Source organism: Nicotiana sylvestris, chromosome 1 (genome assembly GCF_000393655.2).
Source record: "Nicotiana sylvestris chromosome 1, ASM39365v2, whole genome shotgun sequence".
NCBI classification, from domain to species: Eukaryota; Viridiplantae; Streptophyta; class Magnoliopsida; order Solanales; family Solanaceae; genus Nicotiana; species Nicotiana sylvestris.
The window spans coordinates 95,110,124-95,181,276 of record NC_091057.1 but is presented as its reverse complement, the minus strand read 5'-3'; the positions used below and the strand labels follow the sequence as shown (position 1 = coordinate 95,181,276).

The 71,153-nt window shown below is 36.3% G+C and overlaps 7 protein-coding genes across 12 annotated transcripts; 3 read left to right on the top strand and 4 right to left on the bottom strand.

The window, feature by feature from the left end:
- The first annotated feature begins 10,674 nt into the window (after nt 1–10,674).
- LOC104231405 (probable protein phosphatase 2C 55) lies at nt 10,675–11,691 on the top strand. The gene has a single exon (XM_009784397.2). It carries the CDS (start codon nt 10,675–10,677, stop codon nt 11,689–11,691), a length of 1,017 nt encoding a protein of 338 aa, XP_009782699.2.
- Nucleotides 11,692–12,920: 1,229 nt separating this feature from the next.
- Nucleotides 12,921–16,660, bottom strand: LOC104231402 (nucleolar GTP-binding protein 1-like). 4 transcript variants are annotated; one of them, XM_009784395.2, is made up of 3 exons: nt 16,533–16,660; nt 13,431–15,492; nt 12,921–13,223 (listed from the first exon to the last, which is right to left on the bottom strand). In XM_009784395.2, the coding sequence occupies exon 2, from the start codon at nt 15,480–15,482 to the stop codon at nt 13,440–13,442; it is 2,043 nt and encodes a 680-aa protein (XP_009782697.1). In that variant the 5' UTR covers nt 15,483–15,492; nt 16,533–16,660; the 3' UTR covers nt 12,921–13,223; nt 13,431–13,439. The 4 variants fall into 4 exon arrangements, with proteins under 4 accessions (XP_009782697.1, XP_070021894.1, XP_070021896.1 ...); XM_070165793.1 differs by having other exon boundaries at nt 16,461–16,659; XM_070165795.1 differs by having other exon boundaries at nt 16,467–16,659.
- Nucleotides 16,661–22,104: 5,444 nt separating this feature from the next.
- Nucleotides 22,105–25,239, bottom strand: LOC104231401 (pentatricopeptide repeat-containing protein ELI1, chloroplastic). 2 transcript variants are annotated; one of them, XM_070159717.1, is made up of 3 exons: nt 25,011–25,239; nt 23,186–24,348; nt 22,105–23,104 (listed from the first exon to the last, which is right to left on the bottom strand). In XM_070159717.1, the coding sequence occupies exons 2-3, from the start codon at nt 24,228–24,230 to the stop codon at nt 22,347–22,349; spliced, it is 1,803 nt and encodes a 600-aa protein (XP_070015818.1). In that variant the 5' UTR covers nt 24,231–24,348; nt 25,011–25,239; the 3' UTR covers nt 22,105–22,346. The 2 variants fall into 2 exon arrangements, with proteins under 2 accessions (XP_070015818.1, XP_009782695.1); XM_009784393.2 differs by having other exon boundaries at nt 22,105–24,348.
- A 2,541-nt stretch (nt 25,240–27,780) lies between these two features.
- Nucleotides 27,781–38,575, bottom strand: LOC104231400 (uncharacterized). 2 transcript variants are annotated; one of them, XM_009784390.2, is made up of 10 exons: nt 38,284–38,575; nt 37,158–37,545; nt 35,918–36,118; nt 35,521–35,763; nt 34,916–34,982; nt 34,618–34,812; nt 33,313–33,404; nt 29,400–29,582; nt 29,183–29,319; nt 27,781–28,291 (listed from the first exon to the last, which is right to left on the bottom strand). In XM_009784390.2, the coding sequence occupies exons 1-10, from the start codon at nt 38,418–38,420 to the stop codon at nt 28,072–28,074; spliced, it is 1,863 nt and encodes a 620-aa protein (XP_009782692.1). In that variant the 5' UTR covers nt 38,421–38,575; the 3' UTR covers nt 27,781–28,071. The 2 variants fall into 2 exon arrangements, with proteins under 2 accessions (XP_009782692.1, XP_009782693.1); XM_009784391.2 differs by having other exon boundaries at nt 34,618–34,770; nt 38,284–38,528.
- A 3,729-nt stretch (nt 38,576–42,304) lies between these two features.
- LOC104231403 (uncharacterized) lies at nt 42,305–43,098 on the top strand. The gene is made up of 2 exons (XM_009784396.1): nt 42,305–42,616; nt 42,700–43,098. The coding sequence occupies exons 1-2, from the start codon at nt 42,305–42,307 to the stop codon at nt 43,096–43,098; spliced, it is 711 nt and encodes a 236-aa protein (XP_009782698.1).
- A 1,051-nt stretch (nt 43,099–44,149) lies between these two features.
- LOC138872481 (uncharacterized) lies at nt 44,150–49,451 on the bottom strand. Its single transcript, XM_070150557.1, has 13 exons — nt 49,322–49,451; nt 48,724–49,247; nt 48,350–48,496; nt 48,163–48,261; nt 47,449–47,486; nt 47,210–47,355; nt 46,883–47,119; nt 46,615–46,803; nt 46,345–46,494; nt 45,797–46,211; nt 44,979–45,108; nt 44,491–44,876; nt 44,150–44,285 (listed from the first exon to the last, which is right to left on the bottom strand). Exons 1-13 carry the CDS (start codon nt 49,449–49,451, stop codon nt 44,150–44,152), a joined length of 2,727 nt encoding a protein of 908 aa, XP_070006658.1.
- Nucleotides 49,452–67,235: 17,784 nt separating this feature from the next.
- LOC104231399 (RING-H2 finger protein ATL51-like) lies at nt 67,236–68,616 on the top strand. The gene has a single exon (XM_009784389.2). It carries the CDS (start codon nt 67,551–67,553, stop codon nt 68,457–68,459), a length of 909 nt encoding a protein of 302 aa, XP_009782691.1. The 5' UTR covers nt 67,236–67,550; the 3' UTR covers nt 68,460–68,616.
- The last annotated feature ends 2,537 nt before the right edge of the window (nt 68,617–71,153 follow it).

Below are 71,153 nucleotides of genomic sequence, written 5' to 3'. Positions count from 1 at the left end.
ACATACGATGTCCGCACCATGGCCTTTTGTTGCATGGGGCATGGATGTTATTGGGCCAATTGATCCAGCAGCGTCAAATGGGCACAGGTTTATTCTAGTAGCTATAGACTATTTTACCAAATGGGTGGAAGCTAAGACGTTCAAGTCTGTGACTAAGAAAGCTGTGGTCGACTTTGTGCACTCAAATATCATCTATCGGTTTGGGATTCCGAAGGTAATCATCACAGATAATGGGGCTAATCTTAATAGTCATTTGATGAAGGAGACATGTGAGCAGTTTAAGATTACCCATAGGCATTCTACTCCATACCGTCCCAAGGCAAATGGTGCGGTTGAAGCAGCCAATAAGAATATAAAGAAAATACTCCGGAAGATGGTTGAAAGGTCTAGACAGTGGCATGAGAAGTTACCTTTCGCATTGTTAGGGTACCGCACCACCGTTCGTACCTCGGTAGGGGCGACTCCTTATTTATTGGTGTATGGCATCAAGGTATTAATACCTGCAGAGGTGGAAATCCCATCTCTGCGAATTATCACGAAGGCTGAGATCGATAATGATGAATGGGTGAAAAGCCGCCTCGAGCAGTTGAGTTTGATTGACGAGTAGAGATTGGCATCAGTGTGTCATGGTCAACTATACCAGCAAAGAATGGCAAGAGCGTACAACAAGAAAGTGCGTCCGAGGAAGTTTGAAGTCGGACAGTTAGTGCTGAGACGTATTCTGCCTCATTGGGCTGAAGCAAAAGGAAAATTCGCCCCAAACTGGCAGGGGCCATTTGTTGTAACCAGAGTGTTGTCTAATGGTGCACTATATCTGACAGACATAGAAGAAAAATGTGTAGAAATGGCCATCAATTCCGATGCGGTCAAGAGATACTATGTATGATTCTTTATTCTGAATATACTTGTTTGTATTTGGCACCTTTTAAAGATTGAATGATGAAGGCGTTTTGTTCTACTATCCAAACACTTTATCCATTGTTATCCCCTTTGAGCCTTAATTGTTTTCGTTCATACCCCTCTTTCGGAATCAACGACATAATCAGGAAACGCGGGTGCCGGATATCAAAAAAAAGGAAAAAAGAAAAAGAAAAAAAAAGAAAGAAAAAGAAAGAAATGAAGGGAAAAGAAATAAATGAAAGGAAAAATGAAAAAAAAGAAGAGAAACATAACAACGTAGTCTCTGTGGAGTGAACTACGTTCGACTTGATCCCGAAAGGGTACGTAGGCAGCCTCTCTGAGGTTCAGTCATACCAAATAAAACCCAAAAATCCCCAAGCAAGAAACTGGGGCAAACGTTGTGATTGTTGCGAAAAATTGGATTCCGAAAGTTGTAATTATTAACCCATGTTGAATTATTTTTGAGCTTTTTATACCCTTTCTTTCTAACCTAATCCAAAAGCCTACATTACGGTCCAAAGAAAGACCTTCTGATCAGTTTTTGAGAAATGCCAAGTTGAGCAGGTAGAAGTAACTCATGATAGGGGAAACACTTTGGTTCAAGCAAGAAAAACAAAGTAAAAAATGAGAGAGTCTTATTGGTGAAAACCTTCACAGGCACCATAAGGCAACGGGAGCTGAGAGAAAAAATAAATGAGAGAGTCTTATTGGTGAAAACCCTCGCGGGCACCTTGAGGCAAAAGTGAGTTGAAAACTGGTTAATTGGCAAAAGGTCTGTGGGTGGAAAACTGTTTCGAGGCACCGCAGGATGAACAAAGTTAAGGTTTGGGTAAAGTAATCAAGTGATGGAAATTCTGGGGCAACAAAGTATGGCAATTGAAAGCTGGTTAATTGGAAAGATTGGGCCGATCAATCCAAAATGCATGTCATGACCATTGGTACCAGCTGTTCCGCTTAGATAAGTTTCTTTTCCTTCTCTTTTTAAACAGTCATCTGGTTTTGGATTCTTCTTATCCTTAACTCAAAAAAATCATTGCATTTCATTTCTTTTGAGGGTTTTATCTAGCTAAGATGTTTCAGTGCCAGTTTTGTTCAATGCAAGCAAAAAGGACTTCAAAGCTCACTACCATCTTCCGAAAATGGTAAGGCATAATGTTGTTAGAGCATGTCAACAGCAACATGATGTAAAATGGAATATGGGAAGTCGCAGGAAGTTTCATCGGTGGAATAATTGGGAAACATTGTGGGAAATGTAAAGGTGCAGACAAAGGGGGTCGGAGGTATGAAACAACAGCACAGGTACGAAATACTCGGGTTGTCAGAGGTTGGCGAATTCGAAAGTCAGTCAGAAAGTCAAGCGATTCAGGGTCAGTTCAAGGAAGTCAGTCAACACAAAGCAAGGCAGTGGAAGGATTTTTCAGCAAGAATGTCATCAACTAACCACTGTTTTAAACTAATGAAATTTTCTTTGATTAAAACAGGGGCAGAAAAGTTAGTTGTTGAGGAGGAATTCTCCAGGAGGAAAAAACAAGCAGTAATCAGTCAGGAGTCCGCTTGGAGAATAGAGACATACTTTTCAAGTTTGATATCAGGAGTTCGCCTGGAGAACAGAGACATGCATTTCGAATTTCAGTAGTCAGGAGTCCGCCTGGAGAATAGAGACATACAATTTAAGTTTCAGCAATCAGGAGCCCGCCTGAAGAACAGAGGTATACAATACATGTTTCGGAAATCAGGAGCCCGCCTGAAGAACAGAGGTATACAATTCATGTTTCGGAAATCAGGAGCCCGCCTGTATAACAGAGGTATTTCAAGTCAAGTTTTAGTCAAATTCTTATTAATATCCGGTAACATGTACCTAGTTTCCAAACTGGGGCAGAAAGTTCTCTTTTTTTTGCATATTTTTGTGAAGTCAGGAGGCCGCCTGGATAATAGAGGAACACATTCAAGTTCAAGTTCAGCAATCAGGAGTCCGCCTGGATAACAGGGGAGTACATTCAAGTTCAAGTTCAACAGTCAGAAGCCCGCCTGGATAACAGAGGAATACATTCAAGTCCAAGATTATTCAAGTTTAGAAATTTGGAAGGGAAGGAACAACATCTCAGTTAGCAATTTGAAATGACAACAAGGGATTTCACCAAGAGAACACAAGACAACAAAGCAACAAGAAATACAAAAGTAAGTTTGAAGAATTAGATAGGATTTTGTAATTCGTAGCTTAGGCTAGCTTCTTTTTATTTTGACATGGTGTAATAAGGGAGGTCAGCAAGCAGCAACAACAGCAATCGCAGTGAAATCACAGCTCCTGGTAGTCCCAGCTACCAGACACTCCCGAACTACACTGACCTGATTCCTGTTTAGCCCAGGATATGTAGGCAACCTCTGAAGCAGAGTGCGGTCAAAACTTTTCAAAACGCTTCACAATGGAATATTTGAACGGGCAAAAATCGCTCGTATTTGCTCACTTATCTTTGTCCGAAAACTTTTCATGTTTCCGAGCAAAGAGGGGCAGCTGTGAGCTCGTGATTTTTGCCCTATATATGAATTATTCCCAAAAACTCAAACAAAATAATTTCTTTCATTATTTGGCAATTTTGCGAATTTTGGGGCATTTTCGGGTAATTGTTGCATTTTATTTGTGCATGATCAATTCATATAAAATAAAAAAATATGCATTTTTCATTTAGGATCTAATTTCATATGTTAGTATTAATCAGGGATTAATTTGTTTTATAATAGAATATATGGAAAATAACAAAAATAGTCTACTTTTGCATTTTAATTGTTTAATTGTGAATTCGTCCCGGAATAGTTTTTAAAATAATTTTAGGAATTAATTAGTTTAATTTTGAAATATATTAGGACTTTATTTTAATTTTTACAATTTTATAAAATTAAAAAAATATATATACAAATTGAAATACAAAAATTAATTACAAGAAACAAGGGAAAAGAAAGGAAAGCATTAAAGAGAAGGGCTGCCCATGATTTGGGCCAATTAATATCCCAGCCCAATCATAAAATAATCCACCCAGGCCCAGCTATGCCCAACCCGGTCCGGTCCCAAGAGGAGCCAAACGACGTCGTCTCTTAGTGCACCAGATCTCAGCCGTCGAGGTTGTTAGATCGAACGGTCCAAAAGCCCCCACTCTTTAATACATATATGTCCGAATACTACCCCCACCCCCTCGATCGCCTCTCACCCCACGTCTTTGAGAGACGAACAATGAGCCCTAAGCCTCGCCGTAATCCTCGCTGGTGGCAAACGCAACCAACGCCAAAAGCCACCAAAAATACACCCCAGCTTCCCCCGCTCATCCTCTTTCCAACCCTACCTCTGGTTTCTTTTGAATCACGGCTGAATCCCTCGAATGTCCGTTTGAAGTTTTCTGGCCAGTTCGTCACCTATGCCAAATAATCCCAAATTTACACCCTGTGACCGCCTGGACCTCCTCTACCCAACCCCCATGGCCTTGTCTCTCGAATCTGCCTGGAGCAGCTCGAATATTAAATCGAAGGTTTCCGACCAAGGCCCTAAGGCAAAATCTCCATGATTTCGGACCCTAACAACGCTAACTAGGTGTTTTCTTATGAAAACACATGGTTAGGGATGTTACGGGTCAGAAATTTCGGGGGATTTGGAAAAGCAACCACCGGCCGGAGCTCTTTGTAGTCGGTGAATTCTTAGCGGTATTTCCTTTTATTTTCAATTTCTTTTTCCTTTCTGACCTTGCTGCATGCGTGAATTTCATGGTCAATGTCTAGTTTAATTTGTGTTTTAAATTTTTGTCAATATTGTCCCAATCTTGTGTCCTGATTTCTGTGATTAAGTTTAGTTGTTTGTTTGATTTTAATACGTTCCAATTCTCGATCTTAGTTTGCTGATTGATAGTTTAGTTTTCTGATTTTTGGTTTAGTTCAGGGTTAACCTTGTTTCATTGATCTTGATTAGCTAATTCAAGTGTTAGTGCTTGTTTTGCGATAATTCATGTTTACTGATTAGTGTAATTAGCCTATTGTTAGTGTGATTTAGGGTTAATTATAAGTCTCAATTAGCATTAATTGGATTCAATCTTAGAATTTTTGGAATCATTTTGGATATAGTTGAATAGTTTAGTTCATGTTAGTTAGCCATGGTTGATTTTTAACTAAGGTAAAAGGGGTCTGATTGGTCAGTAATTTCAGGGGGTTTCAAGGGCAGTTTAGGCATGGAAAATGGCAGTTTTGTCAAGAATAGTAATTCCAAAACCAAAGCAAGGGTAGTATAGGTATTGCATGGTTAGAAGAGCACCTTAGAGCTTTCTAAAATAGGACTTTAGTATAGATTTCAGCTAACTTAGGACGCTAGCTTGGGTAACAAATCAAGAAATGGGGGTTTAAATGAAAATAAGAAGAGAGACTGTTTTGCAAAACTGAAAATCTGAGGGTTGCCCTCATTTGTGCCTATAAAAGGGCATGCCCTTTACTTCATTCGAAAAGTTTTGGGGGGGAGCTCAGAAAATTCTCCCAAAGTATGCTCTCTAATTTTCAGATCTAAGATCTGAAATTCAAACTCCAAAACCCCACAAACAATAGAAAAATCCAAAAACCAAAAAAAAACAGAAAATCAAAGAAAAACTGTTACATGGCTCTTCCCTAGTTCATTTTCGAAAGTTCAATTTTAAATCAACATTTTAGCTTAGTTAAGATTAGGAACTGCTTGAATTCCTCATTTTTGTTCGAACATTTGAAGTGTGAAGACAAGTTGAATCAGTCATGGGTTAAATGATTAGATGCACTAATTTCTGGGCTTAGTTTTGAGTATTTGGTACTGTTTGGCTGTTATATTGACATTGTTGAATTTTCAAAACAATTCTGAGCTCGAGCCTGGTTTGAATTGCTGTTGCAACTCGTTGAATACTGCTGTTTGCAATCTGATCTCCTCATTTCCTTACTTGTGTTCCAATTTTCAGGTATGTTCCCAGAGTCCAGGTGTTGGAACTAAATTGATATGTAAAAACTCATTTGAAATCGATTAATGAAGAATTGAAGCTTGGACTGTTTGATTCGCTGTGACTGCATCTCTGCCGATTTGCTTACACTATTGTTTAGTTTGTTTTAATTCTCGTGTAGTTGATTAATTAGGATTGGAAGTTCAGTAGTGTATAACTGGACAGTTGCTTATTGTTTTCATTCGTGGCTTTTGAATTGATGCTATGTTTCCCTTAGATCATGAGAACTCTCTGTAGATAGTAGTATTGGTTAGTGAATGATTTCAGTAGTAAGTTCCTGTTTTCAGTAGTTGGCAATCAAATTGGGAACTCATTAGTGTAAACTAGCTACAGTGGCAGGCAGTAATTCGTTCAGCAAATCTCAAGTTGTTTAAAGTTAGCTTTGTTAAATTGGTAATATTGAATGAGTAGCATTTTTATTCACTTAATCTAAAATTGAGAACTGGGCCAGTGTTGGCATTTAGGCCCAAGGCCTTCGATTTGAGTAAGACAAAATTTATAGGGTGTGAGTTGTTTTAGGACCGGGAGGTCATGCTACTGGTTGGAATGGGGGTTGTAATTGGACTTGTGGGGACTCGATCCCGGGCTGGGCGTCAGAGCCGCCTGGACCTTTCACTAACGTTGGGCCTGAGCAATTGGGTTGTATCACAGCCTACCGTGCAGACCAGGTTGGGCTAAAAAACGTGATTCTTAGTTTACCTTGATGTAATGCAATTCATAATTAATTAGGTTTTTATTCCTTTTCTAGAGAAAAAAAATAGAAAATCGTAGTCACTTTTAGGTCGCCCTTTTAATAAAATGACGAGACGAGCCTCGCCAAACGAAATACAAAAGGCGGGGCCCTCAATAATGGTTACATAAAATAATTAGAATTTGGGAGAGCCATTTAGTGAATTTCACGGCCCTCCCCAAAATAATAATACGTTAGAATCTTTAGGCACGTTTTTAATAAAATTACTTCCTTAACAGGTGCGTATTGATGCGACCCAAATCTAAATCTCGACGAAGTCGAAATGGGTTGACAACCACGGGTGCATTGATTGCGACGTGATTCGAAACGCGTTTTCACGACGTCGCAATTCTTTTAAAATAAACAATGATAAAAAGCGGTTTACGAATAAAAGGCACATAAGCTAGCATGTATTGAAATCAGATAAAATCAAATACAACAGTTAAGCGACCGTGCTAGAACCACGGAGTTTGGGAATGCCTAACACCTTCTCCCGGGTTAACAGAATTCCTTATCCGGATTTCTTATTCGCGGACTGTTAACAGAGTCATATTTTTCCTCGGTTCGGGATCAAAACCGGTGACTTGGGACACCATTAATATCCCAAGTGGCGACTCTGAAATTTTAATAACCAAATCCCGTTTCGATTGTCCTTTAATTGGAAAAACTCTTTTACGCCCTTGCGGGTATAGTGAAAAAGGAGGTGTGACAATCAATTTCAACTTTTATTGCCTCTTTCCAATATTAGCATCTGAAGATGATATAGCTTCAAAATAATTTGATGGTTCATTATCGACAAGAAAAGTTTGAAAATCATTTCCATAAGAAAAATAATCTTTCCTAGGCCTTTTGCTCCTTCTCAATTCATCATTATAGGTAATTTCATTATTTGTTTCAACAGGTTTATGAGAAATTTTATCAGATAATGGATAAATATATTCAAAGAACTCAGCATTCTTTGTCTTAACTATAGTATTGCAATCAAGCACATCACTTTTTAATACAAGAAATCTATATGCAGCACTATGTTCTACATATCCAATTAACATGTAATCAGCAGTTTTAGAACCTATTTTTCTCTTTTTAGGTTCAAGCAAAAGAACTTTAGCAAGGCACCCCCCACACTTTTAAATATTTTAAATTAGGTTTATAACCCTTCCACAATTCATACGGAGTTTTGCCAGTTCTTCTATGTGGTATTCTATTTTGTAAGTGACATGTAGATAAAATAGCTTCACCCCACAAGTTATCAGGGGCATTAGAACTAACTAACATAGAGTTCATCATCTCTTTCAATGTTCTATTTTTCCTTTCAGCTACTCCATTTGACTCGGGTGAATAAGGCGGAGTTATTTCATGAATTATTCCATTTTTTTCACAAAAATTATTTAAAGATAAATATTCTCCACCTCTATCTGATTTAATTCTCTTGATTTTTCTATTAAGTTGATTTTCAACCTCAATTTTATAAGAAATAAAAGCATTAAATGCATCATCTTTATTTCTAAGCAAATACAACTTAGTATATCTAGAAAAATCACCAATAAAAGTTACATAATATCTTTTATCACCTCTAGTCATAGTTTGCTTCAAGTCGCCTAAATCAGTGAGAATTAAAGATAACAATTCAGTTTCTCTATTTACAAAAAAATAAGTCTTTCTTGTACTTTTAGCTTCACACATATTTCACACTTATTAATATTACTTGAGTCTAAACCAGATATTAATCCTAGCGAGTGCATTTTCTTTATATACGCGACATTAACATGTCCTAGTCTAGCATGCCACAAAGAAATTGACTCAACCATATAAGCAGAAGAAGATGCATTTTCATTGCTAGTATCAGAAATATTAAGCACAAATAAACCATAATTATAATATCCATTGCCCACAAAAATATCATTTTTGGTCAATACGACCTCATTATTTTCAAATGAAACCTTCACTCCAACTTTCCTAATAACCCCACAGAAAATAAATTGGTTTAGATATTAGGAACATGCAATACATCACTCAGTGCTAGAGTTTTACCATATGTGAGTTTGAGAAGAATTTTTCCTTTCCCAAGAACACGAGCTGTTCTTGAGTCACCAAGATAAATAAATTCTTCTCCTTCCTCAATTTGGGTGTAAGACAAAAATTTATTTTTGTCTCCACAAATGTGCCTAGTAGCACCAGAGTCTATCACTCAATTTCTCACATTGGCCATATTATTTTTTTGGGAAATGACTGCAACAATTATATTATTCGCTTTAGTCAAATTTAATTTTGACTTAGCGAGATTGTCATTTATCCCAACTCTACTATTGCATTGAGGTGCATTTTTATTGAAGATTTTAGTATTAGCATTGGATATGTAACCATGTCTATTTACATACCTGTGTTTTGACATGAGTGTCTGCCAAGGTTGTGGATGCTATAACGTATTTGCAACACCATGGATATCTGGCAGGATAGTTGGAACAGTAGCAGCAGAGACATTACCAGAATTGGTAGCACCATAAAAAAACTCCGTAGTAGTATTACTTGCCATAGTTTCTTAGATTGTAGGGAAATGACACCGAAAAGTAACGATAATAATAATAATACTGCAATAATATTATTTGTGAGAGGAAATAAACTAATTGGCTTGAGTCGTGCTGGGCACTGTCCTAAGAAACTATTTCAGCAGTGTGAAATGTCTCTCCAAGATTAAACAAGCATACCTCTATTAGGGAGGATATAGGAATCAGCAAAATAGTAGCTTACAAACCCAGCTATTTTAAAAGAGGGAACAAACAAAGTAGACTATAAATGTTTTAAGGAGGAAGAAAAGGAAGTTGAGAGGAACGAAAGAGGCAAAGTAAAAATATGCTGATGCATGATGGCTATTTTGAAGGCCAATTTATAGGTTAATTGAGAGGCTTAGGGCATGCCAAGTGTATGACACTTGTTTTGAACTTCCCGTGCAAATTGCCACATGGATGGACATTTGTCCATTTTTTGGGAAATATCACAACAAAAAATATAGTTAAAATCGAAGGTTCATTTGATCTTGATGTCCTAAATTATTTCCGTGTGAACTGGGACGAGATGGATAACGACGACGACATTTATGTTTGTTATAGCACTACTGGTAAACATGTAACAAAAATTATGGGAGCTGTTGTAGGACAAATGCTATTTATTTATTTTTTTATTTTTATTTTTGGTTGCTAATTCAGTTATCTAGTTAATCAACTAACGAATACGACTAAATGATAAATATTTATTGAGACTTTTTAACATATATAGTAAGTAGTTTTCTAGTGGTTAAAAATGTATATGTCGGATAACTAAAATTTTGCTGTAACTTTAAAAAATATGAAGATGAAAAAGTAGATATAATGCATTCCTATGTCACTATACAATAACGATAATGATGATAATGATAATAATAATAATAATAATAAGTCAAAATGGTATTTGCAACTTTCTTAATGTGACTATAAAATTAATATAATGAATCACTTATTGATTGAAAAGTTACAGCTTTTTCGAATGTGTTAAAAACTTGAAAAATGGAAGTAAGAACTAGAACTAGAAGACTTGGAAAGGAGATTTACTGTGCCCCTAATGTCACCATAAAAAAATTATTAATTAAAAAGGCCAAATAATAAGCATAAGGAAATAGTAAAGTTTTAATTGACTTAAGAAATATCAAGAAATAAGTTAAACATTAAGAAAAAAGTTACCAACGGTCTAAAAAAAATGAGCGCAACCAAATATCAAATTGGATCTTATATTTCTAATCTTCTTTTTCCCGTCAGAGATATAAATAACAAAACAATCAGCGATTTTAAGAAATTAAATTGCTTTCCTCTTTCTTTTTTTTGGTCGAATTAAATGAAATAAGTTTCCGAATTTCGATACAAATAGGAAACAAAGGAGGGGGGGGGGAAAGAAAGAAAGAATGAAACATGAAGGCTACATAAATTGAAGTGAAAGCAACGCACTCCGATCCGTTTCCTACATAAATTGGGATTAAAGGCTTATATATACCTTATTAACCAACCCTTCGACTTGTTATTTTCAATGGCTACAGAAATAGTACATAACAAGAAGCGACTCATTACTGAATCTGAGTCTGATGATACAGAAATCCTTACTAAGAAGCAGCGACTCATGGAAAAATCAGAGCTTGACTTCATCCAATTCTTGCTTTGCCCTGAGGATTTGACAACATCCTTCGACATTACTACAGATGATCCTGTTCCCAACATTATTCCGATATTCAACTTTTGTTCCCAAGAAGAAAACAAAGACACGTCCAACGCCGGTGGAACTACGAGGATGGTTGCTGGGTCGTTTTACATACCAAAGACTAACGAACAAAAGCCACTAGGAGAAGACGCACACTTTATATGTGCAGAGGAGCAGACTATAGGCGTTGCTGATGGAGTTGGTGGTTGGGCTAAAAAGGGTATCGATTCAGGAAAATACTCAAAGGAATTAATGGAAAACGCGGAATTATCCATTCACAAACAGAAACAACAAGATAAAAGTAGTACTGCTAATATTGATTTAATCAAAGTACTTAATGAAGCTTTCTTGAATACAAAGGCTATGGGTTCTTCTACTGCTTGTATGTTGACACTCGCTGATGACACTCTGCATGCTGTTAACGTTGGAGATAGCGGGTTCGTGGTGATCAGAGACGGGGTAATAGTTTATAAATCGGAAATCCAGCAGTCGAGGTTTAACTGTCCTTTTCAGTTGGGGAATAGCAAACATTCTAATGATCCAAGTGTCGCAGAGAAGATTAGTTTTCCGGTGAAAGCAGGAGATATAATCGTGATGGGAACAGATGGATTGTTCGATAATGTTCATGATTTTCAGTTAGAAGTTGTTGTTAACAATGGAGTGGACTTGTGGGAATCGGATGCGCCTGATACATTGGCGTGGAGGATAGCGCAATATGCACTGGAGAATTCTAAGAGCACAGAGCTTTATACTCCTTTTGCTGGGGAATGTTTCAAAGCTGGACTTGAGCACAGTGGTGGAAAGTATGATGATATAACAGTCATAGTAGCCCATATTTGGCCTTTGTAGTGCTCTGCTTTATGATGCCTAATCTAACTTTTTTCTTTTCTGTTTTGGCGAAATTAGAGTTAACAATTCTTGGTAGTTGTAAAAATTGATTCGAGATACAAGCAAGAAACCTGTATGTAATTTGATTCTTTATATATGTTTGGTCCCCATATAATCATTGATTAACTGTAATATACGTTTCTTATGTCATATGGTGCAGTTTTTGGCATAAACTAGGAGCGCTGAAAGTCACCAACATAAATTGCAGAAAGATAAAAAATTGTATAACCAGTTGCTGAGTTAAATACGTTATGCTCGAACTCTGACAAACCTAATCGAGTTTAAAAGGAGTTCTGGAATCATGCCAAGGCAAAATTATGCCAATATCAAGACGGAATGTATTATGATTAATTGTGAAAACATAGAGAAGTTGTATTAGAGAGAACCTGGAATCAGATGTGACTATCAGGATTCAGCCACTGTCCAATTTGTCTCAACTCTTATAAATTTTACCACTTTAAGTGGTGTCCAATTTGCCTCTGTTTTGAATAAACGCACTACATATTAGCTACGGAGACGAGGGATTGCTCCGATTGTCAGCACCCCCACCTAAACGGAGACAAGGGAAAGGAATTGCTCCGATTGTCAGCACTCCCACCTACAATCTCAGGGTTGTGGGTTCTAGTCACCAAAGGAGCAATAGCTCCAAAACAGGGGAGGGGAATAAGTTTTAAAAAAAATATTAGCTACGGGATTTTCAACCATTAAAAAACATATGAATAAAAGCACCCAATTGTTTACATATCACATAAAGTCCCAGCGGAAAAGTGATCTCACATCTTTACCATAAAAAATATGGGGTCGACTTCATCAGTGCTTTTTTATTCCTTCAGTCTGCACTCAAGCAATACTAAACCAGTAAGGTAGTCATGGCCTAATATACAGTGCATTTCCCAAAAAAACCATCCAGCAATACTAAACCAGTAAGGTAGTCATGGCCTAATATACAGTGCATTTCCCAAAAAAACCATCCTAAGGAGAGAGGCAGATGAATTCATTTTCTGCATATGCTATTTAGGGCATGTAAACAGAAAGTTCATGCAAAAAGAGAGAGGAAAGTCTGTACTAAAGAAAATAAAAAAATCCCAGACAAAATTTAACATCGGGGAAAACACAATCTTATAACAGGTATCTAAGTTCCAAAAAAGGCATATAGAGGCAGCAAGCTCAGCTGCATCTTAAGCACAAACTTAAATACTTAATCTGTAGTCTTGGTCTTGCCATTTCAATAGATTGAATTCCTGACATCTTCGTCATATCTTTGTTTTACAAAAACACTTGCATTCTTCCACAATTTAAAGTTAAAAAACAGTATGAAAAATAGCCTAAATAAACAGCAAGGAAAGCTCAAAATAACAGATGACGGAAAATTCAACTGCCAAAGTGTCCTAAATAAGCTGAGTTTTCTTTCAGCCTCTCTGTCCGCCACCCAAGATATTGCAACACAAGCATCTTGACAGGTACCATCAGCAAATTCCAAGATAAAATGCCATCTGGAAAACAAAAGGTAATAATTGAAATCTTGCACGCATCAATTACCGATTTTCCAAGAATTAAAAAGGAACCAAGTAACACATCATCGTTCTGAAAACTCAAAAGTACGCAAGTAGCTATGAAGACAAAAAAATAACTATTGAGAAAGCAAGAGCAGATGGAGAAAACATATTCTGGAGCCTGTAAAATGTCGTAGCAAGATATACCTTGGTTTACTAGCGCCGGTCAGTTTTCCCAGTTGATCGCTTTCCTGAGAAGAGATGTTTTGGTTTCAGAGTAGGAATAACTCTATCAGCCTCTCCCCGCCGAGCATCCTTGTTCCTCTTCTTAGAAGAACCCTTAGCCATCTTTATAGCCATCTTCTTCTGGGCTTTGTCCTTTAAGCCCTCCCCTGGAACAAATTCATCTGGAGGTCGTGACCTTGACCTTGATCTTGCCGTAATGGAAAGTGACCTCAATCTTTGCTTCTTGTTGGGAGTAATCTCGTCGACATCCATTGCATCCTTACCAATGTCATCTCCACGTTCAACTGATCTCTCTCGCTTACGACCCCTTGATTTACTACGGGCTCGATTGATTGCTAGAGTTGGATCCAGCCCCAAAGCAGATAACTGCCTTCCCATTCTTTTTGAAGTGAACTCCTTGTCTTTGTCAAACTTTCTTGGTACAGTTGGTCGGCTCTCTGCAGTGCTTTTCTTAATTCTATGCTGTTGAATGAGCAAACTCTTCTGTTTCCGGATTTCAGCTAATGCTGCTTGTTCTTCAGGGGTCAGCTCAATGCCGTCCATCTCAAAATCATCATCTCCTTCTTCATCCTGACGAAGACCTTCTTCTCTCTCCAATTCTTCAAGCCTTTGTAAGATATCAGGGTCAATAAAGTCATAGACATTGTGCCCATCTAAAATTTCTGGCATTACATCTTCCTTCCACTCCTCGTTTGCTAATAGATAGTGCTTCCTCAAGCTGGCAGAGTAAACACCTGCACCTCCGTTCTCATTCTCCAGATCTCTCTCAAGTTTCCTTTTCTGTTTCTCAGCATCTGCCTCAGCTTCCTTAGCTCTGGCTTCCAACGCTGCCTGAGGTATGCATACTGGCCTCTCTTTCTGGTCACGTGGTTTTGGCATAGCAACATGGAAGCGGTTCAAGCAGTCATTCAACTTTTTCGACTTCATTTTCAATTCCACCCTCTGATTCAGTAACCTCTCACAAGCTGCATTCTTCACTGAAATCACGCCATCTTCGGTCAATGTGCTCATAGTTAACAACACACCTGCTTCATCAGTTGCCTCGCCACCTTGACCCATCACTGTCTTCATGGCTTCATCTTTCATCTCTGCGACTAACTTCTTGTCTTCCTCAGAAATCCCTTCTAATGGCTGCAAGTCTGTTTTGTTGCACACGATCATCAAGGGTTTGTTCATAAAGAGTGATTTGATGCTGTGGAAAAGAGCAGCCTGCTGCGCAATGCTATAGCCACAAGACCCAGAAATATCAAGGAAAAACAACACAGCAGCCCTCAGATGTGCTAGAGCTGTAATACTGCACATCTCAATGATATTACGATCCTCAAATGGCCTATCCAGAATACCAGGAGTGTCGATCACTTGATACCTCAGATATTTGTAGTCAGTATGCCCGACAAACAAGGACTTTGTAGTGAAAGCATAAGGCTGCACATCCACATCTGCTCTTGTAATTTTGTTGATGAATGAGCTCTTTCCAACATTTGGATACCCACAAATCAAGATTGTCCTAGTATTGGGATCAATTGAGGGAAGTCTTGCCATGTGCTGCCTAATCTGTTCTAAATAAGCTAAACTTGGGCCAATGCGCTTTATAACAGTGCACATGCGCCCAAGAGCAGCAACCTTCAGGGACTTGCACCGATAGAGTGAGTCGCCATACTTCAGCAATTTTACATAATCTTTAGCAATTTTTGAAATCAAATTTCTAGCAGTATTAATTTGGCCAAGGGCAAGCTTGTAGTGGTCTTTGTTGTAGAGCACATGAAGAAGGTCTCCATAGAAAGGATGGATATCGTCAAGCCTGGGGAACTCATCAATAATGGTGGAGAGTTTGTCATAGAAATTCTGCTGTGTATACTTCACTTTGCGCATGTAAAATTGACGTATACGAGAGATAGCATATCCTTTGTGGACAACAGTAGGAGTTTGACGCTGTGTGCGAGACAGAATGATATCGACAAAGTCCTTCCCATTGGGAACCACCGTAATCTTCTTAAAGTTGTACTGCACCATTTTTTATAATCTGGATAAAACGAAAAACAGCATCAGCAAATGCACACAAAAACCCCATCAACCAGCTGATCTCTCTCAAACCAATCAATCAGCAATTCAAATAGCAAAAGTATCTTCCATTGAAAAGCTTATTAATTGGTCCTTCAAATCCTAAAGCTATGAAAATACACACAATTAAGGGAGAAAAATTCTATGGCCACAAGTTCAAATTTACCACTAGGCTATTCCATTGGGGATTTTTCAGTCCATGCCTTTAATATGTTAGTATGTGATGCATTACAGATGAAAATAGAAACCTTTTACAGTATGTAGAGACTATCTTAAAATCCGCCCAGATAGACGCACCAGTCACCACATCCGATTATAGATAAAGTCATTGCAAATTACGATCATGTAACTATAGTTAGAGGTTCTTCATACATCGAATCAACCAAAAGAGGAAAAAGAAATCTTGAATACACCGGATTTTAGCATTCAATCCATGACATTGAAATGAAACGTAACACTTCTCAAGTTCAAAATTATACGACTAAATAATTGAAATCCCCCAAATAAACATGTAAAAGCTGATCTGTTTCATACCCAATAACGAAGCCACTGACGCTTAACAAGGTTTTCCCATACGATAATTTTGGAATTCGAAAAAGCAAATAAAATGAGATTTCAATCAAAAGGGAAAACAATACGCTACACAAGAATCAAAATTTAAATGTTTGAAGCATAAAGACTGCAACTTTTATTTTCACTTTCAGTTCCACAAAAATAAAGAGCAAATCATTCAACTCAAATTATATCTTAAGCACAAATTTCATCTAAATTCATGTACTGAAAAAGAAAGTGACAAACATACCCACTTACAGATACCCAAATAAACCACTCGCCGAAATTTTCAACAAAATTTCAGAATATGAATATAACTAAGTATGAACTCAACTCTTCAGCATCAGCAAAAGCAAATGAATAAGAAAAAAAGATAACCTTAACCTAATTGAATAGATGAAACAGCACAATAATACAGCTCAAATTTGAGATGCAGAGTGAAGAAATTACGAGACTAGAAGGCGGCGAAGAGGGACACTATGGAGGAAGAAGTCTGAATATCGCTGGCGGGTTTTTGGTCTAAACCCTAGGCTTGGAAAGAGTTTACGTTATTTTACATAAAATATTTCATAATCTACAACTATAAAGTACTACTACAACTTAAATACAGTAAAAGAATAAAAAAAATAGCTCTTATGCACGGTAGCTTCCTATAAATGAGGAAACTGAATATCAAACATATTTAATAAAATCAATTGTTCCCCAAAAATACTCTATCGCAATTCCTATAATTAAGGAAACTAAATAGGAAAAACTCTCCATTTCCTTTTTATTTGTATTCTACCTGTCCGCCACATTCTCAACAAACAATCCATCTTTATCAAATCCTCTTTCTCTAGTAGTAGGTGAAATAATCTTTAAATAAATATTACTCAAAAAAAGGAACAAAATACATCATAATCAATATATAGCATGTAAACTTTACTATTAAATAATTCAGTGCGTACTAACGTCCCATTATATAACAAAGATATGATGTATTTTATATTACTAGTATTTATAAACGTGCATTGCACGTTAATAATGGCACATGATGGTTTAACTATTTATTTATATGAAGGAACAATAAAATTTAATTAATGAGAGTAATTTTATATATAATACTATAACAATCATCTAAATACCGAAAAATATTGTTACATTAGCATAATACGTGAATTCAAAATGAAAGAACATCATCAGAACTTACATAAATGATCAATTTTAGTCATTTTAAGTAGATAATTATGTATTGTTTACAGCAAGGGCGAAGCCCCACTTTGCTTAGAGTGATCAATTGACCACCCTTTGTCGGAAAATTATATTGCGTATATAGGTAAAATATTAGGTTTTGAAGATAAATAACATATATTGAACACCCTTTGTCATAATATTTTTTACTTATTTCAAGTTTGAACACCCTTGAGAAAATTTCTGGCTTCGCCACTGCTTTACAGGTATCTAATGTGATGGTATCTTTCCGAACATTTCTTTATGGACGATATTTTTTTGTATGTGTTTCCTTCTAATGGTTGGTTACTCTGCCATAATTAGAACTTTTGTTGTCGGTATTGATATCTCTCTTGAAAGTGCAACATATAGTTATTCGTGTAAAAAAATATATTGTGATAAATATAGTTCAATATTTAGGATGTTTGTCCTTATGCTTTATTTATTATAACTACAAAACATAAACATACTAAAAATTATTTTCATACAAATTTAAAAGAATATTCTTTAATTTTGAAAAACGAAAGTTGAATGCGGGGATAAATACATACTTAGAAGCACATGTATCATAAGTTCTGCATGTATGATATTATTGTCAAATCTTTTATATACCTTATGTGTACTATTACATAAGTTATTCAGTGGATCTAAGTTTGCAGTAGCATGACATGCATATTTTTCTTCAAAATCAACATATACAATGGAAGATCAATTTTAACTTGGTCTATTATATATATGGTGACACTAACATGCGTAAGATATAATGAACTTGACAACAAACATGTACGGTAGAAGGCCATTTGGTGTTAAAGTATTTAAGTATTCTTCTGTTGAGTCAAAACTGAAAAATATTTTATTTTTACCATAAAACTTAGTAATCAACCTTTTATTTAGTTGATCAACATATTCATTTCTGCTAGCTAAGATAGTTCTTTAATTTCTATAATGTAATTTACACAAACTGCATTTTAATCTAATGATGAAAATATTTTTCTTATTAAATGCACTACTATTACTATTGGGATTGATAACCAAGTGTTCTAAAAGAATCAAATCATCTTTTATTGGATGTTCTTCTTCGTTTTCGACACGAAGCAAGAAGTCACTGAACGTTTGATCTGTTCTTACTTTTATATTTCTTGTCATTTGAATATTTTTCATTTGAGGTCATAAGTATAATTTTGACAAGCTAGATTTTACAGCTTCTGCTTTGGTCAATATTGGAACTAGGCATCCTAAGCAAAATATTCAACTTCCCTTAAACTTCCCTTTCTTTTCTGCTTGAGCCCAAGCAAGCCCAATTCGGGGTCGCCATTTTACTCATCCCACTAAATCTGAGTGTGATGAATCCGACACATCCACCACTGACTCAGGCCAGTGGATCAACTTTCAAAAGTATGCTACCAATATTTTTATGCATTTTGACCTACACAGAATATATGGAATGAAGAAAAGTGGATAGACGCTTGTGACATACTGGAATATCTTTTACTAGAGAAATTGGAAGGTTTAGGTGAGAGAGAATTAGAAAGAGATATATTTTAAGTGAGAGAGAATCTCAAGGGATAGATTTTAGGATATGAAAAGATGTACATAATTTAATTAAAAAGATAAGATTTTAAAATAAATTGTACTAAAAGTAATTTTGTTAAAGCAGTTGTAAGAAATATAAATAAATCTTTAAATGGTTGTATTCTATGTAAATTCCTCATTATATATATATACATATATATAGTCTTGGGGCATTTGCATCTATACCCGCTTTTTGTGTCACGTTTTAACTTGTGCCCGCTTTGCAAAAACAATTGCAAGCATACCCGTTTTTCGCATAAATTCAGCATACAGGGCTGAAGTAGCAAAGACAATCACGCAAAACTTTAGTATTCTAGTAGTCGGGCCTGAAGTTCAGCTCTAGAGCTGAAGTTTTTGTTTTGTAACTGGCGAACTTCAGCTCTAGAGCTGAAGTTTTTGTTTGTAACTGGCGAACTTCAGCTCTAGAGCTGAAGTTTTTGTTTGTAAGCTTTAGTTCTAGAGCTGAAGTTTTTGTTTGTAAGCTTTAGCTCTAGAGCTGAAATTTTTGTTTTGTAACTGTCAAACTTCAGCTCTAGAACTGAAGTTTTTGTTGTAATTGGCCTTTTGTTTGTAAGCTTCAGCTCTAGAGCTGAAGTTTTTGTTTTGTAACTGGCGAACTTCAGCTCTAGAGCTGAAGTTTTTGTTTTGTAACTGTCAAACTTCAGCTCTAGAGCTCAGCTCTAGAGCTGAAGTTTTGTTTGTAACTGGCTTTTTGTTTGTAAGCTTCAGCTCTATAGCTGAAGTTTTTGTTTTGTAACTGTCAAACTTCAGCTCTAGAGCTGAAATTTTTGTTTGTATTAATATTTTAATTGGCTAATAATGCAGACAAAGCGTCTCAGACACCATCATTTGCTATTACAAGTATTCTTCTAGCTGATGATAACTGTTTGAACAAAAAAAATATTAAAAGAAAGCTTGTGTAGCATTAAAACATTAAAAGATTCAGACACATTTAGAGGCTTTCATTCAAAGAAAAGATTTTTTTCACAATATTAGGACATTTCAGAGGCTCTGGGAAACAAGAAAGTGAATTGTTTCAATTAAAATAACTTTCTGTTTACAAATATTACCTAAAATTTTACTTTGATTCAGCAATCATGTATATGAACAATTCCAGTTCCCTCTTCTCTCACTGTGAGTAATTGAAAATGGAAAGTATGACTAGACTATCATAATTTGCTATAACTTTTTCAATACAGAGGTTCAAAAAGATATTAGGTCATTCTGGGACGCTTTGTAATAGCAAACAGTTAAATTTTTTTGCATTAGTTGAAAGAATATTAATTGAGACAAAACGAAGAAGAAATAATCTGCACCAACAACAACAGAAGAAAGAAGAAGAAAACGAAGGAGGAGAAGGAGGAGGAGAAAGGGGGCTGAATTTATTTAAAAAGTGGGTACAAGTTAAAAGTTTTTAAAAAAATGGGTATAGGTTAAATGGGGGTGACCAAATAGGGCTCCTCGTGCAATTTTTATGGTCTTGGACAAGATGCAAACTGTCGGCCCATTCTAAAACCAAATTATGCCCAACTCCTTCAAGTAGTGTATAATTTGACGGGAAACTACCAGTTATGTCCATTTATAAGTAGTTTATTACGAAAATTGGTCATTTTAGTAAATATTATTAATACTAATCAAACATTATCAATATTAGCCAATAGCTTTTTGTAGCAAAAAAGGGTCAAATTTTTGCTTCCTTTGAGTAGGTGTTATTAGAATAGATTGGGTACATCTTAAGAGGTTTGAATCTCAATTTGGAGTGATTTGGTGGAGTTTTGAGGTGGTTTGGATTGAAAATTCGAATGAGAAGATGAACATGAAAACAAAAATATATGTGTCACATATGTATATTTTTATCAAATGTGTAGCACATATATATCCATGTATACATGTGTGTGATACATTTGTGATACATATGTCACAGAAGAATTTTTGGAACTTGATTTTAACTACGAATTTTGATACCAAATCAGTCCAAATCACCTCCAATCTTCCTCAAAATCTGTATATTGACTCATCTATATATTTTCAATGAATTTAAATCATACCCATCAAAAAATATCCTTTTTTGCTTAGATGAATCTTGTATATAATTTTTTTTTCATCAACTTATTTGCTACTTCATCCATGAAATTTTATTTCCTTGCATCTAATGTTGCTGATTATGCTTACAAATATGAAAGGAAATCTTTGCGTGTGATTCTTGGAGAGAAAGAACCTATTTATTTGATTTTTTTAATTTTTATCTAGTTTTGGTAAGTCTATGATTAATAGTAACTATAGGTTGGTAAGTTATGACTTATTTAGGACATCTCCGTAAGATTTTCCAAATTTTATTGATAAAAGAAGTTATTACAACATCAGTAGGACTTGACTAGTTGTGACATTAGAAAACTTTGTAAAAGCTTTAAATGGTGTTGGTTTGATTCACTTGCTGTACTTGTTTTTTAAGATTGATTTGGTAATTAAATAAAATTTTAAAGGTAAAAGAATAAATTATTTTGATTTGGTTGAGCTTTGTTATGATTAGGGGTGTTCAAGAAAAACTAAAAAAACCAAACTGAAGCAAGAAAATCGAAACAAATTAGCTATAGAAATCGACATGTATTTGGTTTGATATTGAAGAAAAAAAATGGACTAAACTATATAGTTTATTTTCTTATAAATATTTTAATCTTTTTATATAACTTTTACAACTTATTTGGATGGTTATTACCTATTGTATTATATCGTATTGTTACTTTAAATATAATATTTATTTTGATTGTTACTTTAATTTTATTGTATCGTATCGTTAAATATGTAACAACGGCCGCTTAATGTAACGACGGATTTGATGTGGTGGCGTCGTTACCTTACTTTTTCCTCTCATCTTGCCCTTCCCTATTATTAATAATCATATTTTATCTTTTATCCTACTTTTAAATATAATAATTTTACTATGTATCCTATTTTTCTTAGTAATGTTGCAAGTTTATTCTTCATGTTGGTGGTGCATGACATCCATAAACAACGACAAACAATATATTTGTACTCATCAAACAATACAATAAAACACGATACATTATGAAACCATGTAACAGCCATGAGATGCAGCTGTTTGACACATCGATCTGAAAGACCTTACTCCCTTATTATCTGTTTGACACATACAAGAAACTATAGGTCATCATTGCAACTTCAGCCAGCATATTACGACCGTTTTCAAACTAAAATCAGTTAGAAGGAACTAGCGAGAAAGTATGGAAAAATTCCCTATCATAAGGATTGAAATACATGAATGCCAAATAATGATTCAGCTTCTCCCTATAAATATGCTCCTTCTGTTCCCACTTCTTCTAAAAATGTTAGTACAATACAAACGGAAGCCAATAACTTCCAGAAATTTGAAAAGTGAAATTTCTGTCCGAAACAGCCAAAAAATGTACAAAGAAAAAAGCTATATATGGAAGCCTGCCTGTTTGTTAGCATTAGCTAATAGTTCTACCAGAAATCACCACAAGAACATGAACCCTCCACAAAATGATGAAAGCGGTTCCGGTCCCTCACTATGATTTTGCGTCCTGTAATTTTTGAAATAAGCTTGGTGACAGAATGACAATCTGGACAAACACGGAGATTCTTGACAATCTTGATTGTAGTTCCTGGCTGAGTACTAATTAGCCCATAAGCAATGGCTAGCCTTTCACTATGAACAGCAAGCGATTGCTGCTTCTCAACTTCCCCAAGATTATGCAAGACTACATCGGTCTGTGGCATGTAACCATGAGCCTCGAGCCACTTGTTCATCTCCTCCAGCATTGTGTAAATTTCTTTGCTTTTTGGATGCTTCATGTCACCGGCAAGGAACTCGTGCACTTTATTATTGACCTCAATGGAGCTACAACCAGGTTCCTTGTCAACCCCGCTACTCTTCATCAATGCCCTGACCTTCGCCACACCATCCCAATTACCAGCAGCAGCATATATATTGGATAGCAGAACATAAGTTCCTGAAGTAGCAAGATCCTGTTGCACCAGGAACTCCATCATTTTCTCTGCGAGCCTTATGTTCCCATGAATCCTACAAGCAGACAGTAATGTTCCCCATAAAATAGGATCGGAATCAATCTTCATACTTTTGACAAATTCATAAGCTTCTTCTAGCTGTCCAGCTCGTCCAAGAAGACTCGCCATGCAACCATAGTGCTCAATCTTTGGCTTAATTCGATACTTCTCCATTAAGTGAAAATAATCCCACCCTTCAGCGACCAATCCAGCATTAGCACAAGCACTTAAAATGCCAATAAATGTTATATCAGTAGGGTGGAGACCCAACTTACACATCTCATTGAACAGCTGCAAAGTTTCAAGGCTAAATCCGTGCATTGCATATCCTACAATCATCGAATTCCATGTTACGACATCCTTATCTCTCATCTGATCAAACACCATTCTTGCATCCTCTAAACTCCCCGACTTGCTATACATGTCAATCAAAGCAGTACCTACATGTTTATTTAATTGAATTCTGTTACTTTTCACATAAGCATGAATCCACCGACCTGATTCAAGTACTCCCACTTGCGCACAAGCAGAAAGAGCAGCCACCACAGTTAATTCGTTAGGTTTTACTTTTGACATTAACATCCGCCTAAAAAGAACCAAAGCTTCATTAGGCCTACCATGTTGGCTATACCCATCAATCATGGCATTCCAACAAACAACATCCTTCTCCTCCATCCCATCAAACAACACTCTTGCCTCTTGCACATGCCCATTCTTTGCATATCCGGTAATCATTGTTGTCAATGACACCAAAGACCTTTCGAGCATTGTGTCAAAGAGTTTGCAAGCTGAAACAATGTCACCGCCTCTTGCATAGACATCCACAAGAGCAGTTCGAACATAAGTGTCAGATTCATACCCGAGTTTTAGGGCTTGAGAATGAAGGGCTTTTCCTGATTCAAGAGGGGAAGCTTTTAGGATGGAAGAAAATGTAAATGCATTAGGCTCAATATTTTGAGTTAGCATTTGGATATATAAGACAAAGGCTTGTTCATAGAGATCATTGATCACATGACTATGGATAATGGCACTGTAAGAGAACACAGTTGGATGAGTGTGCTTAAAGACAGAAACAGAATGTTTGAGGTGTCCAAGAGAAGAGTATGATTTTTGGAGCTTAAAGTTCAAGATTGGGTCACTCTCCAGGCTTTGACGAATAAGAAATGCATGAATCTGTAGAAGCTGCCTAATGCTTTTGGATTTGTCTATCAAGAATTTAAGTTTGTCAGGTGATGGCCTATGGCTGTACTTGGTGGTAGTACTAGTAGCGTATAGTGGTGGGTTGGAGAAAAGGGAAGTTCCAGACATGATTTCAGCCATTGCATCGTCAAAGCTTTGGTTGGGAACTCTTTCAAGACTGTAATTTGTCCAAGACCCAGGGAGCACTAAATATGCAACTGAGAGGACGACAGGACGCAAAAGGCATTTGATCAAGCACCTGCCAATCACCAATAATAAGAATAAAATTACAAGGAAGACTCAAAACAGCTGCTAGAAAGTTGGAAACAATGATAAAACAGGGGAATTATGTTGTCATACAGTATTCCAAACACAATCAATCACACTCATCCCCCCTCCACCCCATAAAATTAAAAAGGAAAAGCTAGACTCCTCTCAACACTGAACCTGCAAGAATGAAATACGCCCAGTAGTTCTTATCAGTACAATCCCACGAAAAAGTAGGAAAAGGAAGCCTCAAACTAAGCGGAAAAAAAAAGGTGGCTACTTTTACTGCTAAGCTTGTTCAATCAAAAGAAAAGATTTTAGCAAACTTAAGTTAGTACCAATCCTTAAAACAAAATACCTACTAGTAGAATGTTTCTTTATCCGTCAACATGCCTTATTTAAAGCAAAAGGTTTCAACAACAACAACAACAACAACAACAACAACAACGGTAGAGTGTACACACGCCTTACCCCTACCTTGTAAAATCAGAAAGGTTATTTCCGATAAACCATCGGCTAAAGAGAAATACTAAACACCTCAAATAATAAACAATATATATATATGAAGTTATCTAAAACAAAATCGCTTTACTAGTGTTATCCCCCAAGAAGTAAAGAAGAGGAAAATGTAGCTAAAGGCATTCAGAGTCTAACCTTTGTAGTTCAACTCTAAGGTCTCCAGAGTAGACATGAGGAACCCATTTAGAAACAATTTAACACCATAAAATTTGACAATTCTTTCAACAGTGTGGACTCTCTTTCGCTACTTGGAAGAGTAATTGCAGTTCCACTGCACCCAAGAGACGGAAAGCAAGGGACAGAGTGTCAACTGCTAATCCTAACGATTAACAGGGAGTACTATTTGTGTTTCCTGGAGCTCATGAACGACGTCGTAGCTGTACTATTTCCGTCCCCCCTTCGAAATATATACTCCACTCCCCAAATCCTTTTGGATTTTGAACTTTTTCTTTATGTTGAAATATTCCATTTTTCTTCTAAATAATTTTAATTTTTTTTTTTTTGGTAAATATAGACGTGAATAGTGCTAATGTTTTGAAAGATTTATAACTTACTGCTCCTTCTAAAATACTTTTAGAGCCCGTTTGGCCAAGGCCTCAAGCTGTCAAAATCTACTTATTTTGAAAAATACTTTTTTCAGAATTACTTTTTTCAAAAAAAAAAAATAGTTTGTGTTTGGCCAATTCATTTAAGAAGTATTTTTTGTAACATTTGATAAACAAATTGTGTTTGACCAATCTTTCTAAAAAGTGCTTTTGAGTGTCAAATTACCAAATAGAATAGTATAAAGGTCTTATAATCAAAATACATCATTCAGTATGAATTAGAAGTATATTTCATAAATTACTATATATTGATAATCCACCATGAAATAATAAATAAAGTCACTCACATATGATAACATTTCTTAATAATATCATCTCTACTTCTATCACACAACGTCTCTATATTAGTAGAAGTCTTGCTTTGCATTTCTAAAGGAATACTAGAAGGCACATCTCCTTCCTCAATCTCTGCAGTAATGTCTTTATTAGCATACAAGTTAAATTTCTTATCGACAGAGGAATATTGTCGGATGAAATTATATATAGCCATGGTAGTTGTAACTAGATAATTCTGAGTGTCAAACTTGAAAGATGTCATTAAGCGTAAAATAGAAATGTAATTTTAAATATATATAAAAAAATTATTTTTGTAAAAATAATAATTAAGTATGGTTTAATTCAAATTCAAAAAGAGTACCTAATTATTAACAATACATAATGTATAATTTTGTTTTTAAAAAAAATTCAAAAAGAAATTAATTATTACCTAACCTAACTAACTTTGTACTAAATTACCAAATGGCCTATTGTGATGTTGTCACTTGGCTTAATGTGGATGATTTTTCTTCTTCTTTTAATAATAATATGGATAGATTATACGATGCTATTGTAAATTTACTACCTATTTGTAGGTAATTTTCACAAATTAGATTTGATAAATATTTTAAAGATTCGGAAACTAATAGCATATAGCAGAATAAATTATAAATGATTATTTATAGGAAGAGAATTGATAATCCAAAGAAAGGTATGGATAATTTGCTTTAGTGTGAAAAAAGAAAAAGATAAATTGGAAAGTTACAAGACATTACACAACAAAAAATCAAAAACAAGAAAAGTTAATAAATAATTTGGAAAGTTACAATATGATTCATATATGATATCTTTAATTTGAAAAGAATGGTAAAAACTAGAAACAAAAATGAAAAGAAAAAACTTAAATCAATAAGGGATAATTTGGACAATATATATTTATGGTGAGGATAGTTTTGTCTTGAATAAATTAATTTTTTATTTCTGCTTCTGCTTTTTAGAAAAAGCTAAAATTTTCTGCTTGTTCCCAAAAGCAGAAAAACTGCTTCTGTTGTTGCCAAAAGTACTTTTCCGTCTTGGAAAATAGCTTAAATTTTTTGAAAAGTACTTTTTTAAGAAAAAAATGTTTTGGCCTCCAAGAAGCTTGGCCAAACAGGCTCTTAGAAATTAACCTCTACCTCTAGTCTGTAAACTAGGAGCAGGAGGGAAGAGAATATAAGTCGAGGAATACAGAAGAAAAATTGGAGAACATCGTACTATTGTTAAATTGCAGCACTTGGAAAAACACTTTTAGTCCTTATTTAACATAGTATTCCCTTTGTTCCAGTTTATGTGAACCTATTTTCTTTTTGCTCCGTTCTAAAAAGAATGACTCATTTCTAAATTTGGTAACAATTTAGCTTAAACTTACAATTCTACCCTTAATTAGAAGCTTTTATAACCACACAAATACTCGGAAACCCTTTTTGCTTTATTTAGGACCACAAATTCCAAAAGTCTTTATTTTTTCTTAAACTCTGTGTCCAGTCAAACAGGTTCACATAAATTGGAATGGAAGGAGTAATACTTTTAGATTAAGTGATTATTGGATGTATCTTTTGTTTTTTGAAAACCTTGTTTTTAATGTTTCGTACCGTAAGCTTATACAGATTCTAATATTATTTTCAGAAACTCCACTTAAATCAAGATCAAGATCAAACCCAAACGAGATGTTACAACTTTTTTGGTTGAAAGAGAAAAGGGTGAAACAAAATCCACAGTAATTGCTTAGGAAAGAAAGATTATAGACGAATAAGACACTCTCATCCTTTATCTTTTCCTGTTCACTTCTCTATTTGGAAACTAAGGGATGGGAGAGAATAAATAGTACTAGTACAATTTTCTCTTTTCTTTACCTTCCTTTCTCTCCTTCACAAACAAAGCATAGATATGAAACCAAGCATGAAACTACTAAACAATTAACCAACACTCTCCCAGCTGGCTTCTGAAGCAAGTCCAAGAAGAGATAAATCGCTATTTACATGATTTTCTCATTAACAGATGAAACATAGAGAGAAAAGCCACTAGTTTGATGTACAAAATAGAGTATAACCAATACACAGTGTGGCGCAAGTTGCTTGCACTTAAAAACATTAGAGGAATGAATTGAACTGAAAATATTGGAGGAGCATTGTTCAGACGTCACAAGCATAACAGGACAAATATATCAACCTACAGAACCCAAAATCACATTAACAGCCTAAACATGAAATAAAAAAAAAAGTACAAACTAAAGAAGGCTCCTCATATTCAAATCAAATTTACAGAGCTACCAGAATTGACAAAATCAATAACCAACTTCAGTTCTCCTGGCTTCTGTTATCGGAAAGCACCGTTTCTTTTGAAAAATTGAACTTGCTAGTTGCACCAAAGATATCAGCAAGTTGCAACACAGTCTTTTGACAGGCAGCACTCGTTGGCAGGACAGCATCTGGAAGGCAAGGGATGCATTCAGGGAGAAATTCTATCTTGTTGAAGGTTGGAGCGTAGAGTGCCAGCGCCGTCCGACAGAATATGAATCTGCATTATTCAGAGTGTTTTTCCGTTCAAAGTTTTTGCTATGGACTCTTAAGTTATGTTTCCATAAGAAACAGAAAAGTATATAGGGTATAGCTCCTTTGAGAAATATAAATTAGAATACTAGCTTGCCAGGTTTACTCAACCCCCATATGTACCTAGCAAGACTGTATGCAGGGAATATGACTACATCTGTATTTTGGGTCTGCTATATGCTTTTTACCTTTTTACTATCTACACTCAAATGCCTATCTGCAAACAGTTTTGTTTCCTTCCTTCTACTGCAAACTTCAGCTTTCTATGCAACTAACCTTCCTGCCCAGAAAAATATCTGCTGTTATTTCTGACAATAACACCAGATTTTTACATTCCCACACGGACTCTTCAAGTGACCATGCCCTTGTCCACACTTTTGAGACACATCAGTAAACACTTAATCGAAATAAAAAAGAGTTCACATCGAACCCCCATGCCCACCACCTAACCCCCAAAAAGCCGAAAGAAATACAATTTCCCAAATCAACTTAACTGATGTTCTGAACCAACACCATTTTGGAACAGAAAATTTGATGTATGAGCGATTCATCAGTTTCTCCAAGTGGATTATTAGATTTTGCCCTTATACATGTTTCAATGTTAAATCAACTACTGCCAACAAGCAGCCTATGGATACACACAAGGTACTTCAAAGGAGATTATCTTTAACCTACTGCTCTTACGTTAAAATCAAGATTTGAAATTGATTTGGGACCTTTATTGGACTGTGATAGCCACCTATGGATTTCTAATCAGAAAACAGATTCAAGCTCCCATATCCAAACAGTCGAGGGTTACTTCAAACTTGATTAATAATATGAGTACTGAAGAAAATGTTGGGGAACAGTAGAAACCGACCTTAAAATGAGCCGCCGTAAAAATGGATCTCCAAGAGTTTGAGACCAAATAGGATTAAGATTGTCTGATGCTGCCAGTAACAAACCCCACTCATTTAATGATGAAGAAAGAAGTTTCTCAGCCTTACCATACATATCCTGAAAGCAATCCATACTTGAGCAAACCAAGCACGTATAAAAGAACAGATAATATGAAGTTGAGGTTTAAGCTAACACACCATGTCAATGTCAGAAACCATGAAACCAAGCATCAAAATGAAAGCCGGTAAAGGAACTGTAAGAAAACTGGTGAATGAGCTTCCACTTGGCTGACGAGAAGAATCCATCGCAGATATAGGCAGTGAAATTGTGGCAGAGAGTAGCATGGCAACTGGTTCTCCCTTCTCTGATCCACTTAAGGCCTGTTCACATTCATGCAAAATAATATTATTCATGCGACTGCAATAAATAAAAGTAAAAGGTTCATTCCCAAAATAATTTAGCCAATGATCAACAATAAACTAAAAACCAGTATTCTTAGACATTTACATTAACTTCCCAGGATATCTCACATATGTGTTCTGTGGCATCTAAATAACTTCAGACATATCTATTTGAAAGCGTACAAGGATATCAAGAAACAACGAGATAGCTCCCACTAAGAAAACAGAATGAGCTAATGAAGTATGTTTTGTAAAAAAAAAAAAAAAAAAAAAAGAGCAGGCTGGAAAAAAGAAAAGTGCAACCTAAATATTGTCCTAGCTTGAAATGACACTAGGAGAAACTCTAATATACCATCAGAGAGCTAGACTGATACTATTAAAATACTTAACTACGAAGATTAAGGTATCATAGTTTGTGAAGAAGATTTGTGGAGAAGAAAGGTTAAAGGGGTGGCATGCAAGCTTGATTTAGAAAAGGCATACGATCATGTCAATTGGCACTGCCTTTTTAATCTATTGAGATTGATGAATTTTGGAGAAAAATGGATTGGATTCTGCATTTCAACAGTGAAGTTCTCCATTCTAATAAATGGTGACCCTCAAGGCTACTTCAACTCTCAGAGAGGACTCAGGCAAGGAGACCCACTTTCTACATATCTTTTTGTTTTGGTTATGGAAATGCTGACACAATGTTGAGAAAAGGAGAAAACTTTGGATGGTTAAAGGGCCTTAAGATAGGCAGAACTGGTGAGGAAGGAATGATGCTTAATCATATCCTGTATAACCCTCAGGGGTTGGCCTGGTGGCAATTGACTTGAGCAATGGGGTTTGCTCCCTTTCAAGGTCTCAAGTTCGAAACCCACTGGGTGCAAACAATTTCTGAGGGCCATCGGACTGGGTAAAACCTGAATTAACCGTAGTGCACTTGCGGGAAATTCCTTGCCGAGGGTCTGTGCACCCCCGGGATTAGTCGGGGCTCGAAGAAACTCGGACACCCGGTGCAAATCAAAAAAAAAAATATCCTGTATGCTGATGATTCCCTTCTATTTTGTGAAGCTAATAGAAACCAGATTCTATACTTGAGAGGGATTTTTCTTTGCTTTGAGGCAGTGTCTGGCCTGAAAATTAAACTTGCTAAGAGTAATATATTTAGCAATAATGTTGATGAATGTATTGAAGAGATGGCAGGAATCCTCGGATGCAGAGTTGAAAATTTTCCCACTACCTATTTGGGGCTTCCATTAGGGGTGAATAGAAATGATAAAAGCATTTGGCAAGGAGTTATTGACAGATGTAACAAAAAGCTATCTCCTTGGAGAAAGCAATACTTATCATTGGGGGCAGACTAACCTTAATTAATAGTGTATTGAATGGGGTTCCAACTTACACTATGTCTTTATTTAGTATGCCTGCATTAGTAGAAAAGAAATTGGACTCCATTAGAAGACAATTCTTATGGGATGGGAATGAAAACAAAAGGAAAACACACCTGGTCAAGTGGCAAGTGGTTACTGGAGATAAGAAAACAGGAGGTTTGGGAGTGAGAAATCTAAAACTACACAATAAAAGCCTTGCTTTTCATCAAGTGGCTGTGGAGATATAGCAGGGGAAATGAGGAAGTTTGGCAAAAACTGTTAGATGCTATCTATGGTAAAAGGGAGGGATGGAGACAATATCCCACACAACTAAAATCATGTGGAAGAATCTGGAAGAAAATAAGTGAAGGGTGGGATGATTTCTTACGATGTACAAGGTTAGAGGTTGGTAATGGTGCTAGAAACAAACTATGGCTGGATGTTTGGTATGGAGGTGAAAGTTTCAAAAACAGATTTCCAGATCTCTTTAGCTGAGCTGTGAACAAACAGGGATACATTACTGAGCTTAGTCCAGATTCAGGCTGGCATATTATATTTAGAAGGAACCTGAATGACTGGGAATTGGATAGTTTCTGCCAAATGCTTCAAAATTTGAACACATGCCAAATTGAAGTGGACAAAGCAGACAGTTTAATTTGGGTTAATAGCAGGGATAAACTATTCTCAGCAAACAATTGCTACAAAATGCAATTACAACAGAATAGCTTGGAGATTCCCAATTGGCCATGGAAAATGATTTGGAAAACCAAGGCACCTGTGAAAGCAGCTTGTTTTGGATGGATAGCAGCCAGGGAGGCTTGTTTAACTCAGAGTAATTTGCAAAGGAGAGGTTTTCCCATGTGCAGCAGGTGCTATCTCTGTAATATGGAACAGGAAATAGTGGAGCATCTATTTTTATGTTGCAGGTTTTCAAGGCAATGCTGGGAACTTTTCCTTAACATCATGGGAATATCATTGGTTATACCACAGAAGATCGGTAGTCTTATGGAAGTTTGGCAATCTCAGAGAATTAGAACAAATTTAAAGCATATGGAGGACCATTCTAAACTGTATATTATGGACTGTTTGGCTGGAAAGAAACAAGGCATGCTTTGAGGGGAAGAGGCTGCAGATTGATAAAGTCAAAAACAAATGTATCAAGAACTTATATTATTGGTGTTATAGCAGTACTTTAGACAGGATGGACCAATATTTGGACTTTTTGTATCTTATAGGGGGGAATATGTAATGTGAGTGGTGGGAGTATTGCTGATTTGCTTTGTACTTGTTTTTGTACCATCTTGGTACCTTTTTAATAAAAGACTTTACTTATCAAAAAAAAAAAAGGTATCATAGTTTAAACTCCATGATGTTGAGGGACACAATGATAATCGCATAAATCAAGATACTAAAACTACAGAAACTTACCCAGTAGCAAATGCAGAATAATACATCATAGTCACTACTGGATTATATCATATTTCAAAAACCTTAGGTAGTCCAGTTATCTAAATACAAGCTACAGTAGTTATTCCCGTATAATGATTCCATTGCAACCAAATAAAGCTTCCAAAATCTTCTCTCATCAGTCTGCTTATGTCTGTCAAACCATTACTAATACTCCACCTACTACTTTCTTTTAGTGACCGAAATCCGCTGTTTCAACTTCGCAAGTCAGGGATAATGGACCATACCCTCTACGGCTCTACCCTACTCCACTTAAACAATCTTGTTGCAACAACCAGGTTTTTAAATCGTGAAGTGCGCCGACCATACATCCTGCACTATACTACCTTTGCCAATGAACCAAATCCCTGGGAACTCTATGTAGCACATTTAACAATCGTCAGTCATGTTTGTCACAAGCTCCGTATTGGAAGTATGCACCCAAATGGAGCCCCTCCTCACTTTTATGCAGGGGAGCTGCATATCTAAAAACCAACACCACCTAATTACCTCAAGGCACCTTAAGATTTGCTTCTTAAATCAACCCAATATCATACATTAAGTTTTATGTAATCCCAAACAAGCTAATGTCATGACATGCAAACTAATTATTTTGTTAGCTGATGTTGGAAAATAATTGAAATAGGTTAAAGAGTTTTGCCTCTCTCAGAAATTCTCTTGCAACATGCATAAAACGTCAAGAAAAGAGGCCATTTCTGACCCTAAAACAGTTCATAAGCTTTAAATCATGAACTTAGATCTGACATTTCAGCAGTTTTAAATGCCAATAAATCTAAGTCGAACCAAACCCTTGTAGGTTATTTGTATTTGTGATAGTTTAAAATCTGCAACGCAAGTATCTTCCTGTGTCAGTCCCTCTATTAACATGCAATCATCAGGATGCTTACCGTGAATGCTTTACTGCCGTCACTGTCAATGACCAGAAAAAGTGGTCTTCTAGTGAATGGCAACAAGTCACATGGATAAATCCCATTCACACCTAAAAAGGAAAATAAAATTTCAGGATTAGTTTTATACAGACAAAAGATGACATTAATTTCAATTCAGGAAAAGAAATGGTTAAAAATAGCTTCTTGTGTGATTCACAGTAGAGATATTGATCAGCATTTATACTGCTGAGGGTAAAAACGAAATACCAGCCACATGACAGAAATGGAGTGTAACAAATTTACTTCAACTAGTTAGATAGAAGAATTGATGCTGCCATCAACCTTTGAGTCCACATGTCGCGAAAAAATATCAATAAATAACTCCGATTTTTTAATATGGTACAGTCGACCCCACAAACTCCCCTACTCAAGAGCCCAACAGTGCCTTTACCCAGTTTGCTCCACTTAGAGAAGTGTGAGCTTCATACTATAACGCAAAATGGTCCCAAAGAGAAGTGGTTGGTTCTTTGGATCTCAAGTTTGAGGAATCGACTAATATCAACAGAATTGTGTATTGGATACTGAAACTAGTTTTATTCCATAAACAGATATTGGAATTATTATTGTTTTGACAATGTATAATTGACATACTGAAACTAATAATTTTAATTGCAATTTGATATTTATAGAACTAAATTCATTACGCTTGGTGTCTTTTTTAAATTTAACATAAACCGAGGGCTTCACTTTGATGTAGCCTGAATTTCACTTCACTCTTTTCACTTACCACTTTTTTGAGCTTTCTCTTTTAAAGGCATGGCTACTAACTTTGACTTCATCGTGAAATCAAGTTGATATTACCCTCTTATGTTGAAGGTATAGGTGAAGTCAATCCCCTAACGTTATCTCTCATAGTGTTATCCCAAATCTTTGCATCACTTATTCTTGCCTCCAATTATCTTTACATGCAATCCTTATTTTTTTAGTCCTTAGTTTCTTTTTAGCTGTTTTTTAGTCAAAATACCCTTATCCAATATCTCCAACAACATATAATATAATCACTTTATTTGCTAATCCTCAACCAACAATACTTTATCCATTAATTTATAACTTGAAAAGATTAGCTCCGTAGTGTTAGTCATATCACTTTCCTCTGAAATTATGAAAATGCTTTTAGAGTCACTTATACACAATGTGACAAGACCTATATGCTATTCTACCAGCTGATACAGCAACGAGAGTATGGATACAGAATTGTTTTGCGCCTCAAAGCTGTTTGTGTATGGATAATTGGATTTACATAATGGAGAAAGTGTTCAATACCTCCAGTTCCACGAGAACCAATGTATACGCAACTACTCTGCTCACTTAAGCAATCCTCCCTGGTAGAAGTGGTATTTGCAATTTCAGTATCAGAGATCAGCGAAGATGTAGAGGTGGCTTCTAAGTAAACAGCACGAGACATAAAGCTCCTCCCTGCATCATGGGATGGAGAAGAAAAAAAGTTCTGAGAGCTTCCTGTCAAGAAATTTAAATTGTTAACAGGAGCAGTTTAAATTGAAAAATCCAGTTTTGAAAGAATAACTCAGTCAACATATGAGAGCTTTACACCTGCTACTACCTGCAGCGGACAAATATAGTAAAAGAACTCCATCATGAGATAGCTCCTCGCAGATTGTCGCCAAAACCTGCCAACAAATGGCAAAGTTAATTTAAGGGAGAATAGGCAAAGAGAATGCAATGATGAGGAAAATACAGATAATCCAGTAGCTAAAAATCTCCATATCCAAGGGAGGCCATCTTTAGAGAAGACACTAAAAGGATATTCAATAACTTCCATCTAGCGCAAATAATTTTAGTTGCAATAAAGCTCTGGGTGATATTAATAGAACATATGCTACCAAGAAAGTAAAGCTAATTTCCTAAAAAATAAGCTGTTACCTTTCCCATCTCACATTTGTGCCAAAAGCCCAAAACAAATTTCAGGTTTTCACATTACAACAACAACTGTATCTCAAGTTCAAGCTTTCACATCCACCAAGTTAGTTCAGATTGTACTGATAAGATATTGAAAAATGTAATAGATGATAAAATTGTAGTTTCAGTGAAGCTCAGAGAAGTCATAAGAGTATATTGATCAATGTCAGATGAGAGCACAGAATCTACAATTTGCTTTTTCGACAAACATAAATGCTGAACAAATACTAGGAAAGTGCAACTACTCACTGCTAAAAAATTTGTAACAGACGGGCGATATAAGATGGTCTTGCGAGGGTTAGGAGGCAGAGTAGGATCAGATATATCTTGTGAATAATTAACACGACTGGGTCCAGGAGCCCCATTCTGGCCAATACCAGTTCCAGCCCCACTTGGAGGAATCCCACCCGTCTGATAAAATGACCCACTAGGTTCCCACTCCAGACATTGTAGCATCCGGAAAGCGTCAAGAGTTAGTTCTGAATATTTAACCTGATCAACGCATTGAAAGAGAAACGAGCGAATATTAACACAGTTGATCAAGTATGAAAGTAGGATAATCAATGTTCATTAGTAAGCTGCATAATAAACCCAGTCACTTACAATTGGAATAGAAGGTAGACATGTCGAGGGAAGAAAGACTCACCTCATTGGGATGGTAACTGCACAGCAGCGTATCTCGTAATCTTAGCTTTCTCTTTGCTTCAACAACCTGCGGTAGGCAATCTGGATGAAGATCCAATACGACACTATATCTCAATGGCCTGGTATTCATAAAAGCTGAATCAGCTTTTAGAAACTTAACTATTTCCTGAACCACCAGCTTCCATTCTTTAAAATCAGTTTCCTGGAAATAAGACCATGTAAAGGTCATTCATCTTTTTAAAGATCATTTGTTGAATTTTTTCTTAGCCTATCACAACATCCAATGAGCAATGACCAAGTCAAGTGAGTGGAAGCAGGTCATACCATACAAAGGGCACTTATATTGTTCACCCAACCAAATGAAAATTCCATTAATCAATTAAACATTTCGGAAATTGTCAATTTCATGTTTGATACCAATTTTTTCACTGAATGTGCATTCTACAAGTTGTTTGTTCATCAATTTAATGGTGCAATAGAGTACAACAACAACAACAACCCAGTATAATCCCACTTAGTGGGGTCTGGGGAGGGTAGTGTGTACGCAAACCTTACCCTACCCTGGGGTAGAGAGGCTGTTTCCAAATAGACTCTCGGCATCTTTCCCTCCAAGAACATCCCACCTTACTCTTGGGGAGACTCGAACTCACAACCTCTTGGTTGGAAGTGAAGGTTGCTTACCATCAGAGCAACCCCTCTCGTCTATAGAGTATGTACAAGAAATACATCGCAAACTAAAAGTTTGTGGAGATCAATCATCCATTCCCATAAAAGCAGCCACTTCCTAAAGCAGGAAAAAAAAGGCAGCCCGGTGCACTAAGCTCCCGTTATGCGCGGGGTCCGAGGAAGGGATGGACCACAAGGGTTTATTGTACGCAGCCTTACCCTGCATTTCTGCAAGAGGCTGTTTCCACGGCTTGAACCTGTGACCTCCTGGTCACCGGCACCAACTTTACCGGTTACGCCAAGAATCCCCTTCTTCCTAAATTTTAGACCCTGAACATGCCACATATTTTTGTTAAAGGCACAAATTTAGATATAGAAAAAATGATTTCTACACATGTGTGAGCAAAGGTCTACATTATAAAAGATAAAATGTATATCTGACTCTGACAAACTACCTATGGTACCTTCTTCCGGTGCTGCTGGCGAATCAAAAGATTACATATGTTGGAACAGTACGTATGTATCTACAGGACAAGCATGTGGCCACAAAATTTTTAAGAATTAGGATCACTGACCTGGAACGCCCTCTTGCATTCATCAAGCAACATCTTAAGCTGATTAACCAATTGATACACCATATCTCGCCGATTCAAAACCAAACAAACTGTCATAAACCGAGCAAGAAACCGAAGTTGCTTGCTAGCAAGACTAACATCCTGAAACATTCCATCTTTAAAATACTCCCTAGTCAACACTGCCTCATAAAAGATATAAGACTCAGACAAATAGTTGGCCTCGCTTGTCCTCATGTACTGTCCAAAATAAAGCTGGCCAATCCGAGATGCAATATCCCCAATCTCCCATCTCTTGAGACCAGCTTCCACCAACTTCTGCCGATTCTCTTGTTGAAACTTCCACAGCTGTGTGTATACCTTGAAAACCTTGTAGAAGTATGTATCATATCTGATATTGCACAACCACCCAAATTAGAGACTGTGAAAAAGCCAAAACACTCTTTAAATGAATCAAAGTAGAAAACACTAAAACTGCACAGCATAGAAAAGGAAAAACTATCTCCACCTAGACCTTGTTGCTATAATGTAAAATGTTTTCCATGTGAAATTATTTTCTGGTGCTTGGTTGGGTAAGCCTATTGGAAATGGTTTTTTTTTTTTTTTTTTTAAGACAAGTCATAGAACTACCGAAAACCTTTTCTTAGAAACATTTTTGTACGACAAATAGTGGGAAAAAACTTATATTGTAAGTGATTTTGCACTGCACTTATGCTCCATATATGTGGTCCTATCGACATGTAACCAGTATTTTCCTCTTTGCTACTTATAATTATCACTAAAAACTACGAGCATTCTGTTCCACATGTTAATGTCCAACCAAACATGGAAATGGAAAAATGATCAAGTAAAACATTGTTCCAAGGAAAAATAATTTAAAGTTACTCCAAATAAGGCCCTAATTATCTGAAGCTACTGCACTAAACTGTCAATAATAACTCCTAAATTCTACATTTAGTGTCATTATCTAATATACACAAGGTTGGTTGCTAAAACGGGTGATTCCCTCTTTTCCCCTTTCCTTTTTCTTTTTTTGGGTTAAATCATTCCATTGAATTATCATCAAAAATATATCAAATAATCATTTAAATAATGGGAACTTTTGAGAGAAATTGGAAACGAGTTAGACCTGTTACGTTGGTAGTAGGGCAAATCTCGAATTTTGGAGAACTTCTTATCGGCTTTAGCAACGAGGGTCCAATAAACTTCGCTCACTGGTATGTTATTGTTATTGCTACTGTTGCTGTTTTGCTGATGCTGGGACATCCTTCCAATTCTCTAATTACTTCCCCTTTAGATGATAGTCAATTGAATTAATGAGGAAAACATCGAACATTTGCTGCCATTGATTCTTCCTTCTTTATTTCTCTTTACTTTTCCTTTTGGGGGGTAAATATGTTTGAAGGTAAAGTCTTCAAATTGATGCTGTTTATTTTCTTTTCCGTTTTAGAGCCCCCTTTGGTGCCGAAAAAGTGCTGAACCTAATTTAAAAAATAACTAGCTACATGTTTGGATAAAAGTGTTGAAATTAATAATAAGCAACTGAATAACTGGGTATACAAAGAGTTTTTTTTTTAAAAAGAAGTATTTTAGGGATAAAATAGTAAATATTTTGTTCAAGCCTAAAGTACTTATAAGCTGAAATTTGATAAGTTAGGGGAGACCAATTTATGGCTTTTGGCTTATAAGCACTTAATTTATAAGCACTTTTAATTTTACCAAACGCGTAGATAAGCCAAAAAATATTTATAAGCCAGTTTGACCCGCTTATAACCAAACACTCTCTTAGTACTGGGATTTGCGAATATGATTTTGTTGTTTAACGGGATTGGGCCGCTGATAATAAGGCCGATTCTTGGGGGCTGAAGTGCATAAATAGCCACTTTAACGCCAATCTTTCCGTGCGATATGCACAAATAGCCACTAATAGCACCTGTCTTTATTTTAAATTCAGTGTTTTAAATGTCTTTAGGCTTTAGTTACTGGTTTAATAAACTTATACCTGACTGGACGAAAATACCTTTCTGCTATAACTTATACCTATGCTTTTATTAACGATCAGTAGCAGCAGCAGCGCACGTAACTAACTTCACTATGATCGTCGAATTTCAAAATATAGAATTGCAGAAGCTTCTCTTCCGATTTCAAACTATAAAATTCAACTTTCTCGTCCAAAAATCGACATAAATTTACAGTAAGTTATACTTTTATGTGTTTCTATTGATTTTTATTTCAACATAGTTATACTTTTTCCGATTTCTATTGATTTTTATACAGTAAGTAGAAATTTGATTATTTTTTTTGAATTTCTGGATTGATAAGGTTAAGGACATCGCGTCCTGTGATAATTCTATAAAAATTGAGCAAATAATATTAAGGACATAGTGTCCTGATTTTGGAAATTGAATTGAAATAGTTAAGGACGCAATGTCCTTAACTTTTTTGATGTTCTTCTGTATATTAAGTACATAATGTTATAGTTTTGCAAATTATTTTGAAAAAGTTAAGGACACTTGGTCCTGAAGTTTGAGTTTCAAGTTGAAAAGTTCAGGACACTTGGTCCTGAATTTTGACTTACATGTTCAATAGTTAAGGACACTTGGTCCTGAACTTAGACTTACATGTTCAATAGTTAAGGACTTAACTTCAAAGTTCAAGTTCAATAGTTAAGGACATTTCGTTCTGAACTTTGACTTGCATGTTGAATAGTTAAGGACACTTGGTCCTTAACTTAGAGTTCCAAGTTAAAAAGTTAAGGACAGGGAGTCCTTAACTTCAAGTTTCAAGTTCAAAAGTTAAGGACACTTGGTCTTTAACTTTGAATTCCAATTTCAAAAGTTAAGGACACTTGTTCCTTTACTTACAATTCCAAGTTCATAACTTAAGGACACTCGGTCCTGAAATTTAAGTTACAAGCTCATAAGTTAAGGACACTTGATCCTGAAATTTGAATTCTAAGTTCAAAAGTTAAGGACACTTGGTCTTTAACTTGGTCATGAACTTACAGTACCTGTTCTTAATTATACAAGGATTGCTCTATAAAATATGTCCTGAGTTTCCCATTCTCTTGACTTGCAGGATGGAAACAATATGCATTATAGTTGTTTTTAATGGTAGATGGACTGAAGACTATAAGTATCTTGATCATCAAACAAAGCTTGTTCTAGTACCTGAGGCAATTCGATTTCAAGATTTCATTAAACAGATCTTTGAAGTTATTGAATTGGATAGAGACAAGTTCGAAGCAGTGATATGATTTGATATCAACCTTGGAACAAGCAAGGTAATACTTGTATCCAAAGATTTAGATCTTCACACGTGTATAAAGTTACTAAAAACTCATTCACTCTTCAAGGGGTGTCGTTTCATTGTTGATATTTCGAAAAGAGTTTTTGGATCAACAAGCAACTTTGAACATGTCAACAGAGAAACGCAACATGGCAATCAAAAAAATGCCAACAGATAATGGAAATAGATATGGTTGAAGCTCAACCAATAATTGAAGAGGTGTTTCAAACACATGTCTAAAGAGAAACTCAACATGACAATCAAAACAAATGCCAACAGATAATGAAAATAGATATGGTTGAAGCTCAACCAATAACTGAAGAGGTGCTTCAAACATTTGATTCTATTCAAGTAGAAGGACAAAGCATTATAGAGATTGACAACAAACAAGCTTTGGGTATTCAAGTCTTAGAGAGTGCACCGGTAATCGAAGAAGTTGCTGAAAAAATCTCTACTCAACTAACTAGACGAAGGTCAAATTTGAAACAAAAAGAATCCCCAACTACGATATTAAGAGAAAATGCTTCGTTGGATGAAATAAAAGTGGGATCAGTATTTGACAAAAAGAAGAGTATAATTAATTATTTTTCGAATATAGCAATTAAAGGACATTTTGAATTCAAGGTTGTTAGATCAAGCTCAACAAGATATTCGTTGAAATGCAATGATGATAGGTGTGGATGGTGTGTGCGTGCTTTATGAATTAAAGATTCAACACTGTTCAAGATATTAAAGATTGAGAAAAATCATGACTGCTCTGTTAACACTATGAAAGCTGATCAAAGGCATGCAACTTCAAAGTTGATTAGTGGTTACATTATTGACAATCTTCGAGACCCAAGGTTTGAAGTTACACCAGCTTTTGTCATGGCAGAAATGCAGAAATACAAAAATTGCATGGACGAGACATTGGGTATCACAAGGTGTGGCATGCTATTTAACTTGCTTCCACTTTAATAAGAGGAACTCCTGAAGAGAATTATGAATTATTTTCTTCATACTTGTATATGATGAGAAGTAAAAACCCGGGAACATATACTAACATAAAGATAGACGACAACAACAGGTAAACAATCAAAAAAAAAGTTTATTAGTCCGTTTTATAAAATTTAGGACATGCTGTCTTTAACCAGTTAACTTTTGAGCTTGTAACCAGAAGTTCAGGACTGACTGTCCTTAACTTTTGAACTTGTAAGTCAAAGTTAAGGACTGCATGTCCTTAACTTTTGAACTTTGAACTCAAAGTTAAGGACTGCATGTCCTTAACTTTATAACTTGTAACTCTAAGTTAAGGACTGACTGTCCTTAACTTTTGACCTTGTAAGTCTAACTACAGGACTACTTATCCTTAACTTTTGGCCTTGTAATCTGAAGTTCAGGACTACCTGTCTTTAACTTCTGTTAACCTTGTTTTATACTGTATTTTCAGGTTTATTTATATGTTTTATGCATATGGATCATCAATATTTGGTTGGAATCATTGTAGACCTGTGATTGCTGTTGATGCAATTTTTTGAAGTCAAAATTTCGCGGTGTTTTAATGATTTCAGTTTCAAAGGATGCAAATAACCAAATTTTTCCACTAGCCTTTGGAATAGCATAATCTGAAAATAACAATTCCTATGAGTGCTACTTTAATCAGCTTCGCAATGCAATTGGGAGCCATGAGAATTTAATTTTTTTTATCAGACAGGCATCAAGCTATTGCACATGGCATTGCAAAGGTATATCCTGGAAACCATCATGGGATTTGTATCTATCATTTGGAGTAGAACCTAAAGCGAAGGAAAGTGAAAAGTGAGGTCATAAAACTTTTCCAAAGTGCTGCAAGAGTATACAGGCGCAAAGAATTTGATTTATACATGTCAGATATAGCAAAAGTAGATAAGAAGACTTATGACTACTTGATGGAAGAACCACCAGAAAGGTGGGTACGTTCTTGTAGTCCACAACGAAGATATGACATGCTCACAACAAACATAGTTGAGTCAATGAATTCTGTCCCATTAGAAGCAAGGGAGCTGCCTATATTAAGAATGATGGATTTCATTCAAGTGAAGCTACAACGTTGGTTTTATGAAAGAAGAAATAAAGCAGAAGGAAGTTTTTATGATGTTTCTTGTTGGGTAGAGGATGAATTGAAGAAAAAGATAAATTTAGCATTTACTTTGAATGTAAGTATTATGTTCTATGTTTAGGTTATGATTTTAATATAATTTAACATAATGTACTAACTTATAATTTTTCAATATTGAAGGTCTTCCCTGTTGATTCATGGCATTCTAGAGTTGAAGAAGCAGGAATAACTTTCTTGGTGGACTTAAACAAAAGAACATGTGATTGTTTTCAGTTTCAATTTGATGAATTACCATGCATACATGCAATTGCAGCTATCGAGATGAGAAACATCAAGAAGTCCAACTTTTGCTCGCACTGGTACTTAAAGGAATCTTGGCTGAAAACATATGAAAGACAAATATATCCTGTAGGACATACTGATTCTTGGATTGTACCAGAGAGTGTTAAGTCACAAATTGTTAAACCTCCATATTTCAAAGTGCCACCAGGTAGAAGGCAGAAGAAAAGGCATATTCCAGCTACCAAGTCATCAAAAAATAACATTCAAGTGTGGTCGTTGCAGAAGAATTGGTCATAATAGAACAACTTGTATATATTCTCCGGCAGTCCATCCATTTTCAAGAAAGCATAGAGAATAGTAGATATATTCACTTACGTTTATCGACTCTTTTAAGTTTTTGCTATAAATTGGATTCATTTAGATTATTCTTATTTGAGTAGATGTCTGAATTTTTAAAAGTTCTTTCTGCTTACGTTCTTTTTATTTCTTTTGAGTTTAAAGTTCAAAAGTTAAGGATAGGAGTCCTTAAGTTTGACTTACAGGTTCAAAAGTTAAGGACATGCAGTCCTTAAGTTTGAATTACAGGTTCAAAAGTTAAGGACAGACAGTCATTAACTTAGAGTTCAAAGTTCAAAAGTTAAGGACTGTCTGTCCTTAAATTTGAGTTTCAAGTTCAAAAGTTAAGGACATGAGTCCTTAAGTATGACTTGAAGGTTCAAAAGTTAAGGATAGGCAGTCCTTAAGTTTGAATTACAGGTTCAAAAGTTAAGGACAGACAGGTTCAGAAGTTAAGGACAAGTTGTCCTTAAGTTTGACTTGGAGGTTCAAAAGTTAAGGACAAGCAATCCTTAAGTTTGAGTTACAAGTTGAAAAGTTAAGGACACTTGGTCCAGAAGTTTCAGTTTCAAGTTCAAAAGTTAAGGACACATGGTCCTGAACTTTGACTTACAAGTTCAAAAGTTAAGGACATTTGGCCCTTAACTTTGAATTTGAAGTTCAATTACACTTAGTCATGAACTAATACTAACAAGCTCAATGGACAAATCAATACTAGACAGAAACAAGGAAATTAATAACATGATGCCTTCATATTACTTCTGAAATTGTAATTTTGCATAGCTGTGACAAAAAATTATGCTATGCCAACAAAATAAAAGTGCCTTTTGAGGAATTTACAGGATATTTCAGAATTCATATGGATTCTTTGCAGCAATTTTATACAAAATATCAACCACAACTAACTTTCTTTACAACTAAACTACAACTCCTTCGGACAACAAGTTTCATTTTCACTATCATTGTCATCGCCAACAATTTCTGGTAGTGTATCATAACCAAAATTTCTTTTTCACTCACCATGTGCCCAAAGATTTACGGCAAGTTCTTTTCTAAAGTCTTTTATGTCTTCAGGTTGGAATTTCTCCACATCCTTTCCAATCATCAACAACTTCACATACTTAATAAGGAATGCACCACAATTAGTCCTAAGAAAAATGTAAGATATGGAGTCAATTAAACAATAAATCTAAAGTACATATAAATTATATAACAAATAACAACACGTACGATCCAGTTTGGTTTGGTGATCTTTGCTACTGAATATCAAATTTGTTGAATGCATTTCCAAAAGACTTGTGATGTTTGTCAAACTATGAGAACTTTAGCAAGTGGGGGATCATGCGTGCATACATTTCAATGTGATTCATCCGTGCCTCATATGACTTACTATATATGGAATAGTACACATCAATCTTTTTCGCATTCAAGTCCAATACCCCTAAAAGAAAATGTGTCACAACATTATCATCTTCTGAAAGAAGCCGACATAGAAAAATAATTTTGTCAACCTCTGTCCAAGTAATTCCACATCTACGACTGTCGCCCCATACATATGGTGTCAGAAACAATTGATTATCACCAGACCAAAACTCATCTGTAGCATTTTCATTGAAATCCTTATACACGAGCACTATATAGTTATCAAAAAGTATATCTATAGTTGTGCAACGAAAAAGATAGTCGCGAGGGTGGTAGCATTCCTTCTTTCTCAGATAATATAGGGAAATGTCTATATGCTTCATAAAAAGGCAAAAAATAAAATAAATCCATCAGTCATAAAATAATTAAAAATGATAAATTAAGAATAAAGAAAATAAATGCCTTTCGAATTATCAAACCTTATCATTAAGTACAAAGCCACTATCTGAAAGCTCAAAGAAGAACATTTTACTACTGATTTTTTGATGATACAATTTGTATGGATTCTTTCTCACACCATTATCATCAGCATATATATCAGCTTGTCCCCTGAAAATTTTGAAAATATCAAAGTTCGAAGTTAGTCCTAAACTTAGCCTTTCAAGTTGAAAAGTAAAGGACACTTGGTCATGAAATTTGAGTTTCAAGTTCAAAAGTTAAGGACACTTGGTCCTGAAGTTTGAGTTTCAAGTTCAAAAGTTAAGGACACATGGTCCTGAACTTAGACTTACAAGTTCAATGTTCAGGACACTTTGTCCTTAACTTAGACTAACAAGTATAAAAGTTAAGGACAAGTAGTCCTTAACTTATAGTTCCAACTTCAAAAGTTAAGGACACTTGGTCCTGAACTTCAAGTTTCAAGTTCACACATGGTCATGAACTTAGACTTTCAACTTCAAAAGTTGAGGATACTTGGTCCTGAACTTAAACTTATAAGTTCAAAAGTTAAGGACATATGGTCCTGAACTTTGACCTACAAGTTTAAAAGTTTAGGACACTTGGTCATGAATTTTGAATTCCAAGTTGAAAAGTTAAGGACACTTGGTCCTTAACTTTGATTTTCAAATTCAAAAGTTAAGGACACTTAGTCCTAAACTTAGACTTACAATCACAGAAGTTAATGACACTTAACTTTAGCAATTTCAATATCAATACACTTAGTCATAAATTTAAAATTACAAGTTAAGGACACGAATTTAAGTAATTAACAAATAATGAAATACATTAAGGGACTTACTGTTTTTTGCGACCTTTCCTTTTCTCCTTGCCCAACCACATAATGAATTTCTTCAATAATTTTGCATCATCTTTGGCATAATGAAAAATACATCTACGAGTATATGTTGATTTTATCCAGTCTGAACTCTTGGGAGTATTTTCATTGTGTGCGATCGATGTTCCTGTTTTTCTTTCCTGATCAAAAAGAGATTTCAACTGCCAACTAAGCTTCTTATTCCTTTTACCTCGACCAAGCTCTTCTTCAACATTTCCTTCAACCTCCATAGACAAACCCCCATCAATTCTCATTTGTGTACTTGGAGGAGTAGGAGTAAGAATAGAAAATAACGGACCATCATAACCAGTACTATCTCTCTTTCTTTTCCTAGTATATTGGTTAATAGCTTCATCATTATTTTCCTCTGCAGACAACACTATATATATATATATATGCTAGTCGTCAAATGAAGAGACAAAAACTAAGAACATTATTTTTAAATATACTGTCATTTTCAATTATGAATATGATATTTAGGACACAATCAATATCTGTCTTGTTCACACTACCTTCTTGTATTTTTTCAACAGACAATTGAGCTGACATATTGGTTGCATCATTTTCTTTATCTTCCAACTGCACATTTTCTTTATTTTTGCAACTGTTCTCCATGTTCTTCAGTTGCAAGTTTACAAGATTCTGCAAAATATTTACAAGACCTAACACAATTAGTACTTGTTACTAATCTTTGATTAAAATAAACATGTATAAAATTAAAAAAAAACATTGTCTAACCGTCTGCAATTGTCAAGATCATCCCAGTTAAATCGTATCTTTACTAGCATTTTCTTGGCTTCCAATATTGTCAGTAAGAGAGCGAGGTGTAGAAAGATCACATGTCACGTCTATGCATTTGGAAACAATCTCACTTATGCTTGTTCCTTCGGTATTTTCTAGGTCTTGAGATTGCACTCCACTTTTCTCTTGATACTCCAATCCAGCTTCTTCCCTTGCAGCCTCAAAAGATTCTGTAACATTTGCAATTAATACCCATTCTATTAGTTCACTAAAACTAACATTCAACATATCATGAAAATTTCATCTAACCTTGATTGGCACAATTTTGAACTCCAAATTTCTCTTTATATGAGAGAGATGTAGACATATCATATGTTCCTTCTAAACATTTGCATATAATCTCACTGATACTTGTTCCCAATAGACTTTCTAAATCCTGAGATTGCAATCCACATTTACAAATTTTTTCTGTTACTCCTGTCTCTTTTGAATTTTCCTGGTCTTGGCATTCTACTACATATTGAACTTCTACTCCATCAATAGATTCTACAAATATTTGTTATCACAAAATTTTTTATATGTATTACACTATTGAATATAAATTTCAATGAAAAAAATTCAAAATCTATATCTAACCTTTCCTAATTTCAATGACGTTATCAGTTTCATCATCTAGATGTGCATCTCTAAAATCGCTTTCAGACTGAACTTCTGTATGCACATCCATATCATCATGTTCATCACCACCTGCATCTTTGTTAATTGTATCAGTATGCTCTGTACTATGACAATGATCATCAACTCCATCTTTAGTAATTGGAATGCTAGATTCTCTCTCTATGTTCCTTTAATAAGGTTTCACATAAATCTTCAACAAAGTATCAATCTTTGATCCTACACTTTTCTTTAAATCCTGTGAAAGAAAATAAGTTAGAAAGTTAAGGACAGGTAGTCCTAAACTTCAAGTTACAAGTAAAGAAGTTAAGGACAGGCAGTCCTTAACTTAGAGTAACTAGTTCAAAAGTTAAGGACATGCAGTCCTTAACTTTGAATTCCAAGTTCAAAAGTTAAGGACACTTGGTCCTGAACTTCAAGTTTCAAATTGAAAAGTTAAGGACACTTGGTCCTGGACTTCAAGTTTCAAGTTCAAAAGTTCAGGACAGATGGTCCTGAACTTAGACTTACAGGTTCAAAAGTTAAGGACACTTGGTCCTAAACTTCAAGTTTTAAGTTCAAAAGTTAAGGACAGACAGTCATTAACTTATAGTTACAAGATCAAAAGTTAAGGACAATATGTCATTAACTTCAAGTTTCAAGTTCAAAAGTTAAGGACAGGTAGTCCTTAACTTTGAATTCCAAGTTCAAAAGTTAAGGAGAGACAGTCCTTAACTTTGAATTCCAAGTTCAAAAGTTAAGGACAATGGTCCTGAACTTCAAGTTTCAAGTTCAAAAGTTTAGGACATATGGTCCTGAACTTAGACTTACAAGTAAAAAAGTTAAGGACAGACAGTCGTTAACTTTGAGTTACAAGTTCAAAAGTTAAGGACACAAGGTCCTGAACTTAGACTAACTGAAACTAATGATATTACCTTGATTTCATTCTCATTCTTTTTTTCTGATACAGATATTTTCTGATTTATTCTAGTAACTTCAGCATGCAGATCCTTTTTAAAACTCTCTGATAATCTCTGAATCAAAAACCATAAAAACAAAAAGTCTCTTAAGCAAAAAATAATCAAATAAAAAACTAATGCTATTCAAAAGTAGAAAACCTACTTTAACAATTTCCTTAAGCATGGCTTCATCAAATTGTGTGGAAGAAGGCATTGAGCTTTGATCTTGAGAAATTGGCTCATGCACACTCATAGGCTCAGTATCTTCTTTAATAGGAATAAATGGTGCCACTTCGATCAACTTATACAACTATTATATAACAAAAAAATATAAGTTTTCAGAACTAAAACAAATAAACAAAAAAATAGCTAGTAATTAGATTAACTTACATTTTCATTATGGAAGTATTTTTTACACAGAGAATCATACTGTGGAGATTTCATTTCCAAATAACATAACATCCGAGGAAAATCATATTCTCGGAAGTTCACAAATTGTTTTTCCTAAAAAATAGGTAAAACTTCCATAATCCAAACACAAAAAGCAAAAGGAAAGCCAAGTATAGTGTAGCTATCCTTGTCTTTATCTTTGTCTTTCTCATTCTCATTCTCATTCTCATTGGGCTTCAAACAACTCTTCAATAATTTTAATAATGTTTTATAAGAAAGAGAGGCCCAGTTGAAAGAAGAGCAGAGTTCATCATCGTCTACAATTTTCATTATCTGCTCGGATACATTCCTATTCTTCCGGTTCCCCATCAAAACAGATTCAACAAAATAAATTGTTGCTAACTTCACAGCATCATCATCGCTGCCTACAAATGATGTAGTTATACCATGTGAGTGACTAGTAATAAAATTAAACAAATCACCCAACTCAACTCTATCCTTTCCGGGGAAATAGACTTTCGAAAGCCTATTCTCTTTTTCATGTAAACCTTTGATGTCCAGTGAAGAATAACACTTCAAACCAGTAATTATATGAAATGCTTCACGTGTAAACTTAATTTCATGGTCAAAAACCTTGAATGTCATCGAATCAGGGTCATTATTTACAATTTCTGAAAGCAATACACAGTGAATAAGTTTACCACAGAACTTCACACTTTGTAATCAGAAAAGTTTCCGAAAATACCATCCCTCAACTTCTTCCACTGCCTGTTTAACAAAAAAGTTTTGATTGTTTTCTTATACTGTAAATCTCCTTTCCAATAGATCATAAAATTACGCCAAACATCAAACTCGAACACACGATATCCTTCCATTATCACACTACAAAGAAGGAAAAAAAACATAAAAGATTAGCACTAAAAGATTAGGACTTACAATTACAACTTGAAAAGTTCGAGGCATTTGGTCCTTAACTTCAAGTTTCAAGTAAAAATGTTAAGGACAGACAGTCCTTAACTTAAAGTTTCAAGTTAAAAAGTTAAGGACAATAGGTCCTGAACTTCAAATTTCAAGTTCAAAAGTTAAGGACACTTGGTCCTTAACTTCAAGTTTCAAGTTAAAAAAATTAAGGACATGCAGTCCTTAACTTATAGTTTCATGTTGAAAAGTTAAGGACACTTGGTCCTGAACTTCAAGTTTCAAGTTTAAAAGTAAAAGACACTTGGTCCTTAACTTTGAATTCCAAGTTCAAAAGTTAAGGACACTTAGTCCTGAACTTTGACTTACAAGTTCAAAAGTTAAGGACACTTGGTCCTTAACTTAGAGTTATAAGTTAAAAAGGTAAGAACAAACAGTCCTTAACTTATAGTTTCAAGTTGAAAAGTTAAGGACACTTGGTCCTGAACTTCAACTTTCAAGTTGAAAAGTTAAGGACACTTTGTGACGACCCGGCCAGTCATCTCATGAGTTACCGCTCTGTTTTCCCTATTTCTACTTCTTTATGCTTTGTTATCCATTGTTTTGTAGTATCGGGTTGGTCGGATCGAGTCTGGAATGATTTTGGTAAGGTTTAAGGCACTTAGTCTCTTTTAAGGGAGTTTAAGTTGAAAAAGTCAACCGAATGTTGACTTATGTGTTAGAGGGCTCGGATGCGAGTTCCGATGGTTCGGTTAGCTTCGCGAGGCAATTTTTGACTTAGGAGTTTAATCGGAATGAGTTTGGAGGTTCTGAGTGGAATTAGGCTTGAATTGGCGAAGTTGATATTTTGGCGATTTCCGGTTGGTAGGCGAGATTTTGATATAGGGGTCGGAATGGAATTCCGAGAGTTGCAGTAGCTCCATTGTGTCATTTGGGATGTGCGTACAAAATTTTAGGTCATTCGGACGTTGTTTGATTGGATTTATGATCAAAAGCATAATTCGGAAAATTTTAAAAACTTAGGCTTGAATCCGATGTGTTTTGGTTGATTTGATGTTGTTTGAGGTGTTTTGAAGATTGGAGCAAGTTTGAATAAGGTTTTAGGATATGTTGGTACCTTTGGTTGAGGTCCCGGGGGCCTCGGGTGAGTTTCGGGTGGTCAATCGGATCATTTTGGAGTTAAGGAAATTGTAGAAAATCTGTTCAGCTGTTGCAGGGATTTTACCCTTCATGTTCGCGATGGGAGCTTCGCGTTTGCGAAGGGCTAAGGAATTGGAGGATCGCGTTCTCGAGAAGGGCTTCGAGATCACGTAGAGTAATAGGGTCAGCTGGGCTAGAGGTCAAGTTGTTCATCGCGTTCGCGGGAGATGGAGCGCGTTCGCGAAGGTTTGCCAGGGTGAAGCATTGCGTTCGCCAGGGCTTGGTCGCGATCGCGTAGGAGGAAAATTGGTCAAAGTAAAATTGTGCTTAGCGAATGCTAGGGTTTGACCGCGTTCGCGAAGAAGGAAATAATGCCTGGGCAAAATGTTTTTAAACTCGTCTTGTCTGCTAGGATTGGGTTTATTTCCTCCATAGTTGGTCATATTTGGAGATTTTTGAAGGAGATTGAAGAGGGATTCAAGGGGAATCATTGGGAGGTAAGATTTTCGGACTTAAAACTTGATTATTATGTGAATTCCACCTAGAAAATCATGGAAATTAAGCTAAAAATTGAAGAGTTAGGGCTTGAAAATTTGGACTTTTGATTGGGGATTAGGAGGACCATTTGGGGTCGGATTTGAGAACTTTAGAATGTATGAACTCGTGGGAAGATAAGGAATCTATTGGTGTAAAAATTTCTAATTTTCAAGACGTGGACCCGGGAGTCGGGTTTTGGTAATTTCAGGATTTGTGCCCTTTATTGATTGTTTTCGCTTGGGCTTTGTTCCCTTAGTATATTTTGATGTTCTCGTTCTGATTTTGGATAGATTTGACGCGCGTGGAGGCTGATTCGAGGGGCAAAGGCGTCGCGAGCTAGAGATTTAGCCGGTTCGAGATGAGTAATGATTGTAAATGATGTTCTGAGGGTTTGAAATCTCGAATTGCACATCGTAGTGCTATATTGAGGTGAGACACACGCTTGATAATGGGCGTGGGGTCATGCACTATTGGGGATTATGACTTGGTCCGTCCCGGTTGATGAGTTTACTGCATATTTGACTGAAACTTATTTGCCATCATAATGATTTTGGCTGAATGCCATATTGGGGCTTTGTGACAACTATTTGAGCCCTTCGGGGATTTTTATTACTATTTCCCCACTGTTTTGACTTATTACTTGAACTCAGTCATGTTATTTTTCCACTGTTTCATACTCAGCCATGTTTACTCAGTTTTAAGACTTAAATGATATTTTAAATAATGTTTGGGCTGAGAAACACTGTTTTACTATTGCCTGAGGGGATTGTGAGTATTTTTGACTGAGTAAGGCCGAGGGCTTATGTTGTGAGGAAACACTGGTACTAATTTGAGGTCGAGGGCCTAAGATATGTACGCCACGAGGTGGCTTGATTGATATGAGGCCGAGGTCCTAGTTTGATGCCACGAGATGGCTTGTTATTGCGCTTGGGCCGTAAGGGGCCCCTCCAGGAGTCTGCACACCCCTAGTGAGCGCGAGTACCCATTGTGATGTGAGATTGAGCCCGAGGGGCTGGTATTGTTCTGAGATGTTGCCCGAGGGGCGAATTTGTGGATATTTTGCCCGAGGGGCGAATTTCTATTTGTTACTTTACCTTGACTACCTGTCAATTACTTGTTTACTTGTTGAAAGAGGATTTTACTTGACTTTTCACTGGCTTATTTTTTTAAAATGATTTTACTGCTTCATTAGAATGTCGTGCGCCTTACGTGTTTTCTTACTTTCATTCGTTATTCACATTTGTTACTCACTGAGTTGGAGTATTCACTTTACTCCCTGCACCCTGTGTGCAGATTCAGGCATTGCTGGTTCTACTCCTGAATGCTGATTCCTCCAGCTTCAGGCGGCGTTCGGAGATTACAGGGTAGCTGTTGACATCCGCAGCCCCCGTGTCTCTACTCCTTTATTGCTTCTGTTCCTTTTCAGACCTTTGTACTAGTTTATGGTATTAGCAGAATTGTATTATCACTTATAGAGGCTCATGACTAGTAAAACCCCGATTAGGGCTATGTATGGGTGTTCTTACGCGTATTTATGTTATTAACTATTATTTCAAGTTATTATATCATTTTTAGACTAATCTTAAATGCTTAACTACTAAAATTTTGAAAATGAGAGGTGTCAACTGGCCTTGTCTTCATAAGAGGCGCCATCACGACCGGGTCTGGGTTTAGGGTCGTGACAAGTTGGTATCAGAGCCTAGGTTACATAGGTATTACGAGTCATGAGCAGATTTAGTAGAGTCTTGTGGATCGGTACGGAGACGTCTGTATTTATCCTCGAGAGGCTGTAGAACCTTTAGGAAAAACTTCATATTTTTGAAATTCTTGTCGTGCGAACTTGTTGATCCGAGTACTAAACTTCTTTTGTTCTACTGTCTCATAGATGATGAGGACACGTATTACTGGTCAGGGTGGACGACCCCCAATACCAGCAGCTGTGGCCACCAGAGGCCGAGGACACGGTCGTGGTAGGGGCAGAGCGACTAGAGCAGCACCTACAGATCCACCAGCTTCCCTAGTTCAGGATTAGGTCCTAGTTATGGATGCTTCAGTAGCACCAGCTCAGGCACTAGCTGTGCCCATTGTGATTCTGGGTCTTTAAGAGGCCTTGGCTCAGATCTTATCAGTTTGCACTAGCCTAGCTCAGGCGGTTTCAACCACTATAGCCGCAACTACTTCTCAGGCTGGGGGAGGCAATCTGACTCCCACCGCTCGCACACCTAAGCAAGTCGTGCAGGGACTTCAGACGCTGGGGGCACATCCAGCCCAGCCAGTTGTATCTACTCAGGACTATGTAGTTCCTGTCATGTCGTAGGATGAGCAGCGTAGGTTGGAGAGATTTGGTAGACCTTCAGCCTCCGACCTTCAGTGGTGTAGAGGGCGAGGATTCCTAGGGCTTTTTGGACAAGTGTCAGAGGATGCTTCGTACAACGGGTATTCTGGAGACCAGCGGGGTCACTTTTACCACATATCAGTTTTCAGGAGCTTCTTTCACTTGGTGGGAGGATTTTGAGAGGCGTAGGCCTGTTGGTGCAGCACCCCTTTCCTGGCAGCAGTTCTCAGTTCTCTTTCTGAAGAAGTATATGCCGCAGTCTCACAGAGAGGAGCTTCATAGGCAGTTTGAGTGGTTGCATCAAGGGGAGATGACCATGTCGCAGTATGCGGTGAGGTTTTTTGAGTTGGCTCGTCATGCCATTTGGTTGGTTTCGACAGACCGAGAGAGGATCAGGAGGTTTGTTGATGGTCTTACTTATCAACTCCGTATTCTTATGAACAGGGAGAGGGTATCTAGTGCCACGTTCGAGGAGGTTGTTGATATTGCCCGTGAAATTGAGTCGGTTCTCCGTCAGGAGCGAGAGGAGAGGGAGGCTTAGAGGCTTCGAGGATCTAGCAACTATAGTGGTGCTCTTTCGAGGGGTTAGTTTCAGCACGGCAGATGTCGTTCATTCAGGTCTACTCAGTCAGCTCGCGTAGGTTATCGTGGGGCATCTTCGAGCCATGGTCATCAAAGTTCCCAGCAGGGGCAGTCATCATTTAGTTCCCTTCCAGCTTAGAGTCCATCCCGTGCTCCATCAGCTCAGGGCTCTTCTATGCCGGGTGTATCTTCTAGTCACTCCGGTGCGAGGGGTTACCTTCAGTCCCCTTCTTCAGCATCTAGGAGTTGTTATGAGTATGGCGAGATGGGTCACATGTGGAGGCAGTGTCCTCGTCGTTTTACTAGTTTATCTCAACAAAGAGGTCAGTTGTCGGCTTCAGCGCCAGTTTCTTCACCACCACCCACTCAGCCAGCTAGGGGTGGGGGTCAGTCAGCCAGGGGTCGCCCTAGAGGGGGAGGTCGATCAGGGGGCGGTCAGGCCCATTTCTATACACTTCTAGGCAGACCCGATGCTATTACTTCAGATTCTGTTATTACAGGTATTGTTTCAGTCTACCACAGAGATGCCTCTGTATTATTTGATCCTGGTTCCACCTTTTCTTATGTGTCATCATACTTTGCTCATTATTTGGGTTCGCCCCGTGAGTTTCTTGCTTTACTTGTTTATGTATCTACCTCGGTGGGCGATACTGTTGTTGTAGACCGTGTGTACTGGTTGTGTGTGGTGACTATTGGGGGTCTGGAGACCCGTGTGGATCTTTTATTATTATGTATAGTGGATTTCGATGTCATTTTGGGCATGGATTAGCTATCTCCGTGTCATGCTATTCTGGACTGTCATGGTAAGACAATCACATTGGCTAAACCGGGTGTGCCACGGATTGAGTGGCGAGGTGTGACTGATTATGTTCCCAGTAGAGTGATCTCATTCTTGAAAGCCCAACGTATAGTTGGGAAGGGTTGTCTTGCGTATCTATCTTTTGTGAAGGATGTCGGAGTTGAGACTCCCAGTATTGATTCTGTCCCAGTTGTGAGGGATTTTCCCGATGCATTTCCTGCAGACCTGTCGGGCATGCTACCAGACAGGGATATTAATTTTGGTATTGACCTGGTGCCGAGCACTCAGCCCATCTTTATTCCGCCATATCATATGGCATCATCGGAGTTGAAGGAATTGAAGGAGCAGCTTTAGGAACTCCTAGATAAGGGGTTCATTCGGCCTAGTGTGTCATCTTAAGGTGCGGCGGTTCTGTTTATGAAGAAAAAGTATGGCACAATGAGAATGTGCATTGATTATAGGCAGTTGAACAAGGTAACAATTAAGAACAAGTATCCTTTGCCTCGCATTGATGATTTATTCGACCAGCTTCAGGGAGCGAGGGTGTTCTCCAAGATTGATCTCCATTTGGGTTATCACCAATTGAAGATCAGGGATTCAGATATTCTTAATACAGCTTTCAGGACCCGATATGGTCATTATGAGTTCTTGGTGATGTCTTTTAGGTTGACCAATGCCCCAACAACGTTATGCATTTGATGAACAACATGTTCTGACCTTATCTCGATTCGTTCCTCATAGTCTTCATTGATGATATTTTGGTGTATTCGTGTAGTCAGGAGGAGCAAGCGCAATATTTAAGAGTTGTGTTGTAGCGATTGAGGGAGGAGAAACTTTATGCAAAATTCTCCAAGTGTGAGTTTTGGCTCAGTTCAGTGGCTTTCTTGGGGCATGTGGTGTCCAGCGAGGGTATTCAGGTTGATCCAAAGAAGATAGAGGCGGTTCAGAGTTGGCCCAAACCATCCTCAGCCATAGAGATTCACAGCTTTCTTGGTTTGGCTGTCGCCGGTTTGTTCAGGTATTTTCATCTATCGCATCGCCCTTAACCAAGTTGACTCAAAAGGGTGCTTCATTTGTATGGTCGGACGAGTGTGAGGAGAGCTTTTAGAAGCTCAAGACAGCCTTGACCACAACTTTAGTGTTGGTTTTGCCATCAGCTTCAGGTTCATATACCGTGTATTGTGATGCTTCGAGAGTTGGGATTGGTTGTGTGTTGATGCAGAAGGGTAGAGTTATTCCTTATGCTTCTTGTCAGTTGAAGCCCCATGAGAAGAACTACCCCATTCACGATTTGGAGTTGGCTTCCATAGTTCATGCATTGAAGATTTGGAGGCATTACTTGTATGGTGTATCTTGTGAGGTGTTCACTGATCATCGTAGTTTTCAGCATTTGTTCAAGAAAAAGGATCTTAATTTGAGGCAGCGGAGATGGTTAGTGTTGCTTAAGGATTATGATATCACTATATTGTACCATCTGGGAAAGGCCAATGTGGTGGCCTATGCTTTAAGTCGAAAGGCAGTGAGTATGGGGAGTTTGGCGTATATTCCAGTTGGGGAGAGACCTCTTGCAGTTGATGTTCAGGCCTTGGCCAATCGGTTCGTGAGTTTGGATATTTCGGAGCCCAATCGGGTTTTGGCTTGTGTGGTTTCTCGGTCTTCCTTATATGATCGCATTAGAGAGCACTAGTGTGATGATCCGCATTTGCTTGTCCTTAGGGACAGAGTTCAGCATGATGATTCCAGAGATGTGACCATTGGTGATGATGGGGTGTTAAAGATGCAGGGTCGGATTTGTGTGCCTAATGTGGATAGTCTTCGAGAGTTGATTCTGGAGGAGGCCCATAGCTCGTGGTATTCCATTCATCCAGGTGCCGCGAAGATGTATCAGGATTTGAGGCAGCACTATTGGTGGAGAAGAATGAAGAAAGATATTGTGGGATTTGTAGTTCGGTATCTCAATTGTCAGCAGGTGAAATATGAGCATCAAAGACCGGGTGGTTTGCCCCAGCAGATGGATATTCCTGAGTGGAAGTGGGAGAGAATCACTATGGACTTTGTGGTTGGACTTCCTCAGACTTTGAACAAGTTCGATGCTATTTGGGTGATTGTGGATCGGTTGACCAAGTCCGCGCACTTCATTCCTATGTGTACTACCTATTCTTCAGAGCGGCTAGCGGGGATCTATATCCGGGAGATTTTTCGCTTGCATGGTGTTCTGGTTTCCATCATTTCAGATAGAGGTACTTAGTTTACTTCGCAGTTTTGGAGGGCCGTGCAGAGAGAGTTGGGTACTCAGGTGGAGTTAAACACAGCTTTTCATCCTCAGATGGATGGGCAGTACGAGCGCATTATTCAAATATTGGAGGACATGTTGCGTGCTTGTGTCATTGATTTCGGAGGGTCATGGGATGAGTTTCTACCGCTTGCAGAGTTTGCTTATAACAATAGCTACCAGTCGAGTATTCAAATGGCTCCATATGAGGCTTTGTATGGGAGGCGGTGTAGATCTCCAGTTGGTTGGTTCGAGCCTAGTGAGGCTAGGCTATTGGGGACTGATTTGGTGCAGGATGCTTTGGAGAAGGTGAAGGTGATTCAGGAGAGGCTTCATACATCGTAGTCGAGGCAAAAGAGTTATGCTGATAGGAAGGTTTGAGATGTGTCCTACATGGTTGGCGAGAAGGTTCTGTTGAAGGTTTCACCCATGAAGGGTGTTATGCGATTTGGGAAGAAAGGGAAATTGAGTCCGCGGTTCATTGGGCATTTTGAGGTGCTCCGGAGGATTGGGGAGTGGCTTATGAGCTTGTTTTGCCACCCAGCTTGTCGAGTGTGCAACCAGTATTTCATGTTTCTATGCTCCGAAAGTATATTGGAGATCCGTCTCATGTTCTGGATTTCAGCACGGTTCAGTTGGATGATGATTTGACCTATGACGTGGAGCTAGTAGCTATTTTGGGTTGTCAGGTTCGGAAGTTGAGATCAAAGGATATAGCTTCAGTGAAGGTGTAGTGGAGAGGTCGGCCCGTGGAGGAGGCTACTTGGGAGACCGAGCGGGAGATGCGGAGCAAATATCCTCACCTATTCGAGGCTTCAGGTATGTTTCTTGACTCGTCCGAGGACAAACGTTTGTTTAAGTTGAGGAGGATGTGACGATCCGGCCAGTCGTCTCATGAGTTACAGCTCTGTTTTCCCTATTTCTACTTCTTTATGCTTCGTTATCCGTGTTTTTTGGTATTGGGTTGGTCAAATCGAGTCCGGAATGATTTTGGTAAAGTTTGGGGCACTTAGTCTCTTTTAAGCGAGTTATGATGGAAAAGTCAACCGGATGTTGACTTATGTGTTAGAGGGCTCGGATGTGAGTTCGGATGATTTGTTTAGCTTCGGGAGGTGATTTATGACTTAGGAGTATGATCGGAATGAGTTTTGGAGGTTCGGAGTAGAATTAGGCTTGAATTGACGAAGTTGATATTTTGGCAATTTCCGGTTGGTAGGCGAGATTTTGATATAGGGGTTGTAATGGAATTCTGAGAGTTGTAGTAGCTCCATTGTGTCATTTGGGGTGTGCGTGCAAAATTTCATGTCATTCGGACGTGGTTTGGTTGAATTTTTTATCAAAAGCGTAATTCGAAAGATTTTAGAAACTTAGGCTTGAATCTGATATGTTTTGGTTGATTTGATGTTATTTGAGGTGTTTTGAAGATTGGAGCAAGTTGAATAAGGTTTTAGGATATGTTGGTGCCTTTGGTTGAGGTCTCGGGGGCCTCGGGTGAGTTTCGGGTTGTCAATCGGATCATTTTGGAGTTAAGGAAATTGCAGAAAATCTGTTCAGCTGTTGCAGGGATTTTACCCTTCGCGTTCGCGATGGGAGCTTCGCGTTCGCGAAAGGCTAAGGAATTGGAGCATCGCATTCGCGAGAAGGGCTTCGCTATTGTGTAGAGGAATGGGGTCAACTGGGTTGGAGGTCAAGTTGTTCATCACGTTCGTGGGAGATGGAGCGCGTTCGCGAAGGTTCGCCTAGATGAAGCATCGCGTTCGCCAGGGCTTGGTCGCGATCGCGTAGGAGGAAAATTGGTCAAAGTAAAATTGTGCTTCGCGAACGTGAGGGTTTGACCGCATTCGCAAAGAAGGAAATAATGCCTAGGCAGAATGTTTTTAAACTCGTCTTATCCGTGAGGATTGGGTTTATTTCCTCCATAGTTGGTCATTTTTGGAGATTTTTGAAGGAGATTGAAGAGGGATTCAAGGGGAGTCATTGGGAGGTAAGATTCTCGGACTTAAAACTCGATTATTATATGAATTCCACCTAGGAAATCAAGGAAATTAAGCTAAAAATTGAAGATCTAGGGCTTGGAAATTTGAACTTTTGATTGGGGATTTGGAGGACCATTTGGGGTCGGATTTGAGAACTTTCGATATGTATGAACTCGAGGGAAGATAAGGAATCTGTTGGTGTAAAATTTTTTGATTTTCGAGACGTGGGCCCGGGGGTCAGGTTTTGGTAATTTTGGGATTTGTGCCCTTTATTGATTGTTTTCGCTTGGGCTTTATTCCCTTAGCATATTTTGACGTCCTCGTTCTGATTTTAGATAGATTCGACGCGCGTGGAGGTCGATTCGAGGGGCAAAGGCGTCGCGAGCTAGAGATTTAGCCGGTTCGAAGTGAGTAATGATTGTAGATGTTTTGAGGATTTGAAACCCCGGATAGCACATCGTAGTGCTATATTGAGGTAAGACACACGCTTGATGACGGGCGTGGGGTTGTGCATTATTGGGGATTGTGACTTGGTCCATCCTGGTTGATGAGTTTACCGCGTATTTGACTGAAACTTCTTTGCTATCATCATGATTTGGGCTGAATGCGATATTGGGGCTTTGTGCCAACTATTTGAACGCTTCGGGGATTTTTATTACTATTTCCCCACTGTTTTGACTTATTACTTGAACTCAGTCATGTTATTTTTCCACTGTTTCATACTCATCCATGTTTACTTAGTTTTAAGACTTAAATGATATTTTAAATGATGTTTGGGCTGAGAAACACTGTTTTACTATTGCCTGAGGGGCTTGTGAGTATTTTTGACTAAGTAAGGCCGAGGGCTTATGTTATGAGGAAACACTGGTACTGATTTGAGGTCGAGGGTATGAGATATGTACACCACGAGGTGGCTTGATTGATATGAGGTCGAGGGCCTAGTTTGATGTCATGAGATGGCTTGTTATTGCGCTTGGGACGTAAGGGGACCCTCCAGGAGTCTGCACACCCCCAGTGAGCGCAGGGTACCCATTGTGATGTGAGATTGAGTCCAAGAGGCTGGTATTGTTCTGAGATGTTGCCTGAGGGGCAGATTTGTGGATAGTGTGCCCGAGGGGCGAATTTCTATTTGTTACTTTACCTTTACTACTTGTCAATTACATGTTTACTTGTTGAAAGAGGATTTTACATGACTTTTCACTGGCTTACTGTTTTTAAATAATTTTACTGCTTCATTATAGAATGCCGTGTGCCTTACGTGTTTTCTTACTTTCAATCGTTATTTACATTTGTTACTCACTGAGTTGGAGTACTCACTTTACTCCTTGCACCCTATGTGTAGATTCAGGCGTTGCTGGTTCCGCTCCCGAGTGTTGATTCCTCCAGCTTCAGGCGGCGTTCAGAGATTACGAGTAACTGTTGACGTCCGCAGCCCCCGTGTCTCTACTCCTTTATTGCTTCTGTTCCTTTTCAGACCTTTGTACTAGTTTATGGTTTTAGCAGAATTGTATTATGACTTATAGAGGCTCATGACTTGTGACACCCCGGTTAGGGCTGTGTATGGGTGTTCTTCCGCGTATTTATGTTATTAACTGTTATTTCGGAGTTATTATATCATGTTTAGACTGTTCTTAAATGCTTAACTACTAAAAATTTGAAAATGAGAGGTGTCGGCTGACCTTGTCTTCATGAGAGGCGCCATCACGATCGGGTCCGGGTTTAGGATCGTAACACACTTGGTCCTTAACTTCAAGTTTCAAGTCAAAAGTTAAGGACACTCAGTCCTTAACTTTGAGTCTCAAGTTCAAAAGTTAATGTTACTTGGTTCTTAACTTTTATGAACATAGTTAACTAAAAATTCATAAACACAGTTAGCTTATGAATTCGTACGACTGTTTTTATGAAATGTCCTTACATAATCAAATATATTGATTGGACCACAAACACATTTCAATACCAAATATTTTTGAATAACAGCCTCACAAAAATACACTACTTATACGACACTGAATCAACTTATAATCGTTATTTTTTAAATTTCACACATACTTGACATAGCATTGATCGCGATTACACATATACAAAAACAAAAATGCATAAAAGCAACAAAAAAAAAATACCAGTTCGATTGTTCGATGCAGAGAAGATGACAGAGAAGATGAAGAAGGAGAAAGATTAAGTGCAGCTGGTTTGCATGCGAGGACAATACATATACTGAGGAGCACGCGAAACTTGCCCTGAAATTTTCCCTCTTATGAATGAATAAAACAAGGGTTTGAGAATATAAGAATTGAAGAAAGGATAAAACTGTCTTTTCAAAATAATTTTAAAAGAGTAGTGACTATTTTTGCTGAGCAATATAATTAGTGTATAAAAAATAAAGACCACCTTACTTAGTGGCTACCACACGCCATTTTTACACTCTTTCCAATTCATATAGTTGTTTAATAGTAACTATTTGAAAAACAACCATTTACTTAACTAGTAGTAAATAATTTTTGGATAATAATATCCCTCTACACAACAACACTGTTGCTTCTTCTTCTTGAACAATACAAGAACATGGTAGAGGCGATTTTGGGAGAGTTGAGCCCGTAATCTTATTTTAATCTTTTAGTCCTTCTTTTGTAATTTTCACTCAATAATTATAGTAATAACAATGACAACATATTAAATCCAGACCAAAATTGATATCCCTCGTCTTGCCTCTAGCCCCGCAAGGTCTATGTGTCATTAGGATGTAAAATGGAATTTTTACATTCCTATGATATATAGTAAACTATATTACCCTCCATGCTTAACTTTTAATATAATTACCTTCTATATATCTAATTACCATTTATGTACCATCTTAGGATTTTAATGGTATTAATTAGTCTCCTAATTTTACTCAACCGTATGTTCCCACTCCCCCAATTTTCTCTCTCCAAATCCGACCATCTCACTCACGTATCAAACTACACTCAACGATTTCCTCTTCAATCACCCACGATTTCCTCTTCTAAAACTAGCGAAAATCTGTAACCCCTTCACCATTGACAACCATTAAAAAGCTTTGAAGCTTTGAATTCGAATTTGGGTTTTCAAAAGACATTTGTTTGTTTGGATTAGATGTTGTTGCAAAGAATTGAGAATTCTCTCTACGTCTCTCTCTATCTCTCAATCCCAAATTTCAGTAATATAAAGCAAAGGAAAAGATATCAACAATTCCACCATTGACAGCCATTAAAAAGCTTTGAAGCTTTGAAGCTTTGAATTCGAATTTAGGTTTTCAAAAATCATTATATGTTTGGATTGGGTGTTGTTGAAAATATTGGGAATATGGTTTGGAGTTTATATCTCAATTTTGAGGAGTTTTGATGAATATTAGATTTGGTTTTGGCTGAATTTCATATTGAAACTCGAAGAAGAAGAAGAAGACATGACATACATTATATTGCAGAAATTGTAGAAAAATTGTAGACTGTTATTTATTTATTTTTCTTTTATTCATTTAACTATTGTATGAAGTTGAACAACATTATATAAAAATTATATTTAAGTGGTATTATATTGTAGTTGTATATAACTGAGTAGAAATAATGTATGAAAATTGTAGATAAGTTGTATAATATATAATTAGTTGTATAAAATTTGTTTTTACTATGTATAATTAGTTGTATGAAATTTGCTTATCTTGGTATACTTGTCCTACTTCAATAAAACTTGATGTACTATCTGTTATTATTATACTTTCATATTCCTCTATAACGGGAGATGTTGGTATATTAAGTAACTTTAGTATTCCAGACGAACCTGCATGAAAATAAAGATAAATTCTGTTATGAACAGTTTGTAGAAATTTTGTAGATAATTTGTAGAAATATTGAAATTCTGTATTTCATATTAATTTTTCAAATCATATATAGTTTTATTGTAGAATAAATGTAGAAATTTTGTAGATATTGTGAAAATCCATACTGATATATATATATATATATTTCACTCTGACATGTAGTTTATTTTGTAGATAAAATGTAGATAAAGTGTAGAACATTGACATACAACCAGAATTTGATAGAAAATGTAACAGCACAAACCTGCAACTGTCTTCTCATTGGTGATACTCAATTCCATATTGAAATCGCGAATAGTTATACATAGCGGATATGATCCTAAGTTTTTGTTTTCATTTTTCGTCTCCATGTATACAAAACTACAATATAATACCACTTAAATACAATTTTTATACAATGTTGTTCAACCTTCATACAATAGTTAAATGAATAAAAGAAAAATAAATAAACAATAGTCTACAATTTTTCTACAATTTCTGCAATATAATGTATGTCATGTCGTCTTCTTCTTCTTCTTCGAGTTTCAATATGAAATTCAGTCAAAACCAAGTCTAATATTCATCAAAACTCCTCAAAATTGAGATATAAACTCCAAGCCATATTCCCAATTATTTTCAACAATACCCAATCCAAACAAATAATAATTTTTGAAAACCCAAATTCGAATTCAAAGCTTCAAAGCTTTTTAATGGCTGTCAATGGTGGAATTACTGCTCTCTTTTCCTTTGCTTTGTATTTGATTTCTATAACTTTTTCGGATGTATCGATCATTAATTGATGTGCTATTGTAGAAATCAATAGACTATAACTCGCATCCTCATCGACTACAATGCCATCGACCTGAAATTGTCTAAATCTCCCATAGCTATCCCAATTCCTATTCAGTTATAGCATAATTGGGATTTTGGACATAATTGCATTTGTTGCAGAAGATTTAGTCGTTTTTGATTTGTGAAATCAGAAAAAATGTTGAAACACAGTGTATCGCAAAAACAGAGTCGCTAAATTTTGAATCGAAATAGCCGATAATATTAATGCGTGATTTGCGTTGTAAAATATTTGGAAGAATATTTAATTTCCCAATATTAGCGCGCCTAAATAAGGAAGCCTACAACTACAATGATTCCTTATTTAATGAATTGTCTATATTTTGTAGAAATACTATTAGTATGACGAGTAATATGTAAACTATAAACATATTTGGTAATATAGTTTCCTATATGGTTTAGGAACGAAATTTCCCATGTAAAATTTGCTTATTTATATACCTATCATCTCAGTTTTCTTGACTTGGATTTGCTAGGATGTTACATACACCTTCACTTAGGGACTCAATATCATTATTAAGATTTTTCTCACATCATCTCAAAATTACTGGATTTACCATAACCCAATTGAGGTTTGCCTTACCACCTGTCATAATGATGTAAAATTTACCTAAACTCAAGTGAACATTAAAATTTATTCACTGTTGTTAAAGTTTGCACGTGGAGTGAACATCATATGTAATAACCCAATCTACTTGTAATTTGTCTGCTTAGGCATATGACCACACAATTTTAAAGTTCATGCCACTAAAAGTAATTATAATTATTATGCAACAAAGATGCTCATTAGGCAAATTAGTAAGATAACTGAGAATTAATCGTTCATTATATAAGCGTGCTTGAAGAGTGCACCTCCCATGATAACCAATTTCGAGGAGGGCACGTATCATTCTTTAGAAGGTAACACTTAAATAGTTTTCAAACTACATTGGTGGAAATAAGTCTTAACATAAAGGACAATATGTGTTTCCTCTTGTTTTACAATTTTATGTATTTTCTATCATCCTATGCATTTTTACACTTAAATAATATTATACCTTGAGACTGAGACAAGATATTTCACTCTAATCATCTCTTTTACTACTTCATAGCAATAAAGGCAATCCAGATTTATTGGGATTCCAAGCAACTCATCATACCACTATCCATCCCACTATTTTTTTCTGTCTGTCAGTTATTGTTATTTTGTCAGTTATTGTTATTCTGTGAAATAATATTTTTTCAGATTCATATGATGCTTCAATAATAATCAAGAATATTAGCTATGACTTTATTCTTTACGGAGATCAATATGTCTATACCTCAATCAATATCGCAAAATGATTACGAGAACGCTATTTTTTTTTTCTTGTAACATATCTTAAGTAAAAAATATTTTAAACACCGAAATTTTGAAGTGCGAAAGTAAGTCCAGGTTTCTAGTAAATGCCTTGAGGGTGGGTCATTTAACTCGACGAAAGATTAAAGACTTTTTCTTTTTGAATTAAAAAGGAAGTAAATGAAGTAGTAGTTTAGATTTATGCTTTATATGTGCCTCACACGTTGCTGCTCCCTAGTCCATCAATAATGAAGTTTCAAAGTTAATATTTGATCTTATACCAATCATATTATACGTATTGGTGGTGTTTGGTGAAAATAATGTAAAAGCCTTAATCACAATCTACATATTAAATAAAAAAAAGCAATTTAAATATTATGATGTCATTTTTTTGGCTTAATGATGCACGAAACGTGCAACAATGATCTATCGGACTATTGTCTAATTAACAAATGTGCTTAAAAGTTAAAACTTTCTAGATGGAGAGGATTAGGTGTACCAACAAATCATTGTCCAAAAATATTTACGTCTATGCTAATTGCATGACTGTCATGTCTTGAACCTAAACTAGAAAACAATTATTATATTTATGATTATCGCATGATGAGTACTAATTAACCTTAGAAAAGAATAAGATCAAGAACCAAGGCGAAGTGCTATTTTGCGATTAATTAATTTTGAAATATGATATAGCTAAAAAAACACTAAGGTTTCTCAAGTCAATTAATTTTTACTTGGGACAAGATGCGTTTGTGGACTAACACAAACTTTATATCTGTAAATCTACACCTGACAAACAATATATACTAGTATTGCATGATTATGTGCACTAATTAATATGTGACTTATAAGTATTTTCCTTATATATAATTATGATTTTATATATGAATAATTTGTGATCATCTCGACTATTACAAAAGATATACTAATTATCTCTCATTTAAATGCAGGTATCATGCCTACTAAAGTTTGTGCACATTACAGGAAATTATTTATCTTACACTATAAATCTTGATTTTTTATAATTTTCATCCCACTTTATTACCCACTAAAGCATGTATGTATTTCCTTTTTAATTTTCTAAAAAACAATGGAGGCCAAAACAGCAGAAAGTAAAAAAGAAAAAAAATGGAACTGGCTAGAAACAAACCGTACATCACTACAGTGCAAACTATTCCCGTTGATATTCTCATTGTCTTTATTTCCATCATTATATTCGTCGCCCATAATTACTCCTATTTTTTTTTTTTTGTAAGTCGATTACTATATTGAAATATTTTTCCTAATTTCTTGCGGTTACTTTCCTTGTCATTCTTTATTTGGTAGCCACCACGCTTTATAAGAAGATCAAAATTTGTCAAGCCAGCAAACTAAAGTAAGCAATTATGCACGATCTATAAATACATAACATATGTTTCTAGTTTTTGCATACATTATTTATTTATTATTACTAAATCATAATTTATTAATACGCGTTCTTGTTCTAATAGATAAAATTAAATATGATTTTACATAAAAATGGAGTATGAGTTAGTTTTTATCCTGATACTCGCCCTCATTGCATTTTCCTTTTTATGGACTTCAATTTGCTTTTTCTATTTTCTTCGTTGTCCAGCTCCGCATATTGAGAAGTAGTCTAGCTACATCTATATTTTATATTATAGATCTGTAAGGCTTCTTTTAATATATTCATTGGTCAACTAAACCTCTTGGAAGGTGTAACAAACTTAGATTTAGAAATGAAAGCCAATATTTAATTAATTATTTTCCCTAGGCAGGTTCTTTTCAGTTGCTCTCTCCTAAGCTGCCCTAGATCAAAATCTGAAACAATACACCTAAGGTCTCTCTGTTGTACCTTGTGCACTAAAGTATGTATTCTACTAAAATTGCTAGATTGTACGTAATTCTTAAGTCACTTTCTTTTTGGTGGAGCAAAACAAATAGTGAATTGGTTTTCTTGATTTGGAGGTGTAATACCCTCCACAAATCTAAGTTGAGAGACCATTTGATCATTACCAAAAAATATGAATAAATTTTCTATCTAAAGAAAATTCCAACTAGCTTATATCTCATTGTTCAACAAACCATCATCTCTTATTCAAATAAAGGCATAATAAAAGTAAAAGCCAATAAAATCAAAGAAACAAGCTGAGCTAGCAACCTAAATGAATTCCAAAAGTTGAAGAATCTGAATTCTGAATTGACACCTCAACTTCCTATCCCTTTAGTTCCTCTACTTTGCTTACCTTTCCATCTAAGCCCCCTTAGCTTATACTCCTCCCTCTACCTTGTTTCCACCAACAAAAAGAGCAAAAGAAGGCAAAAACACTTGATGGGGTTCTTTCTTTTCTCTCTTAGTTTGAGAAAAATGGAAGCTTTCTTGATTATGAATACTAGTTAGTAGCTAGGCTATAGTGCAGAGGTTTTAGTTAACATGGGATCTATTGGAAATACAAATCCATGGGCACCTTTTGATAGTTATAAGGATTGTTCACAAGGGATTTGTAGTGTCTATTGTCCACAATGGTGTTACTTCATCCTTCCTCCACCTCCTCCTGATGATGAATCAGATGATTCTACCACAGCTTTTTCCCCTCTCATCATAGCAATCATCGGTATCTTAGCGAGTGCATTCCTTCTTGTTAGCTACTATACAATCATCACTAAGTATTGTAGGAGGAGCAGAAATGCAGCCACAGAATTAGAAGCCAATCGAAACGAGACGCCTCAAGATCAATGGCAAGTTGCTACTAGTGGATTGGATGAGTCAACTATTAAGGCTATTACAGTATGCAAGTTCAAGAAAGGTGAAGGATTGGTTGAAGATACTGAATGTGCTGTTTGTTTGAGTGAATTTCAAGAAGATGAGAACCTTAGGCTTTTGCCTAAATGCAGCCATGCTTTTCATTTACCTTGTATTGATACTTGGTTGAAATCTCATTCTAATTGCCCTCTTTGTAGGGCTAATGTAGTAACATCTCCTAGTCAATCATTACCTCCTCCTATTCCTTCATTAGCAGCTCCTCCTCATTCTTTAAACATAAGTGCTCTTCAATTTCAAAGACAAAATGACTTGATCTTAGTGGTGGATGATCACGAAAGAGTTCGTCGCGAAGAGGTTGTTGTTAGCCTTGTTTGTGATGTTTCAACAAAGAACAGCTCAGGGGAAAATTCTGAATTCAGAAGATCAATGTCTTTAGGTGCATTTTCAAGGCAACATAATCTTCTAGTAGCTGATATGCTGAGAATAACTGAAGATGATGAGGAAGAATCAGTCTGCAATCATGTTTCTATGAAGAGATCTGTCTCCACAGGAAGATGCACATTCTCAGGACATAAATAAAGGCAAGGACTTTGTTGTTCTTTGTTGAAACATACTTTTAAGTCTTGGTTGAAACTCTGTACATTCTTGAAATATACCAACAAACTGGAAATTAATGAATTCTGATTTTTCTTCAGTTCCGGAATGATTATCTAATAAAAGTTTAACTTATAGCAAATTGTTATATTACTTTTCTAGTAAGAGTTTGGTCTCAATCCTTAACCAGAAGGAATTGTAAGTCTTTGATCTGAATACTACTAGTAGTATTTAATCCCTTTATTTTACAGGGTGCTTTAAGGACTTATTGATAAAAATATGTATCAAATTTCCCCCATAAGTTAATATTTAGAAAACTGTCAATGTGCGAGACTTTGTATTAAAATTTCATACGTTACTTTGTTAGAATCAAGAAACGTCAAAATTGTTTACTTGAAGAAACTAATTAAAACAGATAGAAGAAGCAAAACTGCAACCCCACCATTTATTTAGAATCTTCATTATCAGCACTGCAGAAACTATAAAACAATGCAAATTAGTATACTAACACTTTGTTTCAGATATATTTTTATAATTTGGCTCTTAAAAATATGTCAAATGTATTTGTTTCTTGTTTCTTCCTGTTCCGGATTGTATTAATGTAAACCACGTCACTCAAGTGGTAGGACCTCTAGTACCTCATTGAATGTAAAATTCAAGATTTTTCTTTTAGTAACTTGTGCGAACATATTAGTCACAATAGACATAAAAAAATATGCCCCACTATAAGAACACAAAATAGGTTCTAATAGAGGTGTTTGAAACACTGGTTTTAAAAGTTTCAAAAAGAAAATCCATGGAATTGAGGGTTAGAAATAGAATTCCATGTTAGTACAAGTGTCGATTTACCTATTAAGCCAAGAATACTCATCTATGACTAGCTATGAAAGGAAATCCTCTTGACCAAACACATGTTTTTCTTATTGATTCTGCTTTGCTTGTGCATGATCTGAAAAATTAGGGGTCGTTTGGTACCGGGCTAAATTCTCTCGGATGACTAGTGAGGGAGTGCACAAGGTAAGTCCATTTTTGTTTTAGTCTTAGACTATTTTAGTACCTCTGTGAGATTCTTAAGATTTTAAACTGGATAATTAACAAACCTCATATTGAGGACTTGGATATTTGATGGGAACTTAAGAGCAAAAATAAAGTTAATAGCCACAAATGGTTTTTGGTGTTGCACTATTTTAAAGTAGTGATTTTGGGTGCTTAACAAGTACTCTACAATTCCTCAAAATTCATAACATGCATCATCATTACCAATGTTTATTTATGTGCATAAATATGTGTTATCGAAACCGGCCAGCACCGACAAGTCATTTTTTTTAAAACTATCATATTCGTAGCTAGCTAGTGTAGCTTTTTCTTTATAGATATCAACATTAAAGTTAAGATTACTTAATCAAGAATCCTTAACAAGTTAGAGGTTTAAGTGCATTTGGTAAGCTATTTCCTCCGGTCCACAATAAGGAATCAATTTGTTTTTTTTATTTTGGTCCAAAATAAGTGTTCATTTATATAATCAAGAAAAAATTCAATTTGTTTTTACAAAATTATCCTTATGTACATATCCCTAAAAAATTATCTTACTCCTCACATTAAATATTTAACTAAGGGTAGTTTAATCATACTAGGTATTTTTGTATAGAATTTAATATTTTCTTAATGGACGTGTTAAAAGCAAATTGGTCACTTATTATGGACCGGAGGAAGTAATTTACTAACATCCCACCTCCCTTCTTCGAGTTTGGTCCATATATAAAAGCCTGAAGTGTTGCTATGAAAAGTGGGTTCAAATGGTAAAAATAGCACGTTATAGCCAGTTTTTAGACTGATCATTCAAAAATAGCTACCGTTTACCAAGTCAATAAAAAATAGCCACTATTTTGCTGCAACAGAGACCAGTCCAATATAATATACTGGAGTTCGGTGCACTTGTGTATGAACTCCAACATATTATGCTGGACAGGTATACTTTGCTGGCTCCATCATAATATACTGGAGACTGGAGCACTTGTGCTCCAAACTCCAGTATATTATGCTGGACCGGTATAATTGCTGGAACTCTAGTATATTATGCCGGAGTTCTAGTGTACTTATGCTGGAACTCCATCATATTATGCTGGAGTTCCAGCATACTTATCCTGGAACTCCAGTATAATGTGTTGGAGTTCAAGTATGTTTATGCTGGAACTCCAGCATAATATACTGGCGTATTTTCCGGGTTTTGAACAGTATTTTCGCTAAGATTTATTTTTACATAAAAAGTGGCTAAATTTCGATTGCTTTTGAAATTGGGCTATTTTTGAACGACCTGTTGTAAATCTGGCTATTTTTGAATTTTCCCGTTCAAATGGCTTTGTGGCCCATTACAAATTTGTTTTTAGTTTTATGATCCCATCTTTTTTTTTTTTACATATGAAAGATTTATTTTTACACATAAAAGATTTAAAAAAGACACTTCCTTGATTTCAATAATATAAACAGCCATGGAGGCCTAAAACCTTATGAAAAGTGATGCTTTCGAACTTATGAAGTTGGTCGAAGTAGATCATAGAAGTGATGGGAATTAATATGAATACGTTGAGAAAGGGTGTATAATAACAATATCACAGTAAAAACTTATTCCATCTAGTGTTTACACCAAACTAATATAAATAAAATATATATTTACACATT

Bases quoted from the DNA above. Each gene is read 5' to 3' on its own strand.
- LOC104231400 (XM_009784390.2), bottom strand. From the start codon at position 38,420: ATGTCCCAGCATCAGCAAAACAGCAACAGTAGCAATAACAATAACATA. The intron at 37,546-38,283 runs GTCTAACTCGTT...GTGCAATATCAG, and splicing joins CCCTACTACCAACGTAACAG to ATATGATACATACTTCTACA. The intron at 33,405-34,617 runs GTATTGAACACT...TTTCCTTTTTAG, and splicing joins TGGTTCTCGTGGAACTGGAG to GTGTGAATGGGATTTATCCA.
- LOC104231402 (XM_009784395.2), bottom strand. From the start codon at position 15,482: ATGGTGCAGTACAACTTTAAGAAGATTACGGTGGTTCCCAATGGGAAG.
- LOC104231399 (XM_009784389.2), top strand. From the start codon at position 67,551: ATGGGATCTATTGGAAATACAAATCCATGGGCACCTTTTGATAGTTAT.
- LOC104231403 (XM_009784396.1), top strand. From the start codon at position 42,305: ATGTCAGATATAGCAAAAGTAGATAAGAAGACTTATGACTACTTGATG. The intron at 42,617-42,699 runs GTAAGTATTATG...TCAATATTGAAG, and splicing joins ATTTAGCATTTACTTTGAAT to GTCTTCCCTGTTGATTCATG.
- LOC104231401 (XM_009784393.2), bottom strand. From the start codon at position 24,230: ATGGCTGAAATCATGTCTGGAACTTCCCTTTTCTCCAACCCACCACTA.
- LOC104231405 (XM_009784397.2), top strand. From the start codon at position 10,675: ATGGCTACAGAAATAGTACATAACAAGAAGCGACTCATTACTGAATCT.
- LOC138872481 (XM_070150557.1), bottom strand. From the start codon at position 49,451: ATGGAAGGATATCGTGTGTTCGAGTTTGATGTTTGGCGTAATTTTATG. The intron at 47,356-47,448 runs GTTGAAGATTTA...TCATTGTCATAG, and splicing joins GGATCAAAGATTGATACTTT to TACAGAGCATACTGATACAA. The intron at 46,212-46,344 runs GTAGTGTGAACA...ATATATATATAG, and splicing joins TGTTGAAAAAATACAAGAAG to TGTTGTCTGCAGAGGAAAAT.